Below are 72,089 nucleotides of genomic sequence, written 5' to 3'. Positions count from 1 at the left end.
TTGCAATTCCCAACTCCTAACTTAAAAATTCAGGATCATGCTTACAAGATCAGAATCCAGTTGAAGAGAACTGCACTCCAAAAATATCCATCATTGTTCAATTCCTCCTACGTGCTGTGTTCAATACTCAGGTGACAGACTAAACGGATTGCCCCCATTGAGCCGTCAAAGCTGAAAAGTTGCATGACAAAACAATTCCTATATATGTATCCTACCTATCTTAATGATCAGAATATGTGATGTGGAGAAGGCATCCATTTCTGTGGAGCCCTATCCTCTGCCTGAGATCAAATATATTCCAGCTAAATGACAGAAAGAAAACATGGAAATGGATAATGATTCAGATGACGAGAAACTGGTGAAAAGGTACTTAAAAGAGGTTTTCTGACAGAACACACTTGCACGAATATATGTACAATGTTTACCTTGGGTCAATAATAACCAAAGATACCCTATCAATCAAAAAATAATAATAAGCAAAGACTGCATTCCCTTCATCATCTAAGAATTGAGAAATTTGCATATGGGGAGAATGCTCCTCAAAATCTGTGACTAAGCTCAATTTTTCTGTCCCTGTTTCATTAGTTTCACTTCCATCATTATGCTGGTTAGTGCTCTGTGAGTTCTAAGCTGTGCTCCCACCATCATGTTCAAAAACTCTTGGTTTTTTTTATTCAGTTGATAATAGCTAGCAATGAAGAAAATCATGGTTATTACACCATTATTACAATGGTGAATAAAGTCCCATCCCATAAATAGCTGGCTGTTAGGAAAATTGTGGTTCTTATGCTATAGTTTGTCTAAGTTGCTACTAACTCACGTAGGATAACATAATGAGATGGAAAGAGATACACTTGGATCCCTGAAGATTAGAATTAAGCTAAATATCTAGATTCTATATATATTAAAAAGATAAAACTTGTTAAAATCATTACAATGCTTACATTATAGTTGTGTCCATACAAAAAAAACATTGATATATACATCTTTGCAGCCTAAAAAAGATAGTTAAAGTTCAGAATACCAAACATCATGCATTTGCTAAAATAAAACTGCCATAAATATTACATACTTGAAATAAAAATATACTAATTTGATATCTATTATCAATTTGTCAAACTTGAATGTCATGACAGATACTGGCCCTTCAATATCAAAATACTAAAGTAGAAATCAACGTCTCACTATTGTCATCAACGCCAGTATCATTGTTGCGGGCATGAGGTGATGAGGTATATTGCCACCCACATACAGCCCTACAGCCACTTGCTCACTCTAGGTCTACATCACACTTCTGCATTGCACCTTCCTTGTACTCATTTTTTAAGTTAGAAGGTACAAGTTGGAATGCACATAAACTAGCTCCTTCGCTTTATTTGAAGCCTATCAGTTGCGCTCCACTAAATGGATGAAGTATGTATTATAATTTGACTCAAACGAAGAGGAATTGTTACCAAATTTCAATTATAAATCAAACCTCAATTTTCATAATACAAATTATAAAACTGAAAAATAATCAAATTAAATGTGTGATAAATAATAGGACCTTGGAGATGAGGCAATTTTTATAATTGTCAAGTGTGGGAAAACATTACTCAATTGTAGCTAGATCCTCCATAGCAAGACAAAGGAACAGTTTGGTAACCACCCCTTGCCTAACTTATACACCTATATATGGTGGCATCCTCATTGACATAGCAAGGATCTCATTGCTTAAATATCTGAAAGTATATGCAACAGCGAGATGTACTGGAGTGGTGATCGTTTTCACTTATGATAGACTTCATCTTCTCAATCATTGAGATGATGACATTGTATACTTCTCCCAAACATGGCTTATCTGTGTCAATAAAGGGAATCATACTCATGATGGACTCTACCAAGCACCATCTGGAATTATTTTCTATACTATTGTTGGCCTCTCACTACTAGATTGCCTCCACACTGACCAATGTTGGCTGAGGACCATGCTAGAAAGCACCTCCCACACATTCACAAGTTGACTCAAAACAATTGTGTTAGGATGCAAATCAGATTTTAACAACCTATTCAAGAATAAAAGTTAAAAGCAAAGCAAAGAAGAAGGCATCATGAGTTTAAAACGAGATTACTAAAGTAAAATATTAAATTTTTTGATTATAACATTTCATTCATAGAACCAAAAATTCCAATTAATCTTAGAAATCATGAATCACCAGGCTTCCAAACAAAAAATTTCAAGAAAATCACGGTTCTTTTAAACAACTAGTACAACATGATGGACATTCCAACAAATATATGTCTAAAATGATGTTACATTGTCACATTTTAACAAATAGGTGCCTGAAAATGGTAAATGCGACCTCAGCTCAAATTTCAATCCAACTCCCTTACGGATTTGATGAGGGGCCTGCAAAACTATTGAAACACTGCCAATCTCCTTTGTCCAAGCTGATTACGGCACAGACATAAATATTCAGTCTTGTACTAAGCTCTACCAAAGAAGTCACCACAGCAACGTAAATGTTTTGTCACGTGATTATCACATTGGTGCATTTGTGATTATCACATTTAAGGTAATGGATTTTAAAATATTTAGGCTGACCTTTTGCAAATTGCAATCCGCACCATGTTTGAATGCACCTTATGTTTTGTAGAAATACATTTAAATTTTATAAAATTATGATTTTTCAAATCTTAAATAAATTAATAATAAATCTAAACTCCAAAAGCTCGCCAAATGCATTTGTTGTCGTTTCTCTCCACTATGCAACTTTATCTAGATTGGCTCCGATGGCCTAAAAAACTCCCATGGCATGCATATTTTGAGCACTAAGGAGACATGGCACAAGGTCGAGGGTCAACATGATGGTTCTAAGTTGAATTTCAAGGAAGCAGCTATCTGATGATATGAGGGTTTGTGCATCCGCCCCTGGCTAGACAACAATTTACTCACTCTAAGCTCCAATCTAAATGACCCTCATGCATCACTTAAAGGAGTTTTGATCTGGTGATTTTAGGAACCACGTCTCCTTCACTCATCACCATTATTGACAATTCAGCTTTTCTTGGCTCTCTCCATGCATGTCGACCTAATGCTATCCTACCAATCTCTATGGATGATTGGCTTGTTACAATGAAATCTTGCGAAGTCTTTTGAAAATTGTAGCTGCAATAGAGATCATTTATCTCTAGTTTTGCTATATAGATGATATCTTTGTATTGTGTCAACAGCTGGAGAAGATTTCTATGATAAAATTTGAGATAATATTATATAAGAGACATGTCATGAGTTTGGAAATATGAAGAGATTTTGTACTTGGAAATTGAAGAGGCCTTTGGTTGTGATATGAAAGGTCTCTCAATTCAATATATATACATGATTGCTTTGCGTGATTATACACAGCATCAGGTTGAAAGCATTGTACTTGAGCTTCTAGTATTAATAAAAGAGGTTTTTCTGGTGTCGCTGGGCTTTACCCTCTAGTTGGAGGATCTTCCCAAGATAAAGTTGTTGTGTCTTTATGCGTCTTCTTTTGTTTCTTGTTGTTTATCATTATTTCTAGAAAAAACATTAACATGGTATCAGAGCCAGGTTTTATTAAGTATCCAGAAACAGGATAGGATGTTTTGGATTCTTCAAGTTTCATGATGTCTAATGTCTGTCCTTATTGTTGTCAAGTGTTGAGAATTAATAGCTGCAAGATAGATCTTCTTAACTCATCTGGTTGCTTTTACTTCAAAGTATTCTAGTTTTCTTGGGCTGCAGCTTTAGTCTTTGTTCGAATATTGCTTTGTTCTAGTGTGTGCCACATATCTCACTCTCCTATCTGTTGTGTCATCATTTTCTGACGACATTAATTTCTGTGGGCTTCATATCCTGCTGACTCAAAGCTTTTTCATCGTCTAATAATCGTTTTTGGCAGTTTTGTGCCTGTCTTCACCATGGGCCTTCTTTGTATCGAGATGGCATCACTCTCAGCTGCTCTGGCATCAGTTTCCTTATGTCCTGTCAGTGCTTATTTGTTTCATATGTGCCATTTCTGTTTCGTGCCTCACCGGATATTTTATTAATTCCACTGGATGCTCTTTTTTAGTGTGTTGCTTCAGCTTTCTGTGTAACCAATCAAGAACTTATCGGACTCATCATTTTTCTATGACTCATGCATATGATTGGGCCCAGTGTTGTGTTTTCGGTATCGCTTTTATGACTTCATTGAAGTCACCGGTTACTCAAGGTGTCGCTTCACTTGCCTTTCAATGCCTCATGAACTATAAGGGCCATTTAAGGAAATTCAAGAAGATTCTGCAGATATCTGCAGATATATAATTTAACAAATGTTCTGTCGCTCAAGTAATCCTGCTGATCAAGTGTTTGTATGACTTTTTGTGCAATTCTGAACTTCTAGACTAGAGGACATAGCCCCTCTATAGTCTTAATTCTCCTTGCTGTTGGGACTAATATAGTTGGGAGAGTTCTAAGCTTCATTGTCATTCATTTGAATGCAATCAGAAGATTGGTGGAATTTGGAAGTTTAAGCATTTGACTCACTGTTGCAGATTGGGAGAACATTCATCTCTTGTCTGTCATCAACCATTGTGGAGAGCAGTGCAGTAAGGGAGGTTGGACTTGGCGGAAGCTAGTACAAAGTAGCAAGGTTGTTGCCATGTGTCAATAGAGAGGAAATACTACAAGCGGCAGGTGTAGAGAGTTGCCACACACTGGGAATCATTTTATATTCTAGAGGAAGAAGTGATTGTTGTTTAATGTGCATTATCAAAGAGTAATATCTGTTTGATGGGCTTTATCTAGCAAAGTTGCAGCTATTCTAGCTAATCATAGGTCCTTCCTGAGCAAAATGTATCGCCTTGTATTAAAGGGGCTTTTCTGCAAAATTTAAGGATAAGGATGATTGAGCGAAGATCCATTACCTTGGCTGAGTCATGTATGTGTATGGGTGTTGAAAATGATCGAGTCAGTGTTTTTTCTTATAGAGTGGTTGAGTTGATAGTGTTGTTCTATAAATAGAAAAGGACAGATCAGATGCATTGTTTGGAGCAGCTGACTGATAATTTCTTTCACTATGACTGGGCGGTTGAGTAAAGCTGGACTACAAAGAGACTAGTATTCTATGATTATATCCTTGAGTACAAATCCTGAATTTTAGTTATATTACTGGGAATAGTATATAGCATTGATCTCTATATTTGATTTGATGAATTATTACTAATTTCTCTTGGTTGCAGCCGCATCAAGAAGCAATAAGATGATAAGAGATTAATGAACATCAGAATGCTGATTGCAGTCATGGGATTGATGATACATATCTTCATTAAAATAGGAAGATCATATACAAGAAATTATATTAAAGAAAGGTTACCTTACAGAGGGAGACATCTAATTATTTGCAAGAATGTGGCAGTGTAACTGCCAAAGATCATGTTTGGTCAAATTGGAATCAGCTATCTTATTGTGGTGATTAAAGTTGTCATCACTGAGAGGGAGTCTCTGTCGAGAGAGAATCTCAATCATTCGTATACATGCTGTTAACGAGCTCTTCATTGTAAAGGAGAAGTTTGAGGTGAAATCCCTTATTAATGAGTTCTTCTCTACGAGAGAACTTTTAGGTGAAATCCCTTATTCCACCCTTTCTGAGTAGACATGGTGGATCCACCCCCTACGAGTAGGCATGGTGAAAATGCATGCTTATCTAGGAGATGTCTGAGGTTAAAGTCTTTGTTCCACCCTCTGTGGGTAGGCATGATGGAAATGCATTCTTCTCTAGGAAAACCTTGCTCCACCCTCTCTAAGTAGGTATGGTGGATCCACCCTCTCCAAGTAGGCATAGTGAAAGTCGTGTGCGACTCCATGACTTTAATGTTACGCTCTTATGAATTAACTATGGTTATGCTATGCTGAGATAACATCTTTTAATGAGAATCTATGTGATGAGAATTTATCATTGACATCTTTGGATGCAGCTATGTGTGCCTGCCATACCAAAGATCTCTATCTTGATAAAAGGGAGTGTTGAAGATTGTAGCTCCGATACAGATCTTTATCTTTGATTTTGCTATATAGATAATACCTTTGTATTTGTGTCAACAGTTGGAGAAGATATATATGATAATATTTGATATAATATTATATGAAGAGACATGTGTCTTGCATTTGAAAATATGAGGAGACTTGTATTTGGAAATTTAAGAGGCCTTATGTTGTCATACGAAAGGTCTCTCAATTCAATATATATACATGATTGTTTTGTGTGATTATGCACAGCATCAAGTTGAAGGCATTGTACTTGAGAACTTCTATTATTAATAAAAGAGATACTGTTTGGTGTGGTTGGGTTTTTCCCTTTACTTTTGGAGGGATTTCCTAGGATAAAGTTGTCTTTGTGCGTCTTTTTTTGTTTATTGTTGTTTACAAAACATTAACAAAGGCATGCCCTAAGATTCATGAAGTTGTAGCTAAAGTTTAACAGCCTAATGCCTAGAATATGGAAAATTAGAAAACAGTAATGCAGGAAGAAAGCCGTATATCATATGTCCCAAACCATTTTTAATTTTGGAATTTGAATCTCTTGCAAACAGTGTGCGAGTACTTGACAAAAGCCCTTGGGTTCACCAAGGTGACTTTTTAAACCCTAGTTTCCTTCATTTGACCCACATATCAAGAGTTTCTCCTCTGATTTTATCAGAGTGCACCTTTACTATCTTCCCTTTGATTTCTGTGAATTAGACTATCTCTAGGCTATAAGGCAATAGCTTAGACAAGTATCCTTGCAGCTCACAAGATACAGTTAATTACTAATAGTTCACATTTGCATGCATATGTGTAGAAATGGACGTGTCCAATGGTCTCCCTAGCAAACCTAATGTATGCAAGTTGAGAAGAAAAAAACATCAAAAACCCACCATCAAATAAGTCTTGTTCATTGAAAAAGGGGCAATGTATCGAAGGATTGTATATAACTAATGCAATGTATAGTTTGATACCTCCTAATCATTCACACTCATTGCCCTTTCCTTCATCTTTAATATACTGATTAAAAATATATATTATATCATTAATTCAATTAACCTATTTAATTATTTTAGTTAATTTATAATTTGTAATTAACATATAATAACAAGATATTAAATGTTTTTATCTATAAATTTTAGGTTTTTTTAATAAACATATAGATACAAATTTTAGTATAAATAATTTGATTTTGATTTTGATTTAAAATAATTTGTTCTTTAATAATGTTTCATTTTTTTACACTTCTTCTAAATAGAAAAAATTACTTTTGAAGTTCCAATTTATACATTAGAATATAGTTGAATAACATTTTGAAAAATTGAAATGAACATTTCAAGGATAAAATTAAATTCAAATGTCATAAAATTAAATAAGTCATATGAACGAATCTAGAGAAAACTCAAATTAACAAATTTTTTGGGGTCAAATCTGCAAATTGAACCCACATCCCTAATGCCCAAACTAGAATGGTACCAGTTCTCTTTTCTAAAAGATTATGCATTTCTTCTTTGGAGCACCAAAGATTGCTTAAAGTTTCAACATCTTACAACTTCGATCTTACACTTTGGCTTCTCCATCATAGCCTCGTGCATTTTTTGGTGCACAGCCCATGCTTCATTCAATTTGGTTGAGTGGAGCTTTTATATCGATACTTCTTTGCCTTTGTTATAGCAAGTTTCACTATAAACCTAGGATTGAATAATTCGAATCCTATTTGGCTCAAATCAAAATTGAATATAGCAAAATGTCATTATATAACCCAAATGCTTTCCTCACAAAAAAGCAATATCATAAGTTAATAGAGCATGGTTTAAAATATTATACACTACCATCTAATACATCCCCACTTATGAAATTGAAGTTTGCCTTGTACTCGTCTCGTCATTTGTTAAAAACAATGTTAATAAGATGTGTCCCCTCTTCCTAGAACCGTGCGTCTTGGGAAAGGACATCCCTAGGACAAAGGAACAAGGTCGTGGGATCCCCACACCACTGCTTATCTACTACCACTTTTTCGTTAAGGTAACATGGCATCCTAGAACAAACATGAGGACACCAGGAACATACCTCAAATGTCTTGGACACCTCCAAGCACACCCCTTAATAGACAGTCATATATGTAAATTTGAAAAAAGAAAAAAAAAATTGCATGTTTTAAAAAATATTCTAACATGCCAATTTTGGGAGAAAACACTTCAAAAATGAAAAATCCAAAGGCCCAAGGACCCCATTAGAGGCCACCACCCCCAAAAAACCGCTTTCAAATTTAAATACAAAAGAAGAAATTAATAGGGAAATCATGTCAAATCAAGATGTTTTTATACCAAGTTTACTCTACTCCAATGATGAGAAATTTTCCCAGAGGGATGTTTAGAGGCCTTCATTCACTAAATTTTGACATTTTGTACTTGTTTAGATATGATGCTACTCAATGTAATCATCTTTATGATATTGTTTATATAATGTAAATCTTCCATTTGCCAATTTGACAATGTTACCTAGCATTCTAATTTCTACTTAGTAATTTGATATTCATTGTTCCATTGTTCATTGTTCAAGTCTTCAGTACTTAGCGTTTGTGATTTTGTTATTTTACTTCTTATATTGTTAATACATAATTTCATAACTAACATTTCAAGTACTATATGTATAGTATACACTGATACAGTACTTGGTGTATACAACACCTCAAATTTAGGCTCTTTAACCCCACCCCGCAAACACGTCATGAAGTCCCCCCATATCCTCAACAAGTGGCGGGACGCCAGTTGAAAGATTGACAATGTTACTTAGCATTCTAATTTCTACTTAGTAATTCGATATTCATTGTTCCACTGACCCCATCCCACAAACACGACATGATGTCCCCCCATCCCCAACAAGTGGCAAAACGCTAGTTGAAAGACTAGCAAACTAAGTTCCAATACAACGTAATGTAGTCAATCACATGAACTTGAATGAAAAATGATTTATTTTGCAGTTAATGGATTAAATTTTTATTTTTATTCGCTCTCTATATCTCAACATATCCTACCACTATGGAATTACTATAATATTTCCATATGCCTCCACGAAATTGAACCAAGGTTTATTTTCAAAGGTGGGATGAGGGTGACCAATGGAAATAGAAGTAGGTGACATTGTAATCCTTGAAGTACCAAGGTTAGACAACAAACATTGCAAAACACATTGAAAAATGCAAACAAATAAAACTATGAAAATAGTTTATGGTCAATAATTTGTGCTACATTAATTAGATATGTATTTATATAGAAAAGCCTTAGTTTATTATTTTGCATGATGCAATTGTTTCAAAAGTACAAGACTTTAGAGTTAAAATTTAAGATCATTAATCATATGATTAAAAACTTTACATTGTATATCTAACATGGAGATTTGTGTGGCCTACTTGACATAACAAAAGATATGTAAAGTTGGCATGTAGCTTGAGCTGAACAAAACTAAACATCAACATAGATTACACAAAAATTGGTCATAAATAGAATATTATTAAAATTATTATGTAAATGGTATGATTGATATTATTATTTTTATTTACAATATGGTTAGTAATAAATAGAAAGCTTTCGTGTCATGTTGCAGCCATACTAGTAAGGATCGACCTCAAACTCTATTCACCTAAAAGCCAATTTAGAAAGAAAATAAGGTAAGTGAATTTGAGTAGTTTACACGGGAATCCAAGAAAGGGACATTACATGGGGGTATCAATGCATCATATTGCCAACTTGAGGGATAAACAATAATTGATTCAACTACATAAATGAGCTTTAAGGGCTATAGAAAGAGAAAAGATGAGCATTATAAGCCAAAACAACACTATGAATTGAGGGGCTTTATGGAATGGAATGAAGAAACAACCCAAGCCTTACTACAAGCCCTTCAAAATATAACTAACACCCTTGCACTAGCTAAAGACATGAAATGGAAGTCACTCCTAGCAAATCCAAGTGACAATAAAACTATAGTAGGGTCAAATGCAAGATTGAAAGGGACCTCCTTTCTTGATGTAGTAGGCCAATCTCAACACACAAAAATTAATAAATTCATAACAACACACAATACAAATTCAAACTCTCAGTTCTTCATTCCTCCCAAAACTGCCTCTACATGGATCTCTAACTCCATTAAATAACACTACTACAAAAAACAAGAAATTTCCAAATTTGGCAAATTTCAACAATAGGAAAAACATCCCATTTTTGGTAACTTCTAAACTCCGAAAGCAAATTTGAAGTTTCCTAAATCTACCCTTTAAACTAAGAAGTCGAATTGCCAACTAATCTCCGAAATTTAGAAAGAAATTTCGAAGTTATTACAAAGCAGAAATATCAAAAAAACACCTAAGATATTTTAAAAGTGAAATTCAAAGGTCAAGATGGAAATTCTGGCTCTCGAAAAAATAGTCGAAACAGCCCCAACAAAGCTGGCTTAGTTGGAATCCACCTCAACTATAGATTTTTAAAAAAACCCAAAAAAATCTAAGAAAACCCAAATTCGAGTCAAAAATTATGACTCTTCAAACTCGCTGCATCATTTCTTAACCAAGGAGGGGCCCTCAAGGGAAAGTGAAGATACTAACAATCCTAACTTAAGGGACCTTGCCTAAGAAAATACAAGGGTTAACCCTAAGGTTAATAAAAGTATACCCTTCATAATGTATTGCAAGGCAAGAACAAAAAAAACATTCATAAACGAGGGACGAATCAAGCCAACTAAGATTTACAGCATGAGATAGGAAAATTGACCATCCCCAACTTCAATGGGTCAAGAAGAACCGCAACTCGCGCTAGAATTCAAAAACTAGAATCATATTTGACCCTTTATCCCATGACAAAAAAGGAAGCCATATATGCCACATGCTACACCTAGGAAGGCTAGCACGTGATTGGTGGCAACATGTCATAACTCGATACAAAAGTATTAAAACCTATGACGTCTTCAAGAAGAAAAGTTTTTAAAGATTTGATCAGACTCGCCCTCAAAGACACTTTAAAGAACTAATAAAATAAGGAAAAAGGGAATTCTTGAGGACTATATTAAAGAATTTCAAAGGCTAGCAGTTGCGGTTCCCAAAATATCAAAGAAAAGACTCACCTACTTATTCATAGGACTTTAGGACACACTATATTGTCTAGTATGTGCTTTCAACCCTACTACTCTACATGAAGCAACCTTAAAATCAACACAACTTAATGCAAAAAAAGGGGAAAGGAACCACTCAAAAAGAAAAGATAAGCAACTCTATGAGAGGAATAATCAAAACCCATTTATTTCCAAGGGTGTTGTGAGGTTTTCACACCACCGTCCCATTGCAAATAGGGACCCCCTCTTTTTTTGCTTTAGTAGTCATAGTAATGGACTTAGTTGTGTTTACATGGTCCTAGGTGGTCTTAGAAGCGGTTTTCGAAGTCTCCAAGTTTGAAAGATGACTTAGAGCAATTTTGACATGTTCGAGTAGTCCAATCTATCAAGAATATGGATGAGAATTAAGCTCGACTGGTCAAGGATAGGGAGTTGAAACGATTTGTGATGAAATGAGTTAGAGCCTTTTGAAAAGTCATTTTCCAACTTCAATTTGATCATAGAAAGTCAAGAGACGTTCTAGGAGGTAACAATGTTGAAGACATGTTGAATCCTAAAATTTGGCTAAAACTACAATTTTTTGAAAACTCTCAAAATCTAGAATCTTTAATTATAACTCCTATGAAGCTGAAACTTATCTCAAACATGTTGACAGTATTTATATAAAATATAACTTGAAGTATAAGTAACTTAATGTTATATTTTCATATTAAAGCCTCCACCCTTTGAGTTGAGAAAACGACTAAGTGAAGACAACAAGTTGCAAAGAGGAGATTCCTCTAGGCATAGTAGAATTTGCCTGCCCCATAGGAATCCAATTCTTCTAACCACCCAAAACTCACTTCCTTGCAAGAGTGAGTTCCAAGTTCCAATTGGTGAGAAAGGTGAAGGAGAATGCAAGAAAATGTTGTTTTGAGAAGTTGTGTTAAGAGGAAAATTCCTCTGCATAGGGAGGAGTTCGCCTATACAAGAGGGATCCAAATTCCTCTTCTAGGCCCTAAGTTTGCCCCTAGAAAAAAGCAGCGAAAATATAAAATTTAGGCCTTTTGACTTAAACAAAATACAAAATTGAGACTAATGGGATTGAGTTCCTTGAGATGAAGATAAAGTTGGGGAGAGGAATCCAAAATTCCTCTCTACACCTTGATTTCCACCATACGTTTAGTACTTGAAAACCATAAGTTGAGACCTTCAAAATCGAGTGAAGATCAACAAAAAGAAAAGGTTATATGGCTAGACGAGCTTGATGAAACATTAAGATTGAGGAAAAGTAACAATGGAGAGTATAATTCCTCTATTACACCACCACTAGAGGAATATAAATTTCTCTAGCAGGGCTAATTTTTGCCCTATGTACCAATACTTGAAATTTGATCCTTGATCTTCAAGATTGCATGAAAACAAAGGCCAAGAGGAGAAGAAAAGATGATGAAACAAAGGTCAACTTACATGGAGGATGGCAGCTTTTTGATGTGAGTTTGAAAGAAAAATGATGGACGGGGAAAATTCTTCTAAGAGGTAGATTCCACCACCCTTAGAGGAATCCATTCCTCTAGCGTACTTGCATTTCATTCCCTTTAGGTGGAGATTGAGTTGAGGAGAGGAATCCAAAATTCTTCTCTACCACTTAGTTGTCGCCATGCATTTGTGACTTGAAAACCATAAGTTGAGGCCTCCAAAATCATGTGAAGAACAACAAAGGGAAAAGTTACATGCTTGGCCAAGATTGATGAAACATTGAGATTGAAGAAAAGTAAAAATGAGGAAAATTCCTCTAGAAGTGATGGATTTTGATGGAGCCCAATTTTTTGCAAAACATTAGGGCCTCCAAATGTGAAATAATGTTGGAAATTTGATTTGATTGAAAGTGTTTTCATTGCTAAAGAATTCTCGCTGATCACAAACATGAGCTAGGAGATGCATGGCATGGTACAACAAAAGCAGTTTTTATCATTTACAATCAAGATTCATAAATAGCAATCTGGGGAATTTGGATTATTCGTGCTCATTGGCCAAAACTAGTTGAAGAATCCTATTGGAGAATTGGCGAAGCTCTTGGATTTCCAATCTGTGGTTTTGGGAACCAACAGATTGGCGACTCTGTTAGGGAGAGTTGCTCACAATATATGTTGTGAAGTTACCCAGAATTTCAAAATTTGCAGATTAGAATAGGAAAGTAGTTGTATCAATTTGATTGGAAGCGTACTCTATTGGAAGTGAGAACCCAAAAGATCAACACAATCAATACATTCCTCGAAAGATGTAGCGACTCAATTCAATAAAGTTTTCAGTTGGTGAGAGAAAAGGCTCAAAAGAAAAAGATTTGATAAAGAAGAGATCATGCACTGTGGAGAATATGTACTATGAACAAGAAGAGGATCTATATTACACCATGGAAGAAGTATAGATATATCCCTGCGATGCATTTTTAAGTTTAAAAAGATATGAAGGTGCATCCGCAGCACATTTGTTCATAAGAATGGTGAATATTTTTTAGTAAGTACCTTTAAATATCATGCCTCCACAAAAGGAACTTATTAAGAAAATTTCATGAGTAGGGAATCTCACCAAAGGACCTTGATTTGAAGCTTCTCCTTCAAATATTAGAAGAAGATGAAGAAGTTTTAAATTACATATCTCCTTTGGATGCATTTTTTAATTTAGAAAATGCAAGAAGAAGAATCTACAGTAGAAATCTTCATGAGGATGTTTAACGCCTATCAAGAAATACCTTCAAAATGTAGACCTCCCTCCTCTGATCTTTTCAACACAATGCAAGAACTAGGTCTCTTATATGATCATCAGTTCCTTTTCTTTTTCAAACTTATGGGTAATGAACTAGTTGTGGAGGAGAATGAATGCAGGACTAAAGTAATATATGAGTCAAGTGAGGTTTTAGAAGACTATTTTGGACAACCTAAAGAGGAATCCAACCACGATGAGACTTGTATGACATCAAATATCAATGAATGTGAAAATGAGGAAGAGAATTCTCTCAGTGTGGAAGAGATTTCAGCCTTGTTAGACATAGAATATCATAAACATATTGAGAAAAACAGTCCAAATGTTTTCTCAATCCATCACAATAAAAAAGTTAATGGATCAACACATATCCAGGGGGCGCTTGATGAAGGAAGTGATAACTCCTGAGAATCAAATAGTGAAGATGAAATAGCACTGCATATGGTAGGCGAGTAGGAGAATGCTTGAAGAGACAATGCTAATGAAAAAATCCATCTTGTTAATCAAGGAGATGACGCATTTCAGAAGGATGAATTTAGTAAAGGTATACAATTTGCTGATATCTTGTGTAATATAACACCTGATTACCCAGATGAAAGCTCCCATGAAGATGTGCATGAATTCTCTACATTCTTGAACCCATTGTTTGAAGAGGAAGTAGAAGAAGATATATTCGAGTTCTCTATGTTTTTGAATCATTTGTTTGAAGTGGATCTTCTATGCAATCAAATCCATCAACATCATGATGAGATAACAAGCCTAATGATGATATGCATTTAGAAGGTGAGAATCTTCCAATTTATCCTATGAGCATGAAGTCTATAAAACATGCGAAGATGAGACGAAAATAGCCAAGCACGATGAGGAAGATAGATTGAAGGATAGTCTTGAAGATTGCTCGGATATCTTACTTGACCATATCCCTAATATTTATAAAGAAGTGTCTCCTAGACACATAGTAACACGGGGACGCATCCCCCCCTTTTGCCCCACATCCTAGAGACAAGGATGCATCAGGGACTTGGGGACTCTATTCCTCCATCCCTAGCGGCACCACCAAATTTCGCCACCACAACCGAGGATAGGGGGACGTCTCGATGTTGACTATTTGTTGAGTCGACTATTTATGTTCAATGTTCAATGTTCCAATTCAATGCAATGTTCAAATATTTACTCTTTTACATCTTTATATCTTATATTGCAATACATATTTTTATAACTAGCATTTCAACTACCATATGTATAGTATATACAAGCCCTCTCCATCCCCACCACCATCTCCCCACTGCCCCCAAATTTGTTGAAAACAATTATTCAATTGAATGTTGTCTTTGGCATGAGATGTCAACGAGGGAGAGTTTGCTATCATATCAGAGAAATTTTGCATCAGTGAGTCAGAGGGAGAGATTGTAGTTAGAGAAGTCAAAGAAATCATTCCAGAGGAAGAGATTGATGTCAGAGGGAGTTTTCACTGATAGAGAGAGTTCTCATGCATGAGAATCAAAATCAAACAAATATTTTTGCTCTAAAAATTTCATTATACTATGACGTGTTGCCATCAATGCCAAAGAGGGAGATTGTTGAAAACAATTATTCAATTGTATATTGTGTTTGATGTTGCACAAAATGTCAAGCCTTTACCAAGCAGTTAGTGATAACCGAGCTCACTCGAGCATCGAAGGCATTTTTTTGTATGTGTCGAGCGTTCAATTATAACCAAGTTCAGAGACAGTATTGACCGAGCTCAATCGATTAATGAAGCTAAGTCAGTATTGACCGAGTTCAGTCGGTTATCAAAGGAAAGTCAGCATGAAGTTTGTTCTAACCAAGTTGGGTCGATTAACACCAAAACTCCTGTTCTAACCAAGTTGATTGGCGAACTAAGGGATCCACTATGTTAACCAAGTACTCAATTCTCTATTAGCCGACTATCAACATATTAAGTCTGATAAATTTATTGGTTAATACAAGCCGACTTAAGGGATGATAATTGTTTGATTAAAAGAGTATTCAAGCCAACTTGACAAGGTGAATCATATAAATGAAAGGTCAAGTTGAGGATTGAAATGTAGAATTGAAGAAGATGAATTAAGGAAACAAATTGGAAGGATATTTGTAAGAGGACAAAGTATCCAAGTTAACCAAGCTACAAAGAACATTCTGATCAAGGAGGATCAAGTAATCCAGCCAGAATAGAAATCTATATCAGCAAAGACAATTGCATCAGCAATCAGGTCAAGTCATTTTTACTTTCTAATAATTGTAGCAGTGAATCAAATCTCCTAACAGAGTTAGCCTAACAGCTATTTAGCAAATCCTGTAACAAGGTGGCATTTCTAGAGTGAAGTATCTGAAGACCTCTAACAAGGCCACTCCTACCAAGGTGAATTAAATCCTCTAACAAGGTCACACCTAACAGTGTGTTTTGTAACCTTTAACAGGGTTGGCTCCTAATAGGGCTCACTTCATAGGAGTGAAAATAGTAACTAGTTGCAATTGGTGGTTTTCCCAAATTAGGTTTCCACGTTAAATCTTGGTGTCTCTTGTGTTCATGTTATTTCTTTTATGCTTCTACAACTAAATTAATAAATGCTAATCACATTAAATATCTTAAGATCTAATTATCTCTGTGTTTACCGAGTAACAACAAAATATTCAATGTTAACCCAGTTTCAGTAAGGATTTAATTTAAAGTAGCATTGACATCTTAGGGACTCGGATTTGTTTTTGTGGTAACTGTTTCACCCCTCCCCTCTCAATTACTCCTTTGCGTTTCCAACTCCTCCTGTCCCCCGCCACCATCTCCCCACCACCCCCAAATTAAGGCCCCTCTGTCCCCCCCCTCCTGAAAACTTGTCCCCCCATTCTATCGTCCCCCAAGGCGGTGTAACTATGCCTAGACATGAACCATCTTTCAAACCATTATATGAACAAGTGTTGCACAATAGGTCTGAAGAAAAGATTGGATTAGACAGAGATAATCTGCATTTTGAATGTGAACACACAGAAAATTGTGTAGAAAAGGATGGTACATCTAATACAATAAGGGTCAAAGTGTTACATGATCAAAATCAAGTGTTTGATAGGGGAAGGATCAATGTTCGCTTTGGGAGGCCAAGGGCCACCCAATTCCACTTTGCATCAAGTTAAGTGTAGATACTTGGCATGTTCCCCAAAGATAGCTAGGATCTCATTATGCCCACAGGGGGGATACCTCCCCGAGGAGAACCACAAATGGAGCCCAATTTTTTGCAAAAATTTAGGGCCTCCATATGTGAAATAATGTTGGAAATTTGATTTGATTGAAAGTGTTTTCATTGATAAAGAAATGTCACTAATCAAAAACATGAGCTAGGAGATGCATAGCACGGTACAACAAAAGAAGTTTTTATCATTTATTTTCAGGATTCATAAACAGTGATCTGAGGAATTTGGATTATTCCCATTTGTTGGCCAAAACTGAATGAGGAATCCTATTGGAGAATTGACAAAGCTCTTGGAATTCCAATCTATGGTTTTGGGAACCAACAGATTCAACCACCTTTAGAGGAAACCAAATTCCTCTAGCAAGGCTAATTTCCACCAAGCGTAACAATGCTTGTAATCTAATCCTTAATCTTCAAGATTGCACAAAAAGGAGGGTAAGATGAGAAAATGAAAAGAAGATGAAACAAAGGTTAGCTTATTTATGAGATGTCGAATTTGGAAGAAAAATCTAAGAGAAAAATTCCCATAAGTGTGGTGGATTCCATTTTCCACCACACTTAAGAGGAACCCATTTTCCTCTCATGTGCTTCAATTCCACTCCTTTATAAAGGAAGGTAAAAACAAAGAACCAATTTGTGCAAAATGAAAACATTTTTTTTGTTCCCAAAATGATGATTAACTATTGAAAATTGAAGGGAGACAAACGAAGAATAAGAGAATGTTTGAAGGAGAAATGGAATTCAAATTCATCCCCTATGTTGAATTTCCACATTTGGCAAAGTAGCTCAAAAAGGACAAGAGGGGAATTTAATTAGTAATTAAACAAAATTAAAACCATACCTCCAATCAATCTGAAAAAGTCAACCCAAACAGAGAGAGAAAATACAAATAAATATAAAATTTTACTACGTCCAAAACAAGGACTGAGTCGGCCCTCTAGCACACATGCCTCTTCATGACATCCAATTCCTATATAAAGGAGAAGACATGAATTCATTTTAACATCAATCAAAACACACTTGTTCTACCTTTTCGCAGCAACTTCTTCTCATCTTGATAGAGAAATTCATTCTTAAAAGATAAAGTGAATTTTCTAAAAGGAGCAAATATTTTGGAAAGCTAAAATAGATCTCTTCCACAAATTAGAGATTAAAAGTAAAATCTAGGTATGAAATATTGTTAAACTCATTTATTTTCCACATTTTAGCATAATTTCATTTCAAAATTTGAAAGAGAGAGAAATCTTGTCTTAAACTTATGAAAATCCATATTCACTTGCATTTTGCCTTGTTGTCTTGATAAAGGAGAAATGGTAGGTTTAGATATAATCTCATCTAAAAGCTAAGATTTCTTTCATGCTTTCTTATCAATTTTGTGAGCTTAATGCAATTTCCCTTTTGGTTCTTGCAAGGTAATAGGAAAGAGAGAAGGCTATATATGCAAATCCTCCATAATCGTGCCATCAACATGGATGCTAAAAGGTCAAGCTTGAGAACATCAAATGAGAAAATGTTCAATCCAGATTATTTAAGTACAAATTCAAGGCAAGATCAAGATGGACTTCAAGAATAATCAAAATTACAAGTGGAAGAAATTTTCATCAACTTGGATTTCCAAGTTCACCTTGAAGGATCCCATGACTTCAAGAAGTTCAAGATTCAAGTTTGCAAGTAAAATCAAATTAAAATAGTAGCAATGAGAAAATAAGAACAGAGATGGAGAAAATCTGGGAAGATGAAGCAATTTGGGAATATGCCATCACAGTTGAAGGCTTGATGATGTTGACCATCAGAAGATATTTTCACATCACCAAAGGATTGATCAAGTCTACAAAATAAGGATGTTGGGGTGGCACCCACTTGTCTTTACCAATCATAAAAATCTAGTTTAACATGTTTAAATATATTCAATCATATTCTGCCAAGTATACAATTTTCTCATTGGATTTCAAAAGAATTGTATTTTCCTCATTGACCTACAAGGTGGAGCCATCGTGTAATTGGATGATAAGATGTCAACCCTAATTAGTGTTAGTGGAGATAAATCTTGCCTCGTGATCTTGAATTGAACTTGGCCCGTCATTGTGATCGAACAACCCTAAAAGGCCAAAGCCTCCTCATTTGTAAAGAGTTAAGAGTTTCAAATTTATTAGAGAGGAGATTGCATTAAAGTAGAGTAGGAGAGGAGACTCAATGGAATTGTTGGTCTACATGTTACTTTGTGGTATTGCATTGTTTCTTTACTTCCATGGTTAGATAGATTTCATTTCATGTTAAATGGTGATTAATGGTGAGGCTAATGTCCATACTTTTTGGTACTTGTACATTGTAAGTAAATAGAGCAAGGTTAGTTTGGGTCTAAATTGCAAGTGTTTAACTTCTATTGGAGATATTTAAATTGTGCCTTTAAAAGGTATTTTGATGAATATTTGACAATATGAAAATCATTCCTCCCTCTATAGAACATGGTACCCTCCTATGCCCAGTTGATACAGCAAAGCAAGGATTGGTTAGAGGCTCATCCCATCATCTTTCAATCTTAGAGTTAGATAGCTTTTATATCCCTTTGCAGTTTGTTTGATTGGAAGTGACTGGAGAAGTGAAAGCAGTTGATATCCATCGAACGAAGAGCGTAAGTCCCTTTGCGATAACCAACTATCACATCATTAAACTAAGTGAAAGTCCACAATAAGAATGAACCTTTGAGGTTGTCTCATTTTATCACACAATTTGTTGCATTGTTTGGCATATGAGCATCCTTAAGAGAGGATTGGATATTTAGTTTTTCACTGCAAGACATTGAGTGTTTGATTCTACTTGTTGTAGTGGAACAAAAGTCACATCAACAAGTGCCCAATTGGAATTCTAAAGTAAAGGTCAATGCAATGATTGCAAGGAAATATGAGTCTAAACATACACATAAGAAAAACCAAGGCCATGAGGAAAAAAAAATCTTTTAGCTGAAAAGACCAATGAGTACCTAGACATAAAAGGAAGAACTCGTGTTATAGGTGCAAAAAGAAGCGGGAGCCAGAACACGTCTAGAAAAAGAAGCAAGCCCACAAAATAGAATTGATACTCTACATTTAAAAAGGGAGCGCCAAACAAAAATGAAAAAAATCTTTTAGCGTCCAATCAAAAGATGAAGGTGCAATAAACCACTAAAGCTTTTTGGAGGAGCGGCTCTAGTAATTACAACGTTAAAATATTTTAAAAACACCAATCCCCATAATAAGAATTGGAATATGCCAATCTAAAGTCTCTCTAAGAATATTGTATAGATGTAAGTCATATGATAACGCAAGTAAAAATGGAGCAATAAATGCATTTTTAACAATAAATGGATTTAAGTATTTAACAATGCATGCAATTGTGGGTCTAATACCACAAAATAGAATTGATACTCCACATAAAAACAAGGGGTGCCAAACAAATATGAAGAAAATCTTTTGAGTGTCCAATCAAAAGATGAAGGTGCAATAAACCACTAAAGCTTTTTGGAGGAGCGGCTCTAGCAATTACAACGTTAAAATCTAAAAAAAACACCAATCCCCATAATAAGACTTGTAATATGCCAATCTAAAGTCTCTCTAAGAATATTCTATAGATGTAAGTCATATAATAACGCAAGTAAAGATGGCGCAATAAATGCATTTTTTATAATAAATGGATTTAAGTATTTAACAATGCATGCAATTGTGGGTCTAATATATTCATCTTTACACTTCGTGTATGTTTCGATGCTCCATGTCTTCATAAACTTCTACGTATACTAGGTCAATCCAAATTGCTTTTGATGCTATTACAAGATGACCTTGTTTATAACTCGAAAAGAACATGTCACAAACCAAAACTACAATTTATGATAGCATAAGAGTAATGCAAGGGAAGATAGATCATGACGAGACTCAATTATTGTTCAATCTTTGCTTGAATACAAGCAAGAATTGAGATGAAAGGACTATCAAGTTCCCACGATACAAGTAATGATTGATCTCTAAATCTATCCCCTTGATTGGCAACCCAGAAGAAATTTTCTTGAATCTAACTACAAGAAAGTTGTCTTATTTATAAGACTTTGCAATTTTCAGACCCTTACAAACAATGGATAATATATCAATGACTGAAAATATTAATTATCTTCACTTCACCAACAAACATCAGCAACTTTATTGAAGAACTGTGATTTCCCTTAACTAAACAACAATTACAATAATTGAAGTTACTTATAATAACAAGCAACTAACTAATGAAGAGGGTGCAAAATAGTCAAAAGGGGGAGATATGATTAAATTTATAATAGAATACGATAACAAAAGGTGCAATCATGGAAGAGATGCAGTTAACAAATGAATAGATGTGTGGAAAGGGACATGTATATTCCAATCCAAGGAGTAGGGTATAAAAGACATAACAATTGCCTCGAAGACAACTAGTGAGACAGCAAGAAAAGAAAAGTGTATGCTCATTAAGAGTATCAAATAGGAAGAAGATAATCATCAAACACCAATATCACGTACAACACATCAAGTTGTAATAGCACCTTCAATCATCATAGTACGAAGGAATAATTGTACTCCTTGTGCATATTTGAATGTATGTAATGTCAATATATCTTGCAAACTTTATTTCTAACATATCAATATGTGCATAATGAACATATGCAAGTAGTTGAATCTTTATATCTATAAGACTATCTATATTATACAAAATAATCAGCCATATTCAGGAAAGAAAGTGCAAGTAGGGAGAACAATAAGGCCTCACTAGGTAAAACACCTCATGAGATTGGCTGAGGACCGCAATAGGCCAAGAGGGACAAAGATTCCTCTCTTGGGCCTAGGGTCAAGTTAAGGGCACCCTATTGCATTCTTCCATTCGAGCCTATATGGATTAGTTATTAAGGTAACTAAGAATGAGAACCTCGCTCATTACAAGGGATAAGGATAGCATCATGAAGAGGAATGATGTACAAGCTCTACTAAATACACCACCTAATAAGCATGGTTATGACCACATGAGGCCAAGGGGTACAAGGACTCCAACTCTTAGGCCTAGGGTTGTGTTGTGTTGTAAAACACACACCCCATTGCACATTGGGGCCCCCACTTTTTCGCTTAGATGCTTAGTTTATTGCTTGGTAGTGTGGTAATTTGTCTTAGTCTACAGAAACTTCAAGTTTCAAGGTCAGTGAATAGTTGGTCTAAGCAAGGTTGGGATGAAAGTTGATACCTAGTTTCTAGTGAAGATCCTGAAGTGAATTTTAGTTGTCAAGTCTGAATTGAATGTAGCATTTCCTTTGAAAGAACTTCCTAAAGAATATCAAGTTTCCATTTAGTCATGGATTTGAAAGTGACTCCAACTTTGTGAGTGTATTTGAAAGCCTAATTTTAGGTGTAGTGAAAATTTCCAAGTCAAGGTGATAATCTAATTTGCAACTTGAATGCAATTCTAATGAGGTTAGAGTTTCAAATTTGCCAATGTTAAATTCTTCAAGGTATGCAAACTTTTAATTCATCTTCATGTACAATTCAATGACTTGTCTAAAAAGTGATCAGCAAATCAATAAAATACCTACAAAAAAGAAGATTGCTAAGAAGATTAGTAAAACACTATATGAATGGCTAGATGAGGTGGATACAATATTACCAGACTATTCTAATGAGTCATTTGTATGTGAAAAGGCTTTGAAAAGGGAATATCCCTTCCAAGAAGAAACCTTGGGGGGAGCACTCCAAAGAAGACGGTGGAATAACGAAGGGTTGGGAAACCCAAATTGGGTACATCGTTGAGGTTTGAGTTGGAAATGGGGTAGAATGTTATAGTTAGACTTGTTATTCTTTGATTCTGACATTTCTTTTGCAAGTTTTACCCATCTCAAGCTACCCTAGTTAGTGGGAACATTATAGAATTGCAACTTGAAATGTCAATGAAAATAAGAGCAGGCATCGGGACAAGCTGAAAACCTAAATTTTGCATGGTGAAATTCCAATACTTATCAAATTATTGAAATTGTCTCAATCTGGAAATTCCAAGACATGTCAAAGATCTAAACCTAAATAAAATCTGACTTGGAACAAACTTCCAAACCATATCAGATATCTCAAGTGACTTGGAACTAATTTTCACGAGCAACTTGAAACCTAACTTGAACAAAAAGTGAGAAATCTTGAAATAAAGGATGCAATTTGGGTGTGGTTATGAAATTTCAAGCATCATACCTCCAATGGGCATGGTGAAAAAACAATCAAAAGATAAACAACTATTGAATGAAACCATGTCAAAGTGGCAATTTGATCTACATTTGGAAAAGAGAGCCCCAACAAACAAGGAGCAATTTGAACCTTTCATGATAAAATCTGGACAAGGAATAGCAAAATTTAAATAATTTAGGAAGTTCATCAATGTAAGAATTCCAAGAGAGGTTGGAGTTCCAATCTCACTTGGAATTAATTTCCAAGCCTGCCACGATTTCCACACAGCTTTTATCGATAAAAGCTTGAGATGCAAGGGAATCTAATTGATTACAAGGTGAATTTGCTAGTAATAAGTGAAAAATTAATTGTCGAAGATGAGAAATCTGAACAATTGACTTGTCCAAATACAAACAATGTATGAAATATGGGCAATCTAATGGAAACAAATTTTCAAGAGAGATTGAAATTCCAACCTCCCTTGGAACAAAATTCCAAAGAGGGTTAGATTGTGGCAAGTCTAACCATTCATGCAATTAATTCCAAGGCCCTCTTAAGATGTGTGACCAAAGGATAAAACAAATTACGAGGCAAGCAAATGCTAAGGAAAGTTGGCCTAGAGAAGGAAATGAATCGCAAAATAAATGGAACCGAAACCATTTGGCATATAAAATAATGAACAAATTGCAAGTCAATAGCAAGCGAATCAGGTCAGTCATAAGAAAGATTGAGCAAACTGCAATGAGATTAATTCAACAAGGCAGGTCAGCCTACATAAAGTCCCCAATAGACATGCCTATTGAGATTGAAGCTTATAAAGGAGAAGCCAAGCAAAACCTCATTTACATAATTGGTCCAATTCTATGCCAAAATAAAGGTAGCATAACAAGGTAGACCCTAGCAAGGTTACAGAGAGGAGTTTCAAATTGGAAATCAAAACTAAGGATGTGAGTTGAATGTTTGTTAAGCTTAAAAGGAGGTCAAGGTGATTCTAGGCAATGAAATTTTTCAAATGAGGTGCAAGTTCAAGATAGACGATGTGGATTTGAGTCAGCTCATGGCAATTAAAGTCAGAAATATATAATTCACACATATTCTTAATCCCAGATTTCCACTTTAAAGTTGTAATTCAAACATTCATACCAAGACAAAAATAGTTAATGAATTGTTTGTCATGAAGATGTTTACATGCATTTCCACCATGTCTACTCACAAAGAGTGGTCCACCAGGCATGGTCAAGACTAAACATGCATTTCCACCATGTATACTCGCAAAGAGTGGTCCACCACACCTACTTGCAAAGAGTGGAACGAGGGCTTTCATCTCAGACTTCTCCCAGAAAAAAATGTATTTCCACCAAGTCTACTTCCAGAGGGTGGTCCACTATACCTACTCGCAGAGGGTGGACGAAGGATTCTCACCTCAAATGTCTCCTAGAGAATAATACATCTCCACCATGCCTACTCGCAGAGGGTGGTCCACCATATCTACTCACACAGGGTAGAACGAGGGCTTTCATCTCAAACTTCTCCCGGAGAAGATTGCATCAACAACATGCAAGAATGGCTAAGATTTTCTCTTTGCAAACTACCTCTCAGCAAGGTCTAAGGGTGGTCCACTGTACCTACTCACAGAGGGTGGAACAAGGACTCTAACCTCAAACTTCTCCTAGAGAATTATGCATCTCCACCATGCCTACTCGCAAAGTGTGGTCCATCGTACCTACTCGCGGAACGTAGAACGAAGGGCTTTCATCTCAAACTTCTCCTAGAGAAGACAGCATCAACATGTAAGAATGGCTGAGATTTTCTCTCTACAAAGACTCCCTCTCAGCACAGATAGCTTTGATCACCACAATAGGATAGTTGATTCCAATAGTTGATTCCAATTTGACCAAACAGTGAGCTTTAGCAGTTACACAGAATTAGATGCAACCTCCCTCTGAATCAAAATAGTCTCCCTCAAAATATCATTTCCTATCTATGATCTTTCTAGATGCAACCTCCCTCTAAATCCAAATTGTCTCCCTCAGAATATCATTTCCTGTCTATGATCTTTCTTTTTTAATGAAGATATGCATCTTCAATTTAGTCCAAAACTGCAAGTAGCATCCCCATACAATCTGCATTCCTTTGCATATAATCTCTCACCATCTCATTACTTCTTGATGCATCCTGCAACCAAGAGAGATCAACCTATCATAAATACCAATGCTAAAAGCATACTATTTCTAGTTATATAACTAAAAATTCACGATCTATACGAAAAATTATAATCATAGAATACTTATCTCTATGCTGGTTCCATTCCATTAGTCTCTTTCTGCAGCTTCATATAATTGTCTTCTCTAAACTATTCTTTCTTATTACCATAAGACAGATACCTGATTGACTTTCCTTTTCTTTGACATTAACAACAGCAGCAGATTATACAATCAATATAGAGTCCTTTTATACTGGCTACTAGACAACACAAAGCTTAGGCAGAGTGTACGCATACAATCCTGCAGCTACAGATTGGTTCCAAGTCTTGGCTGTAAGAGTGGAATACTTGTCACACATCTTCATACAATCCTTTTGACCCCTCCAAAGCTGCAGCATGTAAAGAAGGATCAAAGTAGAGAATCCTACTTTTTCAAGATCATTTACAAGTCCAGGAACTAAAGTTGCTTCTGAACTTACTACAGCTAAATCAACTCCCTGAACTTACTACAGCTAAAAAAGGATATAACTGCTGAAGCATTAAGAATGTTCAAATATAATATGCAGCACAAACAAAACAGCCTCTAATACACTTTCTAAAGTCACAAATCAAGACTCATAAATCCTGGTCACAGCGGGCTACACAGCAAATACATACTGAGACCCACACAAAATTCATCTGCCCGTAGTTTCTTGAGACTCACCAAAAGTACAAGAAATTACAGTCTTACTTTCAGATCGTTATACATTACTAATATGATCATTATTCAACATAAAGCTAACATATATTTCTGCCCAGATATCTTCTCAAAACAATATTATTCAAAGCTAACCCAAGTGCTTTGAATAAAAAACAGAAAATCGATAAAGATGACATATCATTCTCTCAAAAATTTGATCAGAACTGAAATTTATCACCACAGAAGCTCCTGAAAAAATTCTTTTCGGAATACAAAAAAAAAAGACCATATTACACTCAACTGAGGAACTCCATCATTTAGTTATTTTGTAAACTCCTTCCACAAGCTTGATAAAACACTCCTTTGGTCAACATGAATGTCGTGACTCGTCTTTTTAAATAAGAACTGCCTAGTAACAAAATAAATAACACACAGCTGAAGAATTTCTTTGATCCACCTTTTGTTAGTAAATGCTTTCATCAATTACAGCTCAGCTAAATAATAACTCCAAGTGCACAGCTAAATAGCATCCATCATTTTTATTAAACATGGCATGAAACACCCAGCAAAAAAAATGCTGCTCCCCTAATCACATTACAAACTGTGGAAAACTGAATCCCCGCTGCTATTGGAGGAGTGCTTCATGATGCAGTAGTAGCGATAACCCCTTCAGTAATGAAAGATCAAAGCAAGGAGAGGACATCCGTCTGGTGATAGAATTGCCTCTGTAATATTGACGACAAAATTATACCATCTATCTTCGGGCTATTCTTCGCGGCAGGTATTATCCAACTTGGGCTCGTTCTCAACACCATTAAACCTATTCGCATGGTATATATAAACTTTAGCCAAACTTGCGCCAACTTCTAAATTGCAGATAATAATCAAATCGAGACTAAATTTGCAAGTTTCAGCTCCAATTAAATATTTCTTACAGCAATTTATTTGATGCCAAGCAATCTCCGAATTCAAGCCCAATAAATTCAGAATAAAGATTTGCTTCAATAACACCTTTTGAAATGTACCAGAAACATTTACCGATAATATAGTTTCTCCTTTCAATCTACTCCAAAATCAGAGAAAAGAAAAATCAGAACTGCAAATACCTCTGCCACTCATAAAACCACACAGGTTGGTAGGAAAAAATGCTCTGATACTATGTTAATGTTTTGCTCAGAAAAAAAAAGATAAAGAGCAATAAACAAAAATAAAGCGAAAAAATAGGCACAAAATACAGAAGACATTTATCCTGGGAAAACCCTTCAGCTCGAAGGGAAAAACCAAGCCACACCAGAAAAATATCTCTTTTGTTGATAATAGAATACTCAATGATTTCCACTTGATGTAATGAATATTACAGTAGCCAACCACATATATATAAAATGAAATGAGAGACTCTTTATTACACGTGGAGGTCTCTTCAATTTCCAAATACAAGAATCTTCATGTTTCCAAGTGCATGAGTCTTCACATGACACATGTTTTTTCTCTCAAATATTACCATAAATATCTTCTTCAGCTGTGAACACAATTTATCTTTATTTCAACATATAGAAAAATTAGAGATGAAGATCTCTATCGCAGCTACAATCTTCTACAGTTAGAAGTAATTGGAAAGTGCAAAATTGCCAAATAGATGTCCATGAATGAGTAATGTAAACTAACTGTAATCGGAAGACTTCCCCTGTTAGGACCTCTCCTCCTGTTAATCTGAGGACTTCGCTTGTTTCTGCACTCAAGAATGTTCTTTTGTTTTCCTTTATCCCAGTCTACACTTGACCAACAAAAAAGGGAATTGTTCTTCGAAAATTTCACAGGTATAGTGTTTGGGGAAGGTCATTTACAGTTTCACAAGTAAAAGAGCCACCAAAACATACCTTATTGCTATAAAAATGTTCTATTGTCAGCACATCAAAAGAAAATTTTCCCAGGTTTGTCCTACAACATTTCTAGCTACAAACCAAGACATGTCCAATTCCAGAGTCAATTTTGACCTGTAACAAATTCCAGTATGACTCATTCCTGAAAATGTCCAATTTTAGAGCAAACTTGGTAACATGGAATCTGAGTCAACAAGTTCAAATATGACCCTACAGAAAAAGAATGAATAGGTCAAAGTTGGAGAAAGGTGACAAAGTAATGCAACATGTAAGTTATTGTATACAAGCTAAACGTAGCAGATTATGTTACTCCAGCAATTTTGTTGGATGGTATCCATGTTAGCTACTCCTATAATGTGTTTACAGATAAAATGTTCCAAACCCAGAAAACGCAATCCCTCATAAAGTGATGATCCAATTCAAAGAGGAGCCTCCAATGGTTGTGAAAACAAGGCTATTGTCACCAAAAAATGCAAAACAAACATCAAATGACAATCAGTATGTTTCTACTGTAAGCAATGAGGACCTGAATGACAAACTTAAGAAAGAGAAGACATTTGCACAGAAGAGAGTAAAGATGAAGGTTGTGGCTTTGCCGCAAGTGATCAAGACCCTCCACACAAGACTAGTATGGAAATCTTTGAATTTGCTTATTGCTCTGAAAAGTAAATGCAGACATATGAAAAGTGAGAACCCGAAATCTAAATCTCACTGCAGAATAATCTGTTATCGATAAGATATATCATTTTATTGGTTAGGGACACTTACTCGAAATCAGATCAAGTTCCACAATTTGATAATGTGTTGTGATCCGGACAATTAGGTGTGTCCCTATTCACACAGGAAGAAGTGCATGAACTATCATACATCCCAGCTCATATTGATTCTGTGTTTCTTGATAAAAGATGTGTTGATCATCTTTTTTCAATTGTAAATGTGCAAGTGTAGGGAAGTTATTTAAAGTTCTAATCGAATGAACATTAACTGTGTGAGACCCAGTTCGTGTGTGTGCAGAGACCCAGTTCGTGTATATGCAGAGGCCATCTCCTAGTTACACAATTGGGCCTGTAAGGGGGCTGTGTAATTCAGAATTCTTGTGGTTACTACACCATAGTTTAGATACTAATAATTCATCATTAAATAGGAAAATCTATTTTAGAGTTTGTTAAGTTGTTATAATCGTGTAGAACAAGGAGATATACTTGGATTGCTAGAAAGTTGGATCAAGCTAAACATATATGCTTCCATGGTTAATGAAAAGTCTTTGCTTGTGCATGTTAGAATTTGGCATATCTGTACTATTTTTTATATAGTTGACAGCAGTGTAACCCAGGTGCGCGCGCCCGGGTCAAAACCCCGGTGCACCCGGTGCGGGTGCGTCACGCACCCGAGTACCCCCACTGGGAGTTTTTCCGCTGCCGCACCCCCGCTGCACCAGTCAAGCACCCAGGGGGGACGCAGTGCTTGGGTGCTTCCAGGGTGCTTGGGTGCACGGGTGCTTCCAGGGTGCTCGCGGGGTGCTTCCTAGGTGCTTCCCGGGTGCTTCCTGGGTACTCACTTTGATATGGCTATGATACATTATTATTATTTCACTGTTTCATGCTATTCGGCTCATTGTCATCATCCTCATCTTTATGATATATGATATTCATAGAATCATATTTGAACAATGAATTTTGAATCTTGCATCTTGAACTAAGTTAATTTGTTAAATGGCCATTAGTAATGGTTATGAAGTTTCAAATTTCAAGTTTGAACTTATGGTTTGTGAATCACATTTCAATTTTCTCTATTCATTGTATTCAACTATATTTGGTATGTTAATGTTATATAATATATTTAAATATCATTTCATAATTAGCATTTTCAGTCATATATATTATATATATACTATGCAACCCCCTCCCCCCACTCCCCCTCCTCCCCCGCCCCCCCCCCCTGCTCCCCCACCATCGCACCCTACCGTCCCCAAATTGAGGCTATTTTTTTCCCGCACCCAAAACTCGTCCCGACGTCCCCCTGCACCGCCGCACCCCCGCGCTGGGGTAACACTGGTTGACAGCAAAATGATGCTTCTGTTTTGCTGTGTTTTATTTTTCCCTATTTCCATTTTGTCAAGTTCTTTAACTTTTTTCTACTCTATTTGGTTGTGTTTTTCATTATTTCCTGAAGCAGAATTGTCAATTTCTAAGGGCGTGGGTCATATATTTTGCATGCCATCAAGCAACCTGTACAAACTCTATTGGAAGTTATTAAAATATTTACCTAATGAAAAACAGATTCAATGATGCTCTTCACCAAAGAGATGCATGTGGGTATATACTGCAGAGAGTAATGATCATATAGCTTTCTGGTGTAACCTAAAAGGGATTTTGGCATGATACATTGAGCATAAAATGCTGTTTCTTGGAAACAATTGAATGAATCGCTGAAGTCTAATGAGGAATGAATGGTAAACATTGTTTTCTTTTTCTACCCAAGGAGATTTTGTAGTGTTCAGTTATTAACTTAATTCATTTGAAAGAATTAAAATTTGAGGCTAAAAAGCTTTTTTAGCAGTTCTACTAAGTAGTTGCGCGTTAGCTCTTGCATCCATGGATCAGAACATATATTTCTGCAGTAAAGTGTTGACACTATTCAGTTCACTGTCCAATCAATGACATTGAAAGTCAGTGCATTATTATCAGTTCCCTAAATAAGTGTGGAAAATGTACAGAATGTAACATGCATTCAACTAGAAAGACACCAATTATTTTGACCAATTACCTGCCTTTTTTGCTTGCAATGATCATTAATCATGACTGGAATCAGTTGCAGATAAAAGGCGCCACCCATTACTAACTCTGCACAGAAAAATGTAAATTTCAGAACTCACCAAACTAGTAACATTCTTTTAAGAACTATTCTACAACCACTCTTCCAAATGACATTTTCTAAAACTGTAGACCGGCCACAAATGAATGAATCAACCAGATAAAGTAACATAGGGATAATACGTTAAGACAACATAAATGCATAGCTATTTGGAGACACACAAAAAAGACACTACAAGACTACAAGTACAAAAGGTACACAATACCTGGCACTGACTGCAATCGTAATGTGAGCCTTCCAACAGTAATTACACGAACAACTCTACTTCACACAACTTTTGACTTTGAAACAGCCATGTAAAGACTTTGCAGAGACAGGAAAGCCTGTAATTACTGAGCATCTCCAAAATTCCTGACGACTACCACAAATGTAGTCTCACAAATAAAACAGATTGACAAAGGCAAACAATGGCACAGGTCAACAAACAAAGTTCTTCAGATAGACAGGAAAATTGATCACACTTAAACAAAATGGGAGCCATGCATAGACGATCTCACATACATAAGAGCACCTAGACACAAGGGGTCTCCAGACACAAAAATTTATGAAGAAGAGAGTACTTCAACACTAATAATTTACGTAAATACATACAAGAACAGAGTGAACTACAAATAAATCCCTCAAGAGGCACACTTTGCCCTGAATGATTATATATACACTTAGCATATACAAATTCACTGCTGCATAAAACATTGTAAAATAGGACAATCAATAATGCAGAAATAACAATAATCTTACAAAAAACTAGCAGTAACAAAACTAAAAATCAATTCCAAAACACATATTGTTTATTCCAAAACAGCTATGAAAGAAAGTGAAAAGGGGTCCCCAGAATACATGTTCTAATGCGCATAATGCACATAAATGACATGAATTTCAAGCCTTCAATCTTCACCAAAGGGAGCTATTGCTTCCCACCTTTTTCATATGATAGCATTGGAGCCACATATATAAGCATCCACAATCTTCATTTGCGCCTTTCAATATCTTACATCAAGCCATTTTTTAGTCCACAAAAATGGGGGACATAACTGCTAGCTGTTGAGCACAACTGTTCCCAATTTGTAATGAACAGTACTGTCCATCCAATCTTCTCTAGTCATGTCAGGCATATCTATTCAGTAAGGCTTGCTCTGTTTGTTATCTCGCTTAAGTTGGACCTTCAGCTTCTTTCCACTCAACTGGAACCCATTCATCACATTGATGGCAGATTGTGCAGCTGCAGCAGAATCGTAACTCACAAAACCTACAAAATGATCCAATTTCATTTAACTGGCGAAATTAGGTCAAAACTAAAAAGTAAAAACAAGCTTTCTAAATGAATGTAAGGGAAAACATTTACCAAAGCATTTGCTAACACCAGTAGCTTTGTCAACAAAAACCTTGGCACTAATAACTCTTCCAAATGATGAAAAGGCATTAGATAGTTCATGATCACCAAACTCCTGTGGAATGTGATAAATGAACAAATTTGCTCCAGGCGGGCCTATATCAGAATGGTCAAATGATTAAAGGTCACTGTATCAAGCAGAAGACCTATGCACTTTAAGCAACTAGAATGAAGCCAAAATCATTTCTGTGCATACCTTCAACTTGTGCGCCAGAGCTTGTTTTCACATTTCCAGCTGCTGAACTTGAATTTAACAAAGCTGGTGCAACAGAACTATGTCCAAGAGGCAATGCATTATGGCCAAACATTGGACCCTGATATCCCATTGGGTACTGGACACCAGACATGCCAGGAAATCCAGAATTCATGTAACCGGCTGACTGCAATGCAGCAAAGTTTGGTCCCATACCAGCAACAATATCAGGGTTGGCACCGGAAAATGTGCTAGAAGAATTAATGGCTCCCACCATACTGTGCAAGACAGGTTGATTTGACAATGGAGGCAATGGATACTGCATAAGACCATATGTACCTGGTGCCTGGCAAATATATGTGTTGATAAATTGTAAGTTATCATATTTCCAAGTAAACAATTTTTTTTTTAACAAGACCATGACATTACACTAGATGTTTATAATCACCTATACATTCTATTATGTTAGTTCAAATCACTAAATGATCATGACATCACCCTAGATGGCTCTAATCATTTACACTATGCAATTGATTGCTTTGTTCATAGAAGTAGATGTTCTAATAAAGACTAATCATGGGTTTGAGTTAGCTAATTTAGGTAAATTGTTTCGATATCAATTGATGTTGGTTATGCACCAGTCAACATAAGCACGGTATTCATATCAATTAAGAACAACAACATAACCTGATATCCATAGCCATTAAAGGAAGCAGGGGGCATGTATCCCATAGGCATTGCACCAAACAATGAAGGCTGCTGTCCCGAATCTGTGCTAGGTGTATTAGGAGCCTGGGGCTGAGATTTCTGAGTCCTTCGAGCTAGTCTCTCCTTTTCAGTATCTGCCCACTTAACAACAAGAGGCAGAGTTGAGCCCTGAAAAAATAACATCAGTCATGGTCGTTGGAGGTATTAGAGGTTTAATATGTTGTAATCTGTTACAAAAGGCATTGCCCAAAGCTTTGCATGGTAAGCTGTGAATATTGCATACACATATTCATATTGTCAAACATGACCTAGTAAGCTCCAAGAAAGAAAAAAGAATTTTGAAAAAGGTGTTACAAAGAAGCTGAAACTGACTAAGACATTGAAATCACTACATTAAATCACTGGATGTGAGTGACAAATGAAGTGCTTCATTTAAAGTAGACGAGTGGTGTTTCCGAGATGCACAACAAATACAACAGAAAACCCACTTTATCATTTCCAAATTTCTTAGTGTTGTTTCCTATTGTGAGTTAACTCCTCAAATGTCAATTGTTTCTGTTCACAACAATTATGTTCCTCATGCCTCTGTCATATTCTGTTTCCATAATTGGTTTGTAATTGAACTAACTATAATGCTTTGTCTGGTCCCATTAGGATTTGGAATAAAGTTAAGAGGATCCGGAATACAGATAACAACATTTAGTAGCATATATTGTTTGTCAACCTAGCCATACAGAAAACGCATAGGCTACCCTAGACCCCTGCATGTTTAAATGAAAATTGCTAAAAAATACCAAACCACTAGAAGCACTTACAAACCTCCATTTTGTGGCTCCCATGGATAGCCTCTAGAGCATCAACATACCTAACTGTAGTTCCAACTCAAATCACACAAGAAAGTGTAAACAAGACCCCAGCCCTTTATGGTCAATAAAAGTTTGCTCAAAATATCTAACTATTGGAGAAAAATACAAACCTCCATTTTGTGCTTCCCATTGATAGCCTCTAGAGCAGCAACTGCCTGATCCCTTGTCTCAAATTTCAAGAAAGCACATCCAGCTGCAGGCCATAATATGATATCACCAAATGATGCAGGAATCAGGACAAGCTGATATCTACTGCTGAAAGCACTAACATCAATCTTAGCTACAATAGAAAATCATAATCGAGAAAAAAGAAAGCACCTTTATTTGCTTGCTGAGGGCCACGCAAAATTTGCAATTCTTTAATAGTTCCAAACTTGGAAAAAAGCATAGACACTTCTGCATCTGAAACTGTCTTTGGAAGCATTCCAATAAAAAGCTTGTGCTCTGAATTAAAATATAATTTGTTTTAGATTTATGATGTAGTCAAAAATGTAGGATACCTACTATCAAAATTGTGCTGCTATAGAATCACAACATTACACAAGAAAAATGACGCTGAATATCATGCCCTAGTACCCACCAATTCTTTCCAATTCTCCATCTGCATACTTCACCTGAATTGGACTTGACGCCTGTAAACAATGTAGAGGAACAATATTCAAATTGTTACATCCAAAAATTAACACATTTAGTTACTTCAACATATATTAATTTAATTAAGAAGTAATTGTCTGAAAAATAATACAAGAATTATCTCAATTCTGAGAAACTTGAGAACAATACCCTACCCTTCACAAAAAAAAAATCAAAATAACTTCACTTTATTTTGCAAAGCAAACACAAAATCATGCATCCAACAGAATCAACCTGTGTTAGGACTAGGACTTCAAAAATGCCCTTCATAAACAATTGCACCTTCTTTTTGATAAGGTCATAATTAACATGATGCTTAGACCTAAGACTTAAATGAAGTTTGATTTCATGATATTTATCAATCAAAATACAATCCTGTCTCTAGACTCCTACTGTTTGCAACTCCGTAACATATGGTGCAGTGAATAGTGCCAAAGAACTATCATATATCTAATCTAAAGTAATTCAATACAAATTTTAAAAAGTTGCTTTACAAACAAAAAGAAGATTAAGCAAGAGACTACTAAATTAGTAAATACCATAGAGTCGGAACAATACTATTCAGTAAAAATGGCTTACCCCAGGCAGTGTTTGTTTATTATGAAACAAAAAAATTGCCTTGTCTGCTTCTTGCCTTGATGGGCATGTTATAAAGCAGCATCCTGTCAAACACCAGGTATATGCTTATAAAAAGGCGTCATTAGCACAAACACAAATAATGAAAACTATAAATACTTGGATATTAGGAAACAATATGGCCCAAATTTTAAAAATTGTAATAACACATTTTCTCCAGAACATACTAAAGGATGAATAAAAACCATTCAGCAGACATCCACCGCAAAAGCTGGATAGAAAGTATTCATCAGGGCTCTACAATTTCTGAAAGCTTCATCTATTGAAATGTCATTATTGATGATAGTATCAAGAAACACCCATTCATCCACCACAAATGAACAAGATGCATTCATAATGACCATGCAATTTCCTTTAGTGAAATAACTGTCATTGTTAGCAATATTTTGAAACAGACTTAATATGACTACCAATTAATTGGAGTGCTCAAAATTAACTTCTTACCAATCCAAACAATTTTATACTCTTCTGCTGCATAACTATCACATCAATTACTACTTATTCAAAACTTGTGAGTGGAAAATGGTTATGGCTGGAAACTGACAAAAGCAACTGTAAATATAGATGATTTCTTGCCAGATGCACAAATGTTCACATGCCAAAGAAGTTGGTGAGTCGCTTGCAGACTAACTCAGCCCTGCTTTCTGCGTTAAAATTGCCATGATTTTTCCTTTAAAAGTTGCAAAAATTTGCTGGATAACTCAAAAGTTAAAAGAGGATCAACTCAAACCTATTTTTTTAAAATAGTTATTAGACATGATAGAGGAGGCTTTTGATGCATTGTTAGCTGCAATAGAGGTCTATTTGATGCACGCTCTAGGGCACACTGACAGGCTAATTCATAAAAAAATTATGCATTCATGATTTGACTCTTACTGAAATTTATCCACAACTCTCATTCATAATCCATCTGTGAGAAAGCAACTATGCAATTGTGTTCATTGATTGATATGTTTTTCATTAGTAACTCTGCTTCTATTCATTTTGCATTTGATGTGCCTTATATTCTAATTTGGTATTTTAATCAACATTGCATCAAGAAAATGGAAGTGAGATCACTTTGGAAAAAGAACCTAAAATGTACCTGCATCACTAAACTTGACTTGCCCATAATCAAGTGTCATAAAATCTGGGTGTAAAACAATTGCAGTCAAGTCTTCCGCAAAAGCCATCCATCAAACTCCATTTAGGGTAAGTTAGGGAGATATTCTACACTAACAGCCATTTCTCTCAAATAGTAGACAAGTTTAAGACCCAGTTGTTTAGATAAGATCTGATACTTTATCAATGTCCAACAAGATACTGGCAAAAGGATCCAAGGGACAGAAATTTACAGCCAAGAGACAGAAAGCAAGGAGAACACCAAACGGTGCCCAAGGAAAGAACTAGCAACCAAAACAAAGAGCCAAGAGAACCACCACCTCAAGGCCGAAAGCAAGGGAGAACAAAGACAGCTAACAATAGTCACGCGGTCATTGGGAAGTACCCCTGAAACGAAGGGTAACCACTAGGGTGAGATGGCATCCAGGACTGCCTATAAGACCCACTAGGAGTGGAAGGTTGTCACCTAGGAGTATGATCTCTGAGAGGTCTCACGGATCTGGTATGAACTAGACTAGATGGCCCCAAGTAATGCTTGGTGCCTTTGATGGAGATAGTCGATGGAAAGAAGGAAATGAGTTGATCAGAACCACGTATTGAGAGACTGAAGCTATAAGGTGTGGTCATGGAGGCGCTTAGCCTCATAGAGGTAAAGTACCGGGCACCATTGGTCAGTGTATCTAAAGAAGAAAGCCAAGGAACGACAATCCCTAAAAAGACAATGGAACCTCCCACAAATCTCATAATAGATGGAGCAATGGAATAAAAAGTGTAACTTTGTCTCGATCAACCCTGTGTCACAAAGCTGGCAAATCCGATCCTCACAGTCACTCTGGTGGTCGATCTAGATGCGAAGCTGATGAAAGCCCACTCTTAAGGAGCCCAATGAGATACATAGGGCATAAGTCCAACATCGCTCAAAGTAAGGATACACAATGATCCCATCCTGAAAGTCAATGTTGCTCTCAGCATAAAAGGCCATTCTGGGATAAAGTCCCCCTAAGGGATCAATATGGGTCGTGAGAATATATATCTCATGTAATTATCCATCCTGATATGCCCATTCAACTCCAACTAGGTAGGGAGGAGATGCGCGAGGGCATCCAACGTGTACTAGGAGGGAGATGATCAATATTGATGCCAACAACCACGAAAAGCAAAGGCTTGAGCATACCAACACCGAGCACTACCCATAGGTTTGGCCATCGGTATTGCCTTTGAGGATTGAAAAGCCAAGTAGGAATATTTGCTCTAACCCTCCGCTGAGTCAACAAACCCCTGAATTTGGTGAAGGAACCAGGTCAGGTCAAATATGGCCCCGAACATAAAGGGGTAAGCCCCAAATTCAACCAAAATGATACTAGTAGGGGTAGTTTGATGACACCTACTAATGCACTGAAGGAGAATTTAAACATACTCAAGAAAAGCAAGAAGGGAGGAGGCCCAAGCTACAAAGCCATAAAGAACAGTTGGTCTATCAGAGAATCCACGAGTCACATCTTGGGTGTGGTGTCCTAGAAATGGTGTCGAAAGCATTGTCCCTCAAGCAAAGCAAGGGAATCAAAACCTTTGTTAGCTCAAGGTTGCATGGCTGGTCCAATGCTCATATCAAGTCCCGAGAATCTGATGCCCAAATAGGTGTAAGTATATGAGATCTCAATCTCCTCACCTTGAAAGAAGGGCAACTGAGATGTCTTTAGAAAACTGAAGACCACAACTTGGGTCTTAGCCAGGTTCACCATAAGTTGTCTCGAGTCACAAAAGGAAGCCAAACTGTCTAAGAGAAGTTGGAGGCCCTCAAGGAAGGAGGCCAAGAGAGCCACATCATCAACAAAAAGAATGGAGATCAAGACCTTGTACAGATAGCAGCCATCATCGGAGAGTGAGAAGGCTTGGAGGAAGGCCTCAAGCTTGTCAATGTAGATGCCAAATAAAGTAGGGAAAGCAAGCAACCCTGCTTCACCCCAATAGTGCTCTAAACAAGGTTTGAAAATCCTCGAGAAGTCCTAAACCAACCAGCCACACACTCATATAGCCTCATGATAGCACACTTAAATACCAACTACCTTAGACTACAAGGTCACTTGTTTACATAGGATTGATTACAAGATTGGTGAGTTCAACCAAGTTCCCCTTCGCTATAAGGTTGCCGTCTTACATTTTGAGTTGAGTCTCATTTACAAGAAACCAAGACCCAAAAAAATGACCAGCACTTTGACCACTAGGTTTTGTTGGAGCCATCTTTGTTGTTATACTTGTTCGTGATAAATTTGGCTACAAAATTAAAACGGCCATTACTAACATTGTTGCACAAAAATATGTACTTCCAATTGCTCTCGTATAACAGCTCACCAAAAGGAAGATCAACAAAAAGCAATACCAACTAAAAGCATTTAAGGGTAAAACAATTAAATAGAATTTGGAATACTATTCACCGAAGATTGCACATTTAACACTTGCCCTATTGGATCTCCTTGTATGTCTCACTTCCCTCCATTACAATTGTGCTCCATTCATGCTACAAAACATCAAAAGATTTGACTTCCATTCCAAAAACAAATTGTATATATGAAATATTCAACTACCATAACAGGACAAGACATTAGATGATAAAATAACCCAAAGGGGGAGAATAAGAACTACTTTTGACACACTTAAATATTGCAATTCTAGACCGACAATAATTTTGTAAAGGACTCTTCAGAAGTATACGATCTTGTTACACTTATTTCAAAAAACTATAAAACCATAAAAAGAATATTACTAAACTTTTTTATGTTGTCCCTATTTTGCATGGCTTCAATCATATTTTTCTAGAAGAAGATGACCTTTACACGTAGAAGCAGTGTCAAACCAAGGAATCCTTGCTAGAAACTGTTACAAGATCCAAGAAGAGTTGGCAGATTAACGGATTTCCGGATGACTCATTTATTAACAGAGGAACAAATGTGTTCCTTATAAAGAATTACAAGGACGTTGTTTCTAAAAGAAACAACGTAGACTGAAGACGGAATTAGAAACAAAACTAGAGACAGGATAGGAAACATTCCTATCTGGACTGAAGAAAAAAGAGACAGGATAGGAAACATTCCTATCTAGACTGAAAGACGGACTACAGACAAGTAGTTGACTATTATAGAAAGTATAAGATATTATCTTAATACCCTCCCTTAATGGTCAACGTACGGATGTCGGACCCTCCCTGGATCTACAGAATGTTGAAACCAAGAAGCTTTGCCAGAAGAGTGCTATGACTCAAAATAGGTTGCATTTACAAAACTTCGTTTTTGTGGAAAAAACGGTAAAACCCAGAATCTCACACAACCTTGCGTATTACAGACAACTTGAAATGATTTTTGAGGAGAAAATCAACAAACCCAGAATCTCACGCAACCTTGCGTATTACAGACAACTTGAAATGATTTTTGAGGAGAAAATCAACAAACCCAGAATCTCACGCAACCTTGCGTATTACAGACAACTTGAAATGATTTTTGAGGAGAAAATCAACAAACCCAAAATCTCACGCAACCTTGCGTATTACAGACAACTTGAAATGATTTTTGAGGAGAAAATCAACAAACCCAAAATCTCACGCAACCTTGCGTATTACAAACAACTTGAAATGATTTTTGAGGAGAAAATCAACAAACCCATAAAAACAGAAACAGATTCAGAAGGCGAAAAATACAGCTTCACCTTGATCAGGACCCGGAGAAGTCGAACGCTGCGTAACACCCAGAACAAGTTGATCGGTGTTTCGATATTCGAAGATTGCAATATGTGCTGCTTCCAGGTTCCATAATTGTGACCATTGAATTTGGAATTATATTCGAGCAGAATATTTGTCAGAGATGCCATGGCACGTTTTTCAATGAAAAATTGTGAAAATCTGTGAAGGCACGTTCTTCGAGGCAAAAATACGAAAGACCCAGAAGAATTAGAGAATGACCCAAAAGAGAGCTCGAAAAACCTAGAAGGAATCCGCTGTCGTTTTCTGGATCCGCTAGCTCGAAAATCGAGGCACCCAGAAAAAACAAACGACAACCCAGTTGAGCTCTCGAAAAACCCACCAAGAATTTGCAAACAAAATATTTTTTCGATCCCAAAAATTAGAGTTTCGAAAAAAAATGGCCCTGGCTGAAAAAAGCTTGAAAAAACTTCAGATTTCTTGATAAAAATGGAGGATTTTTTTCAAGGATCGATGTGCATGGACGAATGGGGCTAGAGTGTGTTGAACAAACACCAAAAAATGGCGTGAGTTTGCAGAGCCGAATGCAGAAAAATCTTCCCACGATTTTCAGAAAAGAGACCTAGCTGGATTTCGAAAAATTTGAGCAAATAATTTCGAATGAAATTATAAATTTTTCAAAAAGTTCAAGAACTAGGCTCTGATACCATGTTACAAGATCCAAGAAGAGTTGGCAGATTAACGGATTTCTGGATGACTCATTTATTAACAGAGGAACAAATGTGTTCCTTATAAAGAATTACAAGGACGTTGTTTCTAAAAGAAACAACGTAGACTGAAGACGGAATTAGAAACAAAACTAGAGACAGGATAGGAAACATTCCTATCTGGACTGAAGAAAAAAGAGACAGGATAGGAAACATTCCTATCTAGACTGAAAGACGGACTACAGACAAGTAGTTGACTATTATAGAAAGTATAAGATATTATCTTAATAGAAACATGGGAACCAAGTACAAAGTGAGGAAAGGTTATTTGTGTCCATCACACTAAAGTTCTAAGCCTATAAATGTTGGCATAAATTGACTCAAAATCACCTTTGCACAGATCATTTGCCAAGATGTTAAGCCATCTAAAAAATATAGTGAAGAGGTTGAAGGGGAGGTGAAATCACACCTTGAAACATATTAGCAAAAGAAGACAAATAAAAAAGAGAACAAACGCAATTACAATTCTACTCAGTCATAAGGAGATATGTAGGCCTCATGGATCAAGAAGTGTGGGCAGTGATACTTCTAATTAATTTTTTGCCTCTGACACTTTGAAGACATCACAAAGTATTGCAGGAAATGGAGATTTGCAAAATAAGACAAAAGTGGCATATGTGAGATATTGGTACTACAATAATATTTCGTTCAAAGTTGTTTTTAGTCCTTATTGGAACCAATAAATTACAACATTGACAATGGTGGGTGAGGGGTTCAAGGCCCAAAATTATCATGAGTTGAGTGGGCCATTATTGCAAGATGAGGTCCAAAACACACACTGACCAATAGAAGAACAAAAGAGAATTTGGGAAAAGAAAGGCTGCACTATTTTATCTAATGGGTGCACAAATGGTGCAAATAGGACATTCGTCAATGTTTTATAGGCTTCAAGGGGACAATTGGCATTTTTAATATTAATTAAAGCCTCTAATTAAGTAAAATTGGAAAGCAAAGACATTGTGCAACATGTTGGATGAGGTGGTGATGGGAGTCGGATTAGAAAATGCCATTCAAAATGTGATTGATATGTGGCAACTACTTAACTTCTCTAGACAAGGCACTTGACATTATTTTGGAGCCGTTATGCTCCCTATTGTCTTAAGTTGCTCCTTAGGTCATAGATAAACTAAGATTGGTGAAAAATGGTTAAAGATGGAGGGAATATCACAACGTACATCTACAACCATCTACAACCATGCATGGGTCTTGAATCTTAAGAGTAGAATGATGGTAAGGATATTGTGTGATCACAAGTCACATGCTTTCCTACTGGTTTCCACACCTTGCAGAGTTAATCAGCTATACATTTCCTAGCCTTAAGCATGTGTTTGTGTGAAACACATTTAGAAAGTCCCTATTGCAGGATGCCTAAGCAAAGGTGGTGAAGGCCATTTTTTTACGATAAATTTTGTAGTCTATGTCATCATTAAAATTTTATAATTCTACACATTGCTGATTTTATTAATTTTTCATCTATAAGTATCAAAACCATGGCTTAGGGTTTTATGATTCTTGGATGAGCATCAACACCCCATAAGAGATCTATGTGAGGCCATGGATAAGGTAAAAGAAATAATTCAACATTTGTATGGATCAAACAAGACCAAATATGAAACCATATGGCGCATAAATGATCAGCAGCCAAACTGAAAACTCGACATACATATTCATGTTGTTACCTACTACTTTGAACCCTCAATTTTATTTCACCCCCACTTTCAAAGGAGATCCAACGATTCTTGTTGGCCTTATCACATGTATTCAAACATTATTTGATGATGTTAGCTTTTAAGACCTCATACCAAATGTACCAGAGGACCAAAGGAGCATTGTTTTCTTCAAATGATTTAACTCTATAATGTCCCCACTTTCTGATTAGGTTTGAAAGCTGTAACCTACAACCATTTGTCAATAGAATATTGAAAATTGTATGTAAAACATATTAGCAATATCAAATTTGAGTGCATACTAATCTATACACTACCCAAGCTACCCATCCTAATCCTTCGGGAGAAATCCTTCCTCCAATCACCTAACCCTCTCGTGAGAACTACGTCTCGACTAGGTAACTGTCATAGAAAGAGCTTCTCCCTTAGGCCTCTTTGGGATCTCTAGTAACACTACTTGGTAGAGATCCCACCTCTACCAAGTCTCCCTCTGACATATGCATATGTTTGACCACTACAATATATATTGTCTCTAAGAGATCCTCTGCAAATCTCTCTCTAGGTTCCAATTCGAAAACCTGACATTCATTATTGAATGCCCTCTAATCTCTGAGTTCTCTTTTAGAGATACTCGACATTCAAAAAGAATGTCCTCTACTCTCTAAGTTCTCTTCAACATTTAGAATGAATTTCCAATACCAAGAACTTCATTGTTACAGTGCCCTTTTCCAATGTAGGGACGCATAAGGAGGGTCGAAGAAAAATATTCATTGTGCATTGTCGTGTAAGAATGATGTGAAAAAGACTATCAACTGCATTCTAGAGATTGGAGGGATCAATCCACAAAACTAGGTGATTTTTATGTTGGCAACATGCGGATGAAATCACAATTTTGCAGCAATTAAACACAACCTGGATCTCTATCAACTCGAAGCCCAATCTCACTGTGTGAATTCCAATATACCCTACTACCATAGGTTTTTTAACTATAGTCTTTGAAAAAAAATTAGATAAAAATAAGATCCTATGTGATTAGATGTGGTGTTGGAAAGAGAACTATGCTTTACTGCTGAAACCTTCACACCTAGCTTTTAACTCCAATTGCGAAGTATTTGACAAGATTCTATTCCAAGTAAAGCTCCCAAGTCTGTCCCTTCATTTATGGCTTGTTTCTTGTCTTAAGGCAATTGGGGATTCATTGGGGAGTCTTTTATTGGTTAATGAGAAGTCTTTGAGTCTGTATCACTCAACTTATGCACGTACTTTAGTTGAAATTAATATAGCTAAGGGGCTTCCTGCTGAAATCAAGATAAAAAACAACAAAGGTTGTTAGGTATAGGCTTCAAATTATGAAGGAATTTCATTTGGATACAAAGTTTGTTCTAAGATTGGTCACATTGTTGCGAAATGTGAAAAAGTGAGATAACAAAATGATGTTTCATGGTGGAAGGATGTAATTGATCAACACTATACAATACAGAAGAAGGGGAAGAAACAAGAGAGATTCTCTTGGGTTGTTATGGGGGAAACAATACAAAGTGCTATAGAGTCGACCTCACAAGAGGTGCCTCTGATTAAAAAGAACTCCTTATTGGTGGGGACAAATACGGATTTCTAGTAAGGTACAGGCATTGAGACTCTAGAGGGGAAAGAAAAACAGTCTCTAGGCTCCCAAAATTTTGAGGCAAAGCAAGTTAGGGAAGAACAAGTCCAACGTGATGTTTCAAAGGCAGATGATCAAGAGCATTTTAATGAGAATAATATTGTTGGTTAGTAGACTAATGTTGCTCGAATGAAAGATGGTTGGCAAACTGTGAAGAGGAAAAGGGAATGAAGTTTGAAGGGTGCTTTCTTTAACATGAACCTTAGTTCACAAACGAAGGCTCGAGGCAAAGTTTAGGCTCTTTGGTTACTATGTAGATTGGTTTTTACTATGATGCGTTTATGGATCCTAGTGTATTTAAGATATAGTTTATGGAACTGTGAGGAGACTAGGTTTGTCTTTATACAATGTTTATCTGCCAAGAAAGTGGCACTCTCTATTTCCTTTTTCTGCTTTTATTAAAAACCTATTATTAACAATCTAAGAAATATTATAAAATAAAAGAATTAAATTAAAAAATAAATAAAATTTAGTTAAGTTAAACAAATGGTCGAAAGGCATGAATAAAAAAGTTTTCTCCCTCAAACATAAGGTAAAAGGGAGAGAAGAGAACATGATTTACAGGGAAACGATAGGGAAGAAGAGGAAACATTAGAATTAAGCAAGTATTAAGGGAAGAAGGAAGGAAAGGGAACAAAATAAGGAGGTGACTCTTTCAAAAGGTGGTGATTGTAAACGAGTGTGACCATTGAAAAGGGCAGACATGTTGAAAAGGTGTGACCATTCCTCACAAAAGATATAAAGGGAAAGAAGGATCAAACAAAATGGCGGAAAAGAAAGTAGAGGAGATCTAAGGCAGATTTAGAACAGAGGTAAAAGGAGTGATCTGAAATGAGAATTGAGAAGGAAAGAAGAAAATAAGATGTGTAGATCTAGAAAAAGAGGATATACAGATCTTAAATGAAATATGTGCAGATATGAAACACAGTGAGTACAGCTTTGAGAAGCAAGAGATAGGTGAAGATTAAATGAGTGAAAGGTGTGGCCCTTTCATAAGAGCATTAACAAATGAAAGGGTGTGACTCCCTACACTAAAAGGAGATTAAATAAGGCAAGGTTCCATTTGAGGACAAAATTAAAGGGGGGGATCAATTGGGAGAGTAGTATATTATTCTCAAAGGTAACAATGAAAAGTGGTGACTCAAATCTTATGAAAGGTGGTGTCCCTTTCACTTGTAAATCATAGAGAGGAAATCATTCCAAACAAACATCAATACACCATCACTTATCAATGCATCACACAATCTATGAATCAACAAAGGTTCAATCAAACAATCTATCAATTAGCAAAGATAGAGTAAACAAGCAACCAAATCATAATTAGCAAAGATAGAGTAAACAAGCAACCAAATCATCAGCAATCAATTGCCATCATGGAATCATCAATTCATCATTCAAACATCAACCATTTAAGTGTAACCCTATCAAACCCACATTCATTCATTCAGTTATTCAAAAGAGAGGACAAAACATAAAAAGATACAAAAAGGATTATAAATTCAGACCTGCAATCTGGGTATGAATGTTGTGTAGCGCATATATTACACTGAAATCTATTTGTGATTGTGTTTATCGATATATATATGCATTTTAGAATTATGATACTATGTGATTGTGCATAAAGAGATACATCAACAGACGTGCAGAAATCTTTATAAACCTGATATAATCTATTGCATTCCCAATTCAAAAATATTTTGTCATCGAATTTGTTGTCTGAAATACCATATGTAATTTCTGACTGCTGTAATCAGCCATGGAAGGGAAAATTAAGGGATCATTGATGATGATGTCACCCTCTAAGCACACCACCTCAAGATATCTGACTAAGGAATCCCATGGGGCCAAATGGGGACAAAGGGACTCCCTTTGGGCTTAGAAAGGAGGGTCTATCAGTACACCCATTAGGAATGATCCATGTAATGTAATAACCCCAGCAGGTTATAACTTCGTGAAACACCAAATCCTTCTCAAATTCAATTGTTTGACATTTTGTCAAACACTTTGCAAGCAAGAGATATATTGCGTATGTAAATTCTGATTGTTTTCTAAATGCCGAACTGTATATAAAAATGCTTCCAAACAACACACCAAACAACCAACAATGAAGATGCAATTGTTTTTGAATAAAATTGATTACAAATAGGAAATGATGCATCTACATCAATAAGACATTAGGGCAACAAATTCTGATATAAATCAGATTACAATAGATTTTACAAACCCTACTAATGCCCTAAATATCTAATGCAAAATGTAGTAGATAAAAACCTGGAATTGCTCCAAAAACATGAATTTTCCTATAGCAAATTCCAACTTATTTCTTACTGCACAAAGCTTGCTCCAGGACACAAATTTGGCACAATGAAAAGACTAATTTGTCTTCTCCAATAGTCGCAACCCTTCCGAAGATATTTCATCACCTCAGTTGTGCAAATCAATGGGAGTGTTCGTTCCCAACGATCAATATAACAACTGCAGAAACCCTTGGCTCCACAAGCTATCCAAAAGAGTAGATGGCAACACATTTGATGCTCAACAATGAGGCTGTCCTCCCTATTTATTCTTTTCCTTCACCCTTCTAGAAGGAAATAAAATATTATTTAATTGTACTCTCTAGAAGCTTCCCCCTTTCCAATAATTAGTTGTACTTCTAGAAAATGCACTCTCTAGAAGCTTCCCCCTTTCCAATACAATAATTAGTTGTGCTTCTAGAAAATTAAATTAATTAAATATAAAGTCACCTTTTTATTTTAATTTATTTAATGACTTTTTAAGAAATTAATTTAATCAATTTCTCCTTATTTCTCCACTTAGCCTTCGGAGAACATAAAAGCTAAGAACTCAACTACGATGCTAAAAAGATGGGGACATTACAGTCTGCCCCTCCTGAAATTGCTTGTCTCCAAGCAATCTCAACTCTTGATGCTGCAAAATTTCTTCATTCTCCCAAGTGGCATCCTCTACTAGCAAGTCCTTCCACTTCACCAAGTACTCCCCAATAGCACGTCTCCCCAAATTCCTCTCCCTGAACTCAATGATAGCCTCTGGTACTAAAACGAACTTCCCCTCATCCAAGGGTGGAAGCACTATAGAAGGAACAACCTAGTGCCCTAATGCCTTCTTGAGACGTACCACATGAAAAATATTATGGACTCTGCTCTCTACCGGTAAATCCAACTCATAAGCCACCTCTCCAACTCTCTAATCACCCTAAAAGGCCCATAATAAAGTGGCTTAGGTTTTTCGGCACCACTCTTCTTGAGAGTGGAGTCGCAGTAAGGTTGCAGCATCAAATATATACCATATCACCTACCTCAAAAGTTCGCTCAATCCTCTTTTGATCAGCATATTGCTTATGTTGATTTTGTGCCTTAGTGATATTATCCTTAAGAGCCTTCACAATGTCCTGACTCTCCTGTAATAAGTCTCCAGCACTGGGCACTCTACTATCTGATAGCAACAAATCCATGAAATTGGGTGCCTCATATCCATATAATGCCATGAATGGTGACATCTGAATAGAAATGTGATAAGTGGAATTATAACAATATTCACATAGATATATCCACTTAACCCAAGCCTTATGTTGTCCTACTATGTAATTCATGAGGTATCCCTCCACCCATTTGTTAACTCTCTCTATCTGACCATCTGTCTAGGGGTGGTAGCTATTACTCGAAGTGAGTTCTGTCCCGCACAGTTTGAACAACTCCAGCTACAAGTGACTCATAAACCTATACCTATTATTGATAATGCTCTAAGGTAAATCATGCAACGCAAACTTTGTAAGCCAACCAACAACAACATATATACAGTCTCTTCCCTGGGCTCTTGGCAATCTGTGATGAAGTCCATGGATAAACACTCCCACTTCCTATCAAGAATCGGAAGTGGCTTAAGTAAGCCAGCTGGATAAGAGTGCTACTTTTTATTTTGCTAGCAAGTAGGACACGCTCTAACATATTGCAACACCTCATCTTTGAGCCCCTTCCAAGAAAAACGCTCACAAATCCGTTGGTAGGTTTTGTAAAAACTTGGATGTCCTGCAATAGGTGAGTCATGATAAACTCTCAACACCACCCACTTCACCTTTGATCCTGGCACCAAATAAATGCACCCTTTGTAAATGATGATCTCAATCACAAGGGTGAAATCACTATTCTAGACCGATCCATCTATGAATCCCAATCCCCATGTATCCTTTGCATACTCTGTAAGGATCAAATGTCTCCTATCCTCTGATATATCGGTCATCAAGCTCAAGTGGGGTCTTTGTGACAAGGCATCTGCTACTACATTCAATGTCCCCTTGAAATAGGTAACATCAAAATCATATACCTGTAATTTACTTACCCATTTCTGTTGCCTGTCATTAAGATCTCGCTGCCCCAGGAAATGTTTCAGGCTATTGTGGTCGGTTTTTATGCTGAATTTGCGACCCACTAAATGTTGCCTGAATTTGGCCAAAGCATGCATTATGGCCAACATTTCCTTATCATAAATGTTGAAGCTCCTCTCAGGCCCCCTGAGCTTCCTACTCTCATAAGCAATCGGATGCTTGTCCTGCATAAGCACCGCTTCAACACCTTTGCCAGATGCATCACAATGCAATTCAAAAGGTTTGCTAAAACCTGGTAATGCTAGCACTGGACAAGTCATCAACTCCTTGAATTTATCAAAACACTCATGTGCCTCAAGAGTCCATATGAAAGCCCCCTTTCTCATCAAATCCGTCAAAGGTGTTGCATGCTTGGAATGTCCACTAACAAACCTCATGTAGAACCCACACAACCCCAAAAATCCTCTCAACTGTGTCAGGCACACTGGAGTAGGCCACTCAATAATAGCATGAATCTTTTCAAGATCCATGCATACTCCCTAAGCACTGATAATGTAGCACAGATATAATAACTGATAATCCCAAACCACATTTGAACTCCTTTGCATACAAGGACTCCCTGCTCAGAATGCTCAACATAGTGTCTATATGCCACACATGCTCATCCATGTCCTACTATACACCAAGATGTCATCAAAGAAGACTAACACAAATTTCCTCAACTGATGCTGAAAAACCCTGTTCATTGTGGACTGACAAGTAGCTAGAGCATTAGTTAGCCCAAATGGCATAACTACAAACTCAAAATGGCCACAATGACATCTAAATGTCATCTTCTCTATATCCTGCTCTCTGACTCGGATCTGATGATAGCCTAATCTCAAATCAATTTTGGAGAAGAAACATGCTCCATGTAGCTTATCTAATAACTCATCAATCTATGGGATGGGGTACCTATTTTTGATAGTCTTTTTGTTCAAAACCCTATAATTTATGCACATCCTAAAAGTTCCATCCTTCTTCTTCACCAAAACCACAAAAGAAGTGAAAGGCAACTACCTTGGTCTAATGTACCCCATAACAAGTAGTTCCTTGACAGTTTTCTCGATCTCATCCCTCAATCTCTTTGGATGCCTATAGGGTGTGATCGTGATGGGTTTAGCACCCTCCTCTAACTCAATAATATGTTCAATACCTCTATCTGGAGGTCTCCTTGGTGGCATTTCACTGAAAACCTTGTAGTGCTCAATTTTCAGTTCCTGTATGTCTGAGTGATATTCTTATTTTTGTTGCATCTATGATGGCATTAAAGTGCAACAAGCTGCCCAGTCAACTTGGTCATGTCTCAACAAGCTCTCCATGCGTCTGCAAGACATCATCCTAAACCCACTGTCACGAATGGCCTTAAGTATATGGGTCTTCCCCTCTGACTAAAATTTCATCTCCATATCTCTCAAATTAAGAATGAACTCCCCTATGTCATGTAACCAAGTCATACCCAAGACCAAATCTATATCACCCATGTTAACAACATAAAAATTTGCTTGAAATCAAAATTGTTGATCTTTAGGGGCAGACCTGCAATCTTCCTGTCATATTTGAAGATGTAGCCATCAGCTACCCTCACTCTCAGACCCTCGAATTGCTCTATCTATATCCCATGCCTCTCAATCGATCTGGAATCAATAAAATTGTGAGTAGCACTTGTATCAAGCAAAGTAATAACTCACTGACCAGCCAATACCCCTCTCATCCTGAATAATCCCTCTTGTTGTACACTAGTGAGACGGACCTCCTGAAGTCTACCCTCAATCTTCACATCATCTATATCATTTGTGGCTTCCTTTTCTTCAATTGATTCCTCATTTTCAGACAGTTGGTCTGAATTTTCAGAATTAGAATCCTCATAATATGCCCACATAACCTTGTTTGCTTTCCCTTTTGGCCTCAAAGGACAATCATGGTTCATGTTATAGGGTCCTTTGCAATAAAAACAAAGTTTTTTCTTCCTTAAATCATTCAATGTCTCTCTATCCAAAGGAGCAAATGATTTATCTTTATTTTCAACCTTTGTTTCATTCCAAACATGTTTCTTGAAGAATGGTTTGTCTTTGCTAGATGATGCTCCCTTTGACTGAAATTTATTTACTGGGGCTGCTTGTTCCATACTTCTAGCCTTCTTAATTGGTTCTTGCAAATTGAATGGATCAAAGGCTTTTACCCAACCCTCCAATGGTTCGGGTAATCCCTCTGTAAACAAAACAACCAATCTCCCATCTGATATATCTCGCACCATAATGGATAGCCTCTGAAAATCACTAATGAAATACTCCAATCCGCCTATCTGTCTCAACTGTGCCAACTCTCTAAAGTAGACTTCTGGATCCTTCTTATCAAACCTCTCTACCAACCTGTCCACAAAGGCCTAATATGAAGTAATTTGGTTATGTTGAAGGGTAACCATCCCATGGTACCACCAATCATGTGCAGCTCCCTCTAAATGTTGCATGGCATATTTTATTGCCTCCACTTTTGTCATAGATCTTAGTGCTAAGAAGGTATCAAGCTTGTGAATCCAAGCTCGCACTGTCATTCTACCACTCCCATCAAATGTAGTCAAGGAAAGCTTCCCTATAGCCCACTTTAATTCATTATCCTCACCAAGAGGTCTCCTATTTTGTCTGACTGCACAGTAGTGTTCCCTTCTTTGGTTCACAAACCTCTCAAAAGTCATTCTCTCCCGTACCTACGGTGTTAGTAATTCCCATTCATCATTAGCAGCTATAAGGATATTTGCAAATGTCCCATCCTCAGCTTCCTCTGTTGGCTTCCTCTCTAACAAAGGTAGGCCATGAAGGCCTATCTACTATTCTGGAATGAGTTCTATGAGCTCTAGGCAATCTCACCGCACTCATGTTATCCCCTTGTTCCTGATTTCATTCGTCTTGTGGGTTCATGTGCTCAACCATGGTGATGAGTGCCTACAAAGCCTAAGCCATCCACTCTTGTCTTGTAACCATTGCTCTTAAAAATTCCCTTGTTTCCTGATCCTCATTCCTATTGTCTCTTGGTGGGCTACGCTCTTACCTGTCACCCATGGTGTCTAGCAGCCTGTCAAAATCTTGTTCCCTGTCAAACAAAACTTGCCTGGGATTGGAAAATCTGTGAGAGCCAACCCCAAGTGGTTGCATGTGATTGCTAAACCCTTAGGATGGCAAGATTTAGCTTTGCTACCAATGTAATAACCCCAACAGGTTATAACTTCATGAAACACCAAATCCTTCTCAAATTCAATTGTTTGACATTTTGTCAAACACTTTGCAAGCAAGAGATATATTGCGTATGTAAATTCTAATTGCTTTCTAAATGCCAAACTTTAATAAATATGCTTCCAAAGAACACACCAAACAACTACCAATGAAGATGCAATTGTTTTTTAATAACATTGATTACAAATAGGAAATTATGCATCTACATCAACAAGACATTAGGGCAACAAATTCTGATATAAATCAGATTACAATAGATTTTACAAACCCTACTAATGCCCTGAATATCTAATGCAAAATGTAGTAGATAAAACCCTGTAATTGCTCCAAAAACATGAATTTTCCTATAGCAAATCACTATAGCAAATTCCAACTTATTCCTTACTCCACAAAGCTCGCCCCAAGCCACAAATCTAGCACAATGAAAAGACTGATTTGTATTCTCCAACAATCGCAACCCTTCCGAAGATATTTCACCACCTCAGTTATCCAAATCAATGGGAGTGTTCGTTCCCAACGATCAATGTAACAACTACAGAAACCCTTGGCTCTACAAGCTATCCGGAAGTGTAAGATGGCAACACATTCGATGCTCAACAATGAGGCTGCCCTCCCTATTTATTCTTTTCCTTCACCCTTCTAGAAGGAAATAAAATATTATTTTATTCTTTTCCTTCACCCTTCTAGAAAGAAATAAAATATTATTTAACTGCCCTCTCTAGAAGCTTCCCCCTTTCCAATAATTAGTTGTACTTCTAGAAAATGCACTCTCTAGAAGCTTCCCCCTTTCCAATACAATAATTAGTTGTGCTTCTAGAAAATTAAATTAATTAAATATAAAGTCACCTTTTAATTTTAATTTATTTAATGACTTTATAAGAAATTAATTTAATCAATTTCTCCTTATTTCTCCATTTAGCCTTCAAAGAACGTAAAGGCTAAGAACTCCACTAAGATGCTAAAAAGATGGGGACATTACATGTAACCTCTGTCATGGTGAATATATGAATGCAGATGCTCAAGCAATGGAGGTAAGATAGAAGTAGCAACAGTAAGAGCAATAGTGATAGGTCACTACACCAAGTACGCCATCTGAAGCCATGAGGGATGATACATCTACTCTTAGGCCTATGTTAGGGGATCGCTAGGTCATCTCATCAAGTCATCCTACCTTAAAATCTGATTCAAGCAACCGATTGATTTTATCTGCATTTTCAATATACGTTTATTTGTAACTCGAGATTGTCTAATTATGAATTGTGTTTATAAATGATTCCAAACTTGCTTGCAATATCTCAATCAAAGCAAAAAAGGTATCTCTAAACCCTACTTGCTTCATATAAAAGATTGTAATCTAAGGAAAATGTAAGTCGTATACTAGAGATGTTATACTTACCTTTATCAAATCATCCATTACTTCTATTATGCTTTGTACTCAAATGATAAGACATTTTCCCGCACCCGACTTGCTTTATATAAAAGATTGTAATCTAAGGAAAATGTAGATCATGCACTAGGGACATTACACTTAACTTTATCAAATCATCCATTACATCTATTATGTTTTGTACTCAAATGATAAGACATTTTCCCACAACATGCTAATAAACACAAATTACATTTTTATGCCCCATTGGGGCACCAAAATTAGTTACATTGAAAACATAGGTTTGCCCTATTATTAAAATTCTAGACCTCGACCTCTAATAACACCTCTTTCAAATTTAAAAAATTCCATTAGTTGGCCTCCAACTACCTCTATTTCAAAATGATAAAATTTCAAGAGTCATCCTCTAGTTAAAGCAAATATCACAAACCCCCAAACTTTGACACCAACAATCTTTATCATCAATGATATTCGAACAATCTCACTCTCACAGCAATGACCACATTTCTATCAATCTCCCTTGAACAAAACACACTTTGGCATCAAGGCAACATTTCCAACAATTGATATAAACCTTGCAAAGAACTAATAATTTGTGAAAACAACAAGAACTTAATACTCCCTCTTTCTAAAATGTTCCCAATTTCTATAATTATTCCCCTTTCACATCAATGGCAAAGGAGGGTTAAGTACTGTCAAAAAGAACCCAAAGTTTGACACGAAAAACCTTTGTCATCAATAATAATATTTCCAACAATCTCACTCTCACATCAATGAATATATTTATAGCAAACTCTCTTGAACAAAAATACTTTGGCATCAAAGTAACATTTCCAACTATCTCCCACTTTGTCATTGATGGGAACCTTGCAAAGAATTAATCATCTGTGAACACAACAAGAATATGATTCTCCCGCTTTCTAAAATATTTCCACTCTATAGCTATCCCCCCTTTGACATCAATGGCAGAGGTATGTCCAAAACTATCAAAAAGAATATTCCCTTCTCTACAATTCCTCTTCTTGGCATCAATGGCATCAATCCCCCTTTTCAAATTGTCCCTCTTTCTAGAATCCACCAATTAATCTTTCTCTAAGCGTAGTCTAATGTAATAAACAATCATAAGTAATTCTAAAAACACTATCATTCGCAACTGGTACAGGTAGATCAGAAAGTGCAAAGACCACAAAAGCTCACAAGAACCCTATGGAAACTTGAAGTTCAGCACAAAAGTATTTGAACTATATCTATGAATGCTAGGCACCAATAGCAAACCTCAAAAAGTGATGAAAGTTGCAACGTTTCCTTGAGGAACTCACATGCTCTTTTTCTAAGCATGTAGTATCTTGTAAAAACATATAACCAATTTACACGACTGAAAGACAATAACACAATTACTTTTCTCTTGAATTTGCGCTTCTCTTTAAGCTCTCAAAGTTTTTAATACTCATCATGTTGTTGTGCAACTTTACTTTCTTTCATTGTTTTCATTGTTTGCAACATGACACAGCTATTGTCTTCTACCTTTACTATGTATTTCACCTCTGCAATGAATATGTGTACAACATGGAGCTACAGCTATTATTAAACACTGCCTACCCAAACTATTAATTGCCAAGTCCAAAATGCCCTTTAGGTATTTAAGTATTCTTTTGGCTACTCCTATATGAGGCTCTCTTACATATGTATAGCCTTGATGTTGTCACATACACTAGGCTACCAAACATTGACTAATATGATGTCTGATTATAAAAAGTTTGTATGGCCCATTCTTCTATGCCATAACTAGCTTTCCTTTGTTTGTCCTACCTAACACCTTTCTCCCTTGAACTCAATAGAGAAGTATGGATTATTTAGCTCTCCTGCAAAGTCTCATGTACTCACCTTTCCAATCTCACAACCTTGAGCATGAAAATTTACAGCTAGAAGATTATGCTTAACCTTCACCATAAAAGACATCTTTTTTTTTACTTTCCATTATCCAAGCTACATGTGCCTTCCCCAGTTATCCTTGTTGTAGCATTATCTCCATATTTCACAGTTCCATTGTCTACTATTTTCAAAATGAGATATTTGCCCTTGTCCCTTGTCACATGGTTTGAGCATACACTGTCAAAATACCATTGGCTTTTCTCAACTTGGGCATGAAAAGCAATTTTTATTAACATAGATTTCTCTTTCTACTATTTTCTTAGTTCTCCATCCTTTTCCATACTTTTACCAGTACTTCCTTTAACAATGGTATCCACTTCATGTCATGTTTAGGAGATTCCACAAAACTACTTCCGCAAAAATGTGCCATATGACTAAAGTCATTGCAATTATAACAAATGACACTACAGTTCAACAAAGGAGCACATGAATTGTAGTCTCTAGCTAAGAATCCATAAGATCTTCTATTTTTCTTCCCCACAAAATTATTTCTTGCATTTTCCATAAAACTACTACTTTATGATCAAATGATTACAAAAAAGCAATAGTAAAAGAAAGAGATGTGGAACCTTGTCAAATGACGTTGTCTCGGAGAAACTAATCAAACCCTTGTCATCCTTGCTAGTTTTCTAAGGAACATTTTCTTTCTTCATGTTGCATTCATTGTTGATGGGTCACAAGAGGGCATCTATATGACTTTTAGGTTTTCCTGCATTTATTCTCTTTAGTGATACAATAGGCTTTGGATTATGGTCTTCTTTGGTATTCCCTTAACGTTATAGCCAAGACAAGACTTAATGAATGGTGACGTTTTGCAATTGATGTCATCCAACATTTTGATTCACTTCTCAAATCTTAAGCTTTTATTCAACTAAGCAATAGTTTTCTCCAATTCCTTCCTCAACAAAACAATTTCAAACTCTACCCTCTCACAAGATTCTTCCTTTGTCTTCAATTGAATTCGCACCAACTCTTCTATCCCCTATCTCTTCTAGTTGAATCTTCAGGATGATGATAATCTAAATTGATTCCTCAAGACATTGAGACATTTTTTGCTTTTGAATAACAATCACCTTCTTCATATTTTTGCAATTGCAACTTTTATTTCAGATTCTTCTTCTAAAACTTCTTAATCTCACTTATAGTACAGAAGCTCTTCAAAATCCACTTCTCCAATTTTAGCATCTTCTTCCTCTTCTCAATCCATATTTCTTTCACAGAGTTGTCTTCACTTTTCATGACACCAACCCTTGTTTCTACTACCATGTACATAGTTTTATCAGAGCATGAGAAACTTTAATCACTCTCATTGGATGAGTTGCTATATCATTTGGAGTATAGTCTTTTCTAGTGTTTATGGAATCTTCTTTTTGTATTGATGATGTTTGCTCCCATCCTTCTTGTTATGATCTCCATCATTACCATCATCCTTTATCTACATACTGACACTTCACAAGAAAATGTCCTATTTTACCACAAGCAAAACATTTAAACAATAACTTACCTTTGTAAATGCCAAATTCCTTCTTTCGATTTCTCACATAACGGGCTTCCTTTGCATTTAATTCACAGCTTGACTCAGGATCTACATTCATCGCCATCTTTAAATTAAGTTTCTCACTTTAATAACTTTTCATTTTCAGTCCTCATATGTAGTCATAATCTCATGCAATTCATCCACTATTATTGAATCTAATTCCTTCATTTCTCCAATGGCATTGACATTGGTATCAATTCTTAAGCGAAGAGACCTTAACACCTTTTGCATAATCACTTGTTCTTCAGTGATTTTGCCAAGTCCTTTAATGGCATTTAAAATTCCATCAACACAAAGAAGGTAAGGCAACATTGTCTTTGGCTTTCATTTTCAAGCTCTCAAACTCTCTTCTATGATTCTAGAACTTAGCCTTCTTGACCTCAACAACACCTTCGAAGATGTTGCCAAGTTATCTCAAATCTCTTTTACTAATCAGCAATTCATCACTTTGACAAATTCAAATTCTAATAGATGACACAAGACATCTATGGCTTTTGCATTATTTTAAATAATCTTCTTTCTAGTTTAATCCATTGGTAGAGATTATGGAGTTGCATAACCATTCGCTAACGATTACCAACTATTCCAACTAAGAGTCATTTGATAAGTTTGCATTTGTATGCTCCAAAATGCTAGTTTGTTTTATCAAATAGAGAAACCTTTTTTACTAGCCAGGTGTACCCAAGAGATCTAACTTCTAGAGGTTAGACTATTTCTAAAGAAACTCAACTCTAGTACCAATTGCTAAGCAAATACTTATACTAAGAGGAGGGGGTAAGTATACAACATACTTTTACTTTTTTAAAATTTAACCACCACAAAGTAGCAAATGCACAAGATTCACACTCTTCAGAACGCAAAATTTACATAGAAACCCTAAAAAAACATGAAATTACTCTTTGGATCTACTATCCAAATCCAACCACAACAAAAATGATATAATCTTATGATATTTGCAAGCATTAACCCAATAGAAACATCAATTCCCACTTACGTAATCTACAAGCACCAACTTGTTGAAGACGCCTATCCCAAAATTGAGCACCAACTCAACAAGAGACACCAATCTCTTCTTTTAGGAGGTACAAAGCTCTTCTACAAATCTTATGATATTTGCAAGCAGCAACCCAATAGAAACATCAATTCCCACTTACATAATCTACAAGCACCAACCTGTTGAAGACGCCTATCCCAAAATTGAGCACCAACTCAACAAGACACTAATCTCTTCTTTTAGGAGGTACAAAGCTCTTCTACAAATTTTCACCTTCTCAACATTGCTCCTTCAGTGGCCAATAAACATTTCTACACTTTTACCTCACAAAATCTACTTTACTTTGTATTCGAAATGATAATACATTTCTCAAAAAATATACTAACAAAAACACTAAACATTTTTATACCGCTTTTGGCACAAAAAATAGTAACATACAACACATAAGTTGGTGCTATAAAATTAAATCATTAAAAAGAAAATTCCATGAGTCACCCTACAATTACACCTCTTCCAAAATAACAAAATTCCATCAGAAAGCCTCCAATTACATCTCTTTCAAAAATAACAAAAGTTCATAAGTCAACCTCCAATTAAAGCCAATATAACTAAAAATCCCCCAAACTTTGACATCAACAACCTTCGTTATTAACATCAATGACCATATTTCCAACAATCCCCCTTCTTGAACAAACACAATTCAACATAAATGACAAAATTTCCAATACTAAAAATTTGGTATATATGCATTTTTGAAGAACATTTTTTTAAAATTATGTATTCTAAAATGTCCAATAAATATGCCAATTTATTGCCGAGTTTTCCCCTAAGATTTTGTCATAACTTAAGTTTTCAAAAAAATTGGTCAAGCAATCTAGTGCCCATCATCTATGAGATGCACTCAATAAACATCAGCGAATTCTTTTATATTGCTTGCAAATGAATCTTCATTTTTGCATGAGTATTGTGTTAAATCTTTAGTTTCAAAATTTATAGTATCAAGATTATTTAATTCACCATGGGCAACATTATACAGTAATAAAAACAAAAAAATATTACTCATTATCAAATGAATGTTTCTTGTACAATGCCACCAATGGCATACAACTGCAAAATACCAAATAAAAGGAGAAAGTTGCCCACTGATGAGAGAGAGGTTTGGGCTTGCAAATATCTATAATGCCATTATAAATTGATCACCTATCAACCGAGTATATTCAAAGTTAAGTGTATCATCTTTGTTTTTGTTGAAACTTGGTTTCCAAGGGAATGTAGCTTATGTAGAAGCCAAAGTTCATGGGTGACTGGTATGAATTAATTTAATTATGAAAAAGGGTCTTAAAATGGCTATATTAACTTTTTGACAATAGGTGAAGGCTGCCTCACAAGGTTTGCTTTTTTGTTTAAGTTCAACAAAGAAAAAAATCAGAAAAAACTTGTCACCTATGCTACTAGGTTCTTCTAGGAATCCAAGGTCCCAAATCTTGTCCGACACAAATACAAGTCCAACTATGATCTACTTTGAGTCCAAACAAGGTCTCACAAAAACCCTGTGGGTTTGCTTTGTTGGATTTGATATAAAAGACTATTTTGAAAAATTTTGCCATATCTTTCCCAATTTCTCTAGCTCTATGTTGTTTCCTCCCAAGTTCTATTGTTTTCCTCTCCAAATTCTCCCATGAGTGACAGAATCCAAATCAGCAATTCTTCCCACCTACAAGAAAATATTTTGTCCACTGAATACTCATGAGCAAGTCTTCTTGTGCGCAAAATAAAGGGACCATGTTGTTAAACAGCCTATTAATGTGTTAAAACTGCAATGGACATATTTTATATACTATACTGTACATCTCATTTGGCCTTTTTTATTCATTTTGTGAGAACTATAGTGGACATATTTTATTTAAATTATACTATCTTGTAGGTCTTATTTGACCTTTTCCTTTCATTTCTTTCATTTTGTGATTCAGGTACTCACAGGATTGGATGGCTATTCAAAAAGTGTCATTTTAAAGTGCATCTTGTTTTACTTTATTTTGTTTTTAAGTTATGCAACAAATTATTGTTATACATGAGAACTATAGTGGACATATTTTATTTAAATTTTACTATCTTGTAGGTCTTATTTGACCTTTTCCTTTCATTTCTTTCATATTGTGATACAGGTACTCACAAGATTGGATGGCTATTCAAAAAGTGTCATTTTAAAGTGCATCGTGTTTTACTTTATTTTGTTTTTAAGTTATGTAACAATTTAAATGAATAAAAACTAGAAAATTACCTCTGTTACCCCAAGTTTCCAGGATGGGAGGTCAGGAATTTGGGGAAATGGATTTTTGAGATGAATTTTTTTTCTTGGAGCAGGGAATGGCAGAGAGAACAGCTATATAAAAAATAGCAAAATTTTAAATAATCATATGTAGACATGGATGAAGCTTGCTTATAGAAGTTATAGAACCTTAACATATAATGTTTGTGTTAAATAATTTTAGAGTTCACATGAGAATGAACGTCAAACAAATTTTCAAAACTAAAACATTAACTTTGTGGGACAGCCAAGAGATAGTTTTCCGGAAGTTTTAGAGTTTTGAGGACATCCAGGAAACGAGAACAGGTCAATTCTTGTCAGAAACACATCCATGAGTAACATAGAAAATTAATGAAGTAGATAAAATATCAGGTTTCAGATGTGAGTCTCCCAATATTTGCTCAACTTATTAATACAAGAGTGAAATAAATCTTATGTGAGTCTCCCAATAGATACATTTGTTTCAGATTTGCAAGGCTTGCAATTTCTCAATGGCGACTGTCATGACACTCCCTAAGAGTAATAACTTATATATAAATTCTTACATGATCACCTAGTGTGTTACAATGTTCAGTAATTTCCATTGATTTCAAGGAGTAACTGGCATTAGTTTCAGGGATTTATTTAAGGGAAACTACTGATTGAGACCATTTTTTCACTGTATAGAAATGAGAGTTAGAATCACACCTACAAGAATTATTTTGATCATCACTTAAGCATATAAAAGATGTCAAGATGCAATCCAACACCATCATGATCACCCTAAATAGCCACCATAAGTAAAAGCTTCTGAATGTCGAAGTAAAAGGCAAATATTAGAAAAGAACCAACAATATGATGCATTGTGTATCCATTTAAACATTTCTTGAGTCAAAAGCTCAGCATAAAGAAATTACTACTGTCCACCTGCAGATAAAGTAAGCAAATTGCAGAGCAATTGCCACCAAAAAAGAAATTCACATTTATAGTGCTGTTAAGGCATAGATATGCCATGTCATCAAGATGAGTTCAAAAGGTTATATCATTAGACTTTTGATCCCTCACAAACATGATCATGAGTGAACGTCAGCAGAGTATCATATCCAAGCTCAAGTGAAAGATTTTTCATGTCAGAGACTGTCATTCTATCTCCCACATACGTATTCATGCATAAAGCTGACCTATGTACTGTCCATCATAACTCATTAGGCAAAGGATAAACGGATGAGCAGAAGTACAGAAATAACTCTATAATATAACTAGCATCAGTGGCAAAGGTAGATATTCCAAATCAAAAAGTTCCAAATAAAGAAAAAGTGTACAGGGGAGCTAAATGCCTGAGAATGCATAGAAAGATAAATAGTCTTAAAAGTCTAACAGAATGCACGTCTGATATGCGACTCCAATGATCCCGCAGAACATAAAGGTGCACGTTTGATATGTCACTTGGGTGATCGCACAGAACTTATAGGTTCCCTACGATAAATTAAAAACCTTCAGCTGCCAATTGCCACTGCCTAAGACATAATAGTGCACTGACAACCACAAATTCTTGTGTATAGATTTGCATCTTCTATCTAATCACCTCAAATTTGAAAGAGCAGGGATTCTACATAAAATTAATATTAGAATACCTGAAGAAAGCTACAGAATTCACCTCAACAGACTGTGGTTAACACTTGTGTTTCTTCTGCACATGATGTGTGATAAGTAAACAATAGTATACATCAAACTTTATGAAAAGCCATAAAATCCACAAGTTGTCCTTCATGCACAGAACCCAAAAATTTATAATTCCAGGTAGAGAAACGTATAGGCCTATTCACATCCTCTAAGTCCAACAGAATGCTAAGATGTATTAGATTTGAAGCCATAGACACCAGAAGACTCCTGTATAGGAAGAAGGACTCTACCACTGTATCAACTTTCTTGTGTTAACTACATTTACACATAATATATCTCTACCCCGATCACATTCCCCAGATCTTCTGGGATTATATAGCCTTCTTCCTATTCAATTTTCTAACAATTATATTAAATTTATTGTACTTAAAATCATATTCGTGTATTTATGTACCCTGAATCTCAGTGATATCAACGTCCCTGCACCCTCATGTATATCACTGTCCCTTCACACCTGTATCTCCTGGTAATAATGTTGTAGTCTTGGAACAGAAATCCAAGTCCTGAACCAAGAACGCAATTTGAAAACAAAATTTGCACTCGAATTAATTCTAATTCATGGTGATTTAAGGGGTGATAACATTGTAGCTTCCAAAACAGAACCCAACTTTCAAATCCCCGTTAACATGGTAAAGTGCTGAAAATGTGTTATAAAACATAAAATCCAACTTATCGGGTGTGGCACACTCTAAAGGAGAGATAAGGCAAGTTTCAGGTGAATTTGTCAGGTAAAGTGTCCCTCCGCTATAATATTTTAGGTCAAAGAGAAAACTGCTAAATAAGAAAAAATTTTCAAGTATTTTCAAAAACAGATATTAAGCAAATGTCAGATGCAAATCCCGACGGAAATGACTGAAGAGATACCTCTCAATTGTGTCCTCCAATCCAAAAAAATTAAAAGTAGCTCATGGAACTCACGCCTCATATGTTAAATCTTGTTTTATTCCAAATGGGTTTACAACTTGAAAATTAGTTTCGAGTTTTTATCTACGGTCGTTACTTTTAAATATTGAGAATTTGCAGTTAGCCTTTCGACACTCAAAATATCTCCTTTAACCAAAACCCATTTTCCAAAAGAAAGAATCTAATATTTGAAATCCACTTTTCGAACACATTTAGAGTTTTGAAGTTAATTCTTCAATCATGCTTAGGGTTTTGAAGCTAACGCTTTTAAAATACGTCGGATTTAGTGCCCCCTCTTATAAAATAATTATGCGGTTATCTTATATCAATGCCCGTTATTCTCGTACATAACTGCGCGCTTTTCTGCTATGTTAAGGATTAAAGGATCCATATAATATTAAAGATTTGAAACCATCAACACGATGTTCTATATCCCTAGTCACATAAAACATTAGCGTCTGCGTAACTCAATTGAAAGCAAGCTAAAGCGCAGACCAAACGAACTCTATCACATGGGGGAAAATAATGTAAAAGCATACACACCTCTGGAAGTCTTGGTAACCTTGTCCTTGATAATGCTGACTTCCTGAATATTTACCGCTTCCTGAAATATTGACAGAAGCTGAGATTCCGACATATGCTTGGGCACTTGCCCTACAAAAAGCTTGACAGACTCTGCAGACTTACTCGCCGATCCGTTACCATCCGCCATTTTTCCAGACAAGAATTTACTATTCTTGAAAACTACTTCAGGTCTTATCTGCCGAGTCTGGAAACACCTTCTTCTACTGTGTCTAACCAAATTGTTTTATCTCGTTCGTTTCAAAATGGACATGTATGCTCGTGATAAATCCCTAAATTGACTATGATGTCTTCTTCTGAGCTTACGTTAAGTACAAATTGCCTGCTCAGCTATTACAAACCCTAATTCCACGCTGGCCGGCGAAGGAGGCGAGCGGTCATTTTAACGCGGCTAATTATAAGGTGCATGTATGAAAACGTGAGCACGTGGTTCACCATACCTGCTAGTAAGAAAACTCCCAAAGCGGTGAAGGTAAATGATGGAAAATTAATCTTACTAGCACTTAGTATCTATAAGAGGTTCAAGGGATAAGTCGATAGGGTATTTATGAATATTATCATTGTATGAAATTTTGTCTAGATTACTAAGAGTTCAACATAATTTTCTTATAATATGTAGAATTTTTGATCATAAAATAATAATAATTAGGGTGGTCCAAAAATACTTTACAACAAAGGTATTTTTGAAGCTGAATAGTAGTTTATAATATAATTGTAAATTGTCATTAGAAGCATGCATAATATTTGATAAAAGTGCTTAACAACTAAAGTATTTTTGAATCTGAATAGTAGTTCACAATATAATTGTAAATTGACATTAGAAGCATGCATAATGTTTGATAGAAGTATTGTATTTAAGTAAAAGTAAGTGTGTCAAATTTGATAGTACAATATTTTTGTATGGGTAAAACTTGTAGGATTTCCTGGAAAATTTGAGTGCAAATATTTGGAATTCATTAGTAAATCTTGTCTATGACAAAATAGTATAGAATTATTCAATAACCAAAGTACACAAAGGATGACATTTGTCTTACATAATGCAACTGCTCTTAGTTTCATCAGTTGTGAAATCATGTAGATGCTATTCATTCCTTTTAGACAATCCTTATAACAGAAGGAATAATACATAAATCATAATTATCGAGTAAATTAGGTGCAATAGATTAGGTGTATTGTATTATAAGGGGTTTTTAATTATATATGCAAAGAAGCAATACAAAATGAAATATTAGACATTTAAATGGTGTTGAGTACAAATATTGTATAATATAATTCAAAAACAAAAAGAAAAGAAAAAGAAAAAAAAGGAAAATCATAAAAAGCTTAACAATAATCAACATAAATATAAGATTTATCAGACATTTCTTCATTTTCTATGTTTATTATATCAGCTGCCCATGTTGAATTTCTATGTAATTTCTGAGGGGTTTTAAAAAAAAATCATACACAACAAGGTGTTCCCAATCCCAATTGTTGGAAAGTTTTGTAAATATATAATTATAGACACACCTAGCTTTTGATATTGTTGTGAAGGTTCATGTTGGTGCATTTCTTTTACTTTCTATTTCAGTTTCTTGATCGGCAAAACCTGGCTGAGAAAATGACAAAAACAAGAACCAAAAATATGTATTTTGTTAAAAAGAATTAAAAATTAGATAGGCAACAGATTCCATTTATTTGTCTGAAACCTTTGGAACAATTCCTATGCTTATTTATAGTTCATAGGATTGGATACTAAATTAAGTTGTAAACTTAATCGAACTATTTAATTTGTATTTCAATTTATAACTTATTTTATATTATTAATTTGAAAATGTTATCACATATAAGATTTACTTTATAATAAAAGTATAATATAAAATACACTAAATAAATATAAGAACAAAAGTAAATAAATAAATAAAACTGGATGTGACGGAGCTGTCAAACAAATGAGGCAAACGGAGGCCGATGGAGGTGGTCTCCAAATTGAACGACACACACCAAGTAAAAACTTAGTGTTTGTTGTTTAAGCCAAGCAAATAATCTAACATTATTGATAGTCTCCTATCTCCATTTCTCTGGCCACGTATTTGAGGAGAACCAAGAAAGAAGGGTCAGGGTTGGTGTAGAATATATCTTTTGATCCAGATACTGTGAGTAGATTTCTATCTATATCTCAACCAATAAAACCATATGAACAAAAAATTAATATTATCCTACAAAATAGTGGTTTTCTTATTTAGTGTGTTTAATGTAACATAAAATTGTTAAAACATGAACATGCAGACTGGAAAATAAGTGAACAAATTGTCCCAATAAAAACTATTGCATATAATATTTTGCAAAACAATTTTATAGAATAAAATAAAAACTAAACTTTATATTTTGACCCATAAAATTCATAAATAAAAAAGATTCTTAAATTCTATTATGAAGTTTATTTAGTTATTTCATAATATAAGGTAAATCTTATGTAAATCTCTATTCTATATTTAGACGATAAAAACCACCCTTTGTTGCTTTCTTTAATGTTTTGTTTTGGATAAAGTAGAAATTACGTTTTAGTGTTTAAAATTAAGATTATAGTTAGGGTTATCATTTATATCATATATAGATTTAAGGTTGTCATAGAATTATGATGTTGTTTAAGATTAGTGTTATATGTCAAAATAAATAGAATAACGTTTTCCTAATTGGACATATAATCTCTTCATATTAATAAATATGTAATATAACAAGATTTCATAATTTATGGTATGACTTCTTTAATATTAAGACAAAAAAAATTAAAAGATACTTTAAGATAATGCACATATATAATAAAACCTAAAATGAGATATTAGCACCAAATGCACATGGAATTACAATCAAGATATATCTAATTAACATTAAAATGTAAATGATTTATATCTAATTTAAAAATAAGAAATTAAAAAATTAAAATAATATATTAAAATATAAACTAATAACAAAATAAAATATATAACCAATGCTTTACCTAAAATATTTTATAAACTAAAGAAAGAAACATCTTTAATCTTATGAATAAATCATAAAAATATTAGAAACTTGTTTTAATTTTAGAATGGGGTATGATCTAAATATTAATGAAATCAAAATAATAATAATAAGAACAACAATCAAAGATCTTGTGAAATGTAAATTGATAAAATATAACTTTCAGCTGATAATCTGAATGTAAATAAATTCTTCAAAAATACTGACATAATACATAACCTTTTAAGATAAAACAAAAACTATAAGTGAAGACAAAATAATAATGAGGAAAATTAAATTTAATACAAGTGATTTAATATTTGATTAAAGTAATTTCTCCCTCATTAATCATCTCTTTCCAGAGGCTTCTAACTTGAATTGAATTAACCAGTGTTGCACCTGCTATTGCAATGGTGCACTCGCTGCAAATCTTAGATTCAAAAGACTCCATACCTTTAGTAGTCTCATCAATGCAGGTCGTAGCTCATTGTAAAAGTAGTTATTTCATGGAAAAGCATTCAGATTTAAGATACTTGTAAGCATTGAAACTCAAAACTTAAGAAATAAAAAATTCTCTACACCAAAAAAGACAATCTTCATAGTTCACATGGCTTACCAATCCCACCAAGGGATGTTGTATTCCACCATTACAATTCACAAGAAATCAAAAAAATCAAAGATAGTACGTCCCTCTCCCTTCCTCATATCTTTAGACGAATTCAACAGTTAACACATTTTTGAGTTCTCTAGTATCCAGCTACAAAGCCAGGAACAGAGAGTTAATTAGGGCTAAAGAAATTTGGAGCGGAGCCTTTTCACGCTAATGTATCCCACTTAATCAGGGGGTCCCTTGCATCTGCTATGCATCCGGGTGGATGCAGACGATGGGATCGCATGGCTTGAAAAACTTATTCGTTTAAGACTTTGACTGAGTATTACTGGCAGGCAATAAATTCAATAGTCAACAAGCATTGGAGACATCAAATATAGCACCTTCTCCATTCATAATACAACTATCCTACGAGATGAATGGCAGTGCGCTCCCACTCATTTTGACAAAGCCTTACTAAATAACTAAATGCTTAAACATCGAGGCATCATGTGGTGATGTTTCCATTCATAGTGTAGGGCCACATCATTCCCTTCCTTCACCTCTCCAAACTCCTCGCCTCTCAAACTGGATTCACCGTCACAATCATCAACACCCCTCTCAACATTCACACCCTAACACCCACCATTCAATCTGCCCCCTCTCTTGACATTCACCTACAGGAGCTCCCTTTCTCTAGTGTTGATCATGGCTTGTCATCACGTACTGAGAACTTAGATTTGTTGCCTTATTCACAGTTTGTAACTCTCATGGAAGTCGTTGAGCATTTGCAGCCCCATATCAAAGATCTGATCCGCAAGATCTCAGATAAAGATGGTTGCGCCCCTCTCTGCATCATCAACGACATGTTCCTCGACTGGACCCAAGACGTGCTAAGATTTACTCCGAACTTCTTGTTTCCAACTCCAGTTTCACTGATTCCACTGTGCTTCCAACTCAATTTTAACCATATTTCATGTCGCATGTAGTTCATATCGGAATTGATCCCACTCAACTCTTCTTAGATTTTCAACGCATTAGAAGTTAATTCCAATTAGGAATGCATAGTTTAGTCATAATTAACTTCTAATAAAGTAATTCGAGCCCAAAGACATGGAAGTCAAGGAATAGATAACAAACAAAAGACCTTATACCTTGACTTAGTTGTCTATAAATTGCATGAGACAGATAACTGTGCGTGAGACAAAAAAAAATGCATTCATTTTAGAGCTTCGCTCCATAGGAGAAGCCTATCGGTTTAATTAAAACTCTTTTAGATTTCATAAGATTGTGTAAGATTAATTGTATGATTTATTTTATAAAAAAGATTAATTTTATTTCAATGTATAGATGTGTACTTTCATATAGAGTAGTTTGAATTATATAGGGGTGATTTTTGTTGGAGTAGCTTGAATTATTTAGAAGTGATTTGTTAGTGAGTTGGATGTTGGGCGCTTTATGTTCTTATTGGATTCTTGTGTTTTGAACCTATCTGGAACAATACTATATTAAAATTAATAAGATTAATTTCGTAGTGTTTTCATCATAATTCAGTAAATGCTGATTATAATTTCATATTGTGAAGTGTACAACTAATTCTCAAATTATTTCATATTGTTAAGCGTACAACTAATTGAAGCTCGAATTATTTCATATTGTTAAGCATACAACTAATTGAAGCTCAAATTACAAAATGATATACTAATACACAAATTCTAAGGATCTCAAATTACAAAATGATATAATAATACACAAATTCTAAGGATACTTTTAAAGTTATTGTAGATGTGAATCTTGAGTGTGTACAACTAATTGAAACTCAAATTACACTAATGATATGATAATCAATATTTGTGTAAATCCAACAATGGATAGATGTTACAAAATCTTTTTATTGTAATAAATTGTAGTGTTCTCGTTAAATATGAGACCAAAAAACTTATATTTTTATTATTTAAAAAACTACTCTAATGTATCTTTTAATTTTATAATTAAATATGTAGGGTAAATATTTGATGAATTTAATAATATTTAAGTTGGCACCATGCCAACAGTAAATTTACATCATTATTTCCTACATTGACAACTCAAAAATATATAAAGTTGAACCTTCCAAAATTTTATATTTTATTAGCATTTATATAGCAACTCTGATGTCCTACTATTATTCTTTACACTTTATTATTAGCCTTGAAATGGTGAGCCCTATTTTGTTCTACCCATGTCCAGAGACCCCAAAATTTATTATGTTTTGATTTTGCATTTACACTGATAGCCTTAATCACGATCAAACCCATAATTGAAGATAAATTTTAAACTATGTTTATATTAAATAGGTCAACAATGATTTATAGAATATTGTTACCATAGAAAATATTCAACTAGAATATAGTAGTTGCAATTAAAATAAGAACAATGACTAATCATTGTAGCTACTCATCAAAAGTGTTAGAATAACCACTCAAAGTTGTAACCACTTAGTTAGGGATCAACAATAACAACTCTAATGTCCTACTATTATTCTTTACACTTTATTATTAGCCCTTGAAATGGTGAGCCTTGTTTTGTTCTACCCATATCTAGAGACCCCATAAATTATTATGTTTTATTTTTGCATTTACACTAATAGCCTTAATCATGATCGAACCCATAATGGAGGGTAAATTCTAAACTATGTTTATATTAAATAGGTCAACAATGATTTATAGAATATTGTTACCATAGAAAATATTCAACTAGAATATAGTAGTTGTAATTAAAATAAGAACAACAACTAATCATTGTAGCTACTCATCAAAAGTGTTATAATAACCACTCAAAGTTGTAACCACTTAGTTAGGGATCAACAATAATTCATTACACATCACATAAATAGGATGAAGATGAGATGCACCACCGTAAAAGCTCCAATGTCACTAATACGTTATTCTATATAAAGTATGAGACTTTTGTCAACTCAATTTTGCTAATATTAGCCATTATTAAAGGTCAAATAAGATTGTTGGGTGAGAACTTCCACTTTAGATACAAAGATTTTCATCCTTCAACCTCGTATGAATTTGATTATTTTTATTCTTGTATTTATGTGTACTTAAATACTAGGGTTTGTGATGTCATTGAATTGGGGTTTGGAATATGTCCATATTAATCTTCTTCTTTTTTACTTTGGATCCTTAATGTTCCACTATAAAAAGATTGTCAAAAGCCACAATAAAAGTTTTTATCTCCTAATGAGTGTGTGGTAAAGAGTGTCCATGACTACTGATGTTATTTTTCTTCCATCATACACAAAATTGATATCCACAAAAATAAAAAAGGTATCAAAGAGGTATGAAGGAAGATACATGAAACCTTGAATAACTCTCAACATTATAACAAATAGTTATATCAACAATGAATACTTATGGAGACACGTTCTCAATTATATAATACATTGGTCATGTAGAACTATAGTTGGAGCCATGTATCGAGAATAAGCATTACGATGCACTAACATGTAAAGTAGTAAGTCAAATGAATAACTATAAATGGTAAGAGTGGTTAAAGTTAGAGTGTTGTAAATTTATCACATGATTCATATCATAAATTAGGGATCATATTTTGGAATGGAAGCATGATACTGAGAGGAAGTCAAACTCTTTCATAAGACTTGAGAGTGATGGAGTTTGGAAAATAGGTTTGAAGTCATAGCCTGAGATAATTTTAAAAAGTCAAGGGACTCTATGAAGTGTGTCTAAATAGGAAGTTTGAAACATTAATGGAGATATAAAGGAAATCAAATTTAGAAGGAGAGATGTGTGATGAGAAGAAAAACTTTGTAAATCTTACATTAATTTAATAAACTTAACATGTCTTCACACTTGTAAATTTTGGTGATATTAAGAAAGTATAAATATAGGGGAAAAAACTTGTATGCAAATTTGGATCAAGGAGATATTGGGGATAAGAAATAGACATTTTGGGACATGAGGTAGCTTACAAAAAAGTGAGACATGATAATAATCAATGTTGTTGTGAGCCAATAATTTTAAGGCATGAAAATAACCCTCTAGTGGTAAAATGGCAAGCACTAGGTGTCACATGCAAATTAGGGTGTCTGATTATAATGATTGACCTTGTGTATATAGGAAAGGATGAGGAGGTGAGAACGCAGGATTATACATTGTCCACCCCTCCAAAGGTGCAACACTTGTAAACTTGACAAGTATACCTAAGCAAGTGGCAGATATGGATGCAATAAGTGTCTTCACTGATGAGGATACATGTCTTAATGCTATGAAGTGATATTGAAAGTATGAATAATCTTTATTAAACTTGAGCTAAGTGTGAATCGGATAATCCTAGAAAGGCAATATCTTAATTAGACATGTAAAGACTACTGGAAATAATCAAGACTAGCTAGGTTACTGAGAGGGGAGGGGTAAATTAGTAACCACAAAAACCTTAAATCAATTCAGCACTTAACAATATAAATCATTCACCATTCATTCATCTAATCTATTGCATGCATGAAAAGATGAAAATTTATAACACATGAACACAATATTTTGGTGACCCAAAAACCTTCCAAATATAAAGTAGAACTAGGGTGGGGATGATACCCACAAAAATTCACTTCTGCAGTATAAAGTTGGCTTGTTAGGGCTTACATTGACCATTTCTGATGATCTGCCCTGTTAATAGCAATTTGGACTGCTAGATCCACCTTGTTAGAGGTTTTACAAATATACAATGAAGTATGCACTCTATTAGGTGATTTATACAAAGACTATTAAGTCTACCCTATTAAAGGATTTGGAAAACTGATTCACCTGTCAGGATGAAACAGTAGATCTGACTTACAACTTGATTGCTGAATAGATCTTTGAAGTATAGATCACCTCTTTTGATTGATATGTCTTTGCTGCTCCTTAATGACCTTATTGTATACTCTGCTCTGCTGCTGATTCGCATTCACTCTTCTCAAAACATTACATGTCCATTCCATTGACATATATTCATATCTTGCAAATGATACAATACATTACATATATACCATTCCAATAATTACAATTACAAGGTCAGCTAAAGCACAAGTAAACAAAATATTACTGAGTTGGCCAAATAGTAGAAAACTCGGGTTCTTCAAGTTGACTTGGTGACCTTCTAATACTCGATGTCCACTACATTACTCGGCATCACCATGCACTCGGTAGAAGTAGAAGCTTGGTCCATACTAATCACACAACATAGCTTGGAACTTGGTAACCATTGGAGACTCGGTAGATATAGTGTCACTTGGTAGATACTGAATCCTTTGTTTAGCTTGTTATTACTCGGTAAGCACTACACATCCATCACTCGGTAGACACTGGCTTCACATCACACAAATTGATGACTCAGTAGATATTGTGAAGCTC

General features: G+C 35.4%; 1 protein-coding gene and 1 long non-coding RNA gene across 3 annotated transcripts; both read right to left on the bottom strand.

Annotated features, from left to right (window-relative positions):
* Nucleotides 1-26,427: 26,427 nt before the first annotated feature.
* Nucleotides 26,428-31,949, bottom strand: LOC149539130 (uncharacterized). 2 transcript variants are annotated; one of them, XR_016356165.1, is made up of 4 exons: nt 31,810-31,949; nt 30,784-30,860; nt 27,073-27,200; nt 26,428-26,957 (listed from the first exon to the last, which is right to left on the bottom strand). It is a non-coding gene; the product is annotated as an uncharacterized LOC149539130 (long non-coding RNA). The 2 variants fall into 2 exon arrangements; XR_016356166.1 differs by lacking the exon at nt 31,810-31,949 and adding an exon at nt 31,097-31,496.
* LOC149539129 (RNA-binding protein BRN1-like) lies at nt 31,643-63,405 on the bottom strand. Its single transcript, XM_089800461.1, has 9 exons — nt 63,084-63,405; nt 35,261-35,343; nt 34,629-34,680; nt 34,367-34,492; nt 34,159-34,241; nt 33,162-33,350; nt 32,478-32,820; nt 32,234-32,377; nt 31,643-32,137 (listed from the first exon to the last, which is right to left on the bottom strand). The coding sequence occupies exons 1-9, from the start codon at nt 63,250-63,252 to the stop codon at nt 32,010-32,012; spliced, it is 1,317 nt and encodes a 438-aa protein (XP_089656587.1). The 5' UTR covers nt 63,253-63,405; the 3' UTR covers nt 31,643-32,009.
* Nucleotides 63,406-72,089: the final 8,684 nt, after the last annotated feature.

This window comes from Cupressus sempervirens, chromosome 9 (assembly GCF_028749045.1).
Source record: "Cupressus sempervirens isolate cs-2001-9-10 chromosome 9, ASM2874904v1, whole genome shotgun sequence".
Classification (NCBI taxonomy): Eukaryota; Viridiplantae; Streptophyta; class Pinopsida; order Cupressales; family Cupressaceae; genus Cupressus; species Cupressus sempervirens.
This window is presented reverse-complemented; position numbering and strand designations above follow the sequence as displayed.

Coding starts and splice junctions, on each gene's coding strand:
- LOC149539129 (XM_089800461.1), bottom strand. CDS start 63,252: ATGGCGGATGGTAACGGATCGGCGAGTAAGTCTGCAGAGTCTGTCAAG. Junction 34,493..34,628: donor TGGAGAATTGGAAAGAATTG/GTGGGTACTAGG, acceptor ATTTTAATTCAG/AGCACAAGCTTTTTATTGGA. Junction 32,378..32,477: donor CTCTGGCGCACAAGTTGAAG/GTATGCACAGAA, acceptor ATTCTGATATAG/GCCCGCCTGGAGCAAATTTG.